Raw genomic sequence first — 72,089 nt, 5'->3', positions numbered from 1 at the left:
TCTCACATGCTGGATATGGGCCCCGGCCCCTGGGTGGCTTACACGAGGTCAGGGCTCAGGCTCTGTCACACAGGACTAGTGACCAAGGCAGCGTATAAATAGGGGTTCCCTCGAGGGCAGAGCAGATGTATCCTCATGTAGTTTCTGGGAAGATGCACCAGGCCCTTCTTCTTTCTATGCATAAGGCAGAATGTTGCGTTGTGGCTGCAAAATTCCCTACCAAGAGAGCTTGCGGACCAGTAGGGTGAGTATAGCATTTTAAACACAAGCTATGGTTCAATTCAGTACCAAGCGGAAGGCAGTTCCTATGTGCAGCACCTTATTCGAGATATCTAGCACCTGAGTAAGGGCGGATGTCAGATGTTTCCTCATGCGAGGGTTTGTGTCTATGATAATTGACAAATAGCAGGGTGCCATCAAGAGGCCATGGAGGATTTCCCAAGCTGGGGCTTGTGAGATGCTCCAAAGAGCAAGCTGATCTTCTTCTGGACAGGGGCAGTCTGGTTTGTTTGCTCCAGGGTTACCCATGTGGAAAGTTTGTGTAGCAGAGCACCCCCACATGGATGCCTGGAAAGCACCCTCCAATGACCATTGCAGCTGAGGAACATGGCAGATTCGTTCTGGTGGCTCTGGGTCGAAGTACCAAGGCCATGAGTTGACATGGAGTCTCTTGAAGATGTGTCACAATGCTGGTATGTTACCAGGGAGATCTTAGTATGTTCTGGTGGCTAAGGGGCTGAGCAGGAATCATATACCCTGAGGTTTGACAAAGGTCCTGAGCGTGGCTTTCATCTGGGGACAAGAGATGTTCTGTTGTGGGGCTCAGGGACCATATGTTGTATCATAAGTTGGTATTCCAGAAGAGGCCTCTGAGGACAGATGCCTGAAAAGCTAATCTAGGCTTCCAATGAGGTCCTAGGTGCATGACAGGTACAATCATCTGACTAAGGACCATTGCCTTTGGTGTCTGCCTGGATGGAGGTGATAAGGATATTTCAGACTGCACATTTGCATCCAGAGCATCCTCCAATATGGGGGTGGGCTCAGGGGCCCTGCAGATTTATCCTAAATGGAGGGTTTTGGCAACTGTGATGGGCACAGTTTCCTTAGGGATGGTAGGCACGGTCCTGTGGTGTGACTCCAGAGACCCCATCCTGAAGAGCATGAGAGCCATGGTTTTGGGAGAGAAGTCTGCAAACAAAACTCGGGTTAGGATTAGTTGTTAGATGATCGCAGGCCCAATGCATAGACCTGGAGAGTAGCAGGTCAGGAAATGTAAATCAGGTGACTTGAAGGCAGTAGCACAGGCTATTATATCTGGATTTTGTATCCACGATGGCTTCAGAATGCAGGTGTTGTCTCATGGGTGCATGGGAGATTTTTTCTCTAAAGGATCGCAACGGTCCCCAATAGTTTGGTTGCTATCTAAGGGAAGCGAAGAGTGCTTTTTTCCATCTTAGGGGTGCCCCAAAACAGGGATTCCTGTGGCGGACTCTGGGAATGGGCACATGGAAAATCCAACCAATAGTTAGGATTCGGGCCTAGGTGCACACCAGGCATGCAATGCCAGATCCTGGAGTTGCAACTGAGAGCGTTTCTTTGAAAGCATGCTCAGACTGAGGGTCACAATGCCTGGCTGTGTTCAGGGCGGCCCTTAGAAGTGGGTGTGGTGTCCTTGGCCATGCAGCCCGTTCCCATTCTGAGGGTTTGACACCTATCCAACAGTCAGGATTCCTGCCATATGGAACGAGGAGTTCTCTATTTTGCTTCAGGTTCCCCCGTTGGTAGGGATTTCAGCAACGGTCTGGGACAGTTGCATGAATACCAAGGATGGGTAGAGATGACAGTCCTGGGCCATGGATGGTCTCACATTCTGGATATGGACCATGCACTCTGGGTCGCTGACATGAAGTCAGGCTCAGACACTGTCAGACACAGCACTAGTGGCTAGGGTGGAGTATAAATTCGGGTTCCTTCAAAGGCCGAGTAGAATGATCTTCATGGGGAGTTTCTGGGCAGACTCACCAGTCCCTTCTTTATGCTTTCAAACAAGCCCTCTCAGTTACACCACCAGGATCCTGCATTGCAGTTCCGTTATGCCGCTAAGCCCAAATCCTAACACTTGGTGGGCTTTTCAAGGCACCCAGAACCAGAGCCCATCTCTGGAATCCCTGTTTTGGGGCACCCCTAAGATGGAAAAGTGCATTCTTCCCTTCCCCGAAAATGCCATCAAACTATGGGGAGCCGCCAGGATACTTAGAAAAAGTGTCCCATGGATTCATGAGAACACACCTGCATTCCAAGGCTATCCTGGACACAAAATCCTGATAGAAAAGTCTGTACTACCACCTTCCCATCACCCCAATTACAGTTTCTGATGAGCTGCCCTCCAGGTCTACACATTAGGCTTGAGACCACCAAGCCACTAACCCTAACCTGAATTTGTGTTTGCAGATTTCTTTCCAAAAACCATGGGTCACATGCCCAACAGGATGGGGTCTCTGGAGCCACACTACAGGACAGTGCTGCTATCACCAAGGAAACTGTGCCCATCACAGTTGCCCAAACCTTCCAGATTAGGAGAAAACTGCAAGGCCCTTTGCCACCGCCAAAATTGGTGCCCATTCTGGACGCAAATGTACAGTCTGAAACAAACTGATCACCTACATCCAGGCAGACAGCCAAGTCAATAGTCCTGAGTCAGAAGATAGAACCTGACATGCCCCTAGGACTGTATTGGAACCCTAGATTAGGATTTTAGGCATCTGTGCTCAGGGGTCTGTTCTGGAATACCAAGTTAGGGAACATCACATTGTCTCTGGGCTACACAACAGAACATCACCTGTCCCAGGAAGGAAACCGTGCTCTTTGACCTGTGCCAAACCTCCGTGTATGAGAATCTTGCATGGCACATTAGCCACCAGCACATTCTAAGATCTCCCTCATAACAAACCAGCATTGTGACCAAACTGCAAGAGATTCCTGTCAACGCAAGGCCTGGGTACTTATTCCCAGAGCCAGCAGAATGAACGTGTCATGTTCCTAAGCGGCAAATGCCAATGGAGTTGTGCTTTCCAGACATCCAAGTGGGAGGGCTCTGCTACCCATACTTTCCACATGGGGGACACAGGAGCAAACAAACCAGACTCCAACTGTCCTGTAGAAGGAAACCTTGCTGTTCGGAGCATCTCACAAGCTTTGGCGTGGGAAATCCTCCATGGCCTCTTGGTGCCACCCTCCGTTTGTCAGTCAAAATAGACACAAATTCAGTGTGAGCAAATATCTGACATCTGCCCTTACTCGGCTGCTTAATATCACGAATAAGGCACTGCACATTGGAACTGCATTCTACTTGGGACTGAATTGAACCATAGCTTGTGTTTATAAATCCATCGTCACCCTACTACTCCTCAAGCCCTCATGATAGGGAATTATGGAGCCACAATGCAGCATTCTAACTTACACATAGAAAGAAGAGGTGCCTGGTGAGTCTGCCCAGAAACCACACATGGGGATAAATATGCTTGGCCCTCAAGGGAACGCCGATTTATAGACTGCCCTGGCCACTAGTGCTGTGTCTGACAGAGCATGAGCCCCGAGACAGTGTCAGCCACCAAGAGAGCAGGGCCCCATTACCAGCTTGTGAGATCAGCCATGGCCCATGTCCGTCATCTCTACATATCCTTGGTATTCAGGCACCTTTCCCCAGACCTTTGCTGGAAACCCTGCCAATGGGGGTACCTGAAGCACAATAGAGAATTCCTCTTTCCATGGCAGGAAGCCTGACTGTTGCTATGGGTGTCCAACCTTCAAAGTGGGAGCCAGCTGTATGGCCAATGAGAACACGCCCCCTACTGAGGGCCCCCCTGGGCACAAACAGGCATGGTGACCCTCAACCTGAGCATGCTTTCAAACAAGCTCTCTCAGTTACAATACTAGGATCCTGCATTGCAGGCCTGGAATGCCCCTAGGTCCAAATCCTAACACTTGTTGGTATTTTCCAGACTCCCAGACCCAGAGCCCGTCTCTGGAATCCCTGTTTTGGGGTACACCTATGTTGGAAAACAGCACTCTTCCCTGTTTTGGGGCACCCCTAAGATGGAAAAGAGCATTCTTTTTTTCTCCGAAAAAGCCACTAATCTATGGAAAGCCACCAGCATCCTTAGAGAGGAAAAGTCTCCCATTGAACCATGAGACCATACCTACATTCCGAGCCCATCCTGGACACACAATCCATATAGAAAAGCCTGTGCTACCAGCTTCTAGTCACCCTAATTACAGTTCCTGACATGCTGCCCTCTAGGTCTATGCTTTGGGCTTGCGATCAACTCGGCACTATCCCTAATCCAAATTTGTGTTTGCAGACTTTCCTCCCAAAACAATGGTTCTCATGCCCTCCAGAATGGGGTCTCTGGAGACTTACCACAGGACTGGGCCTGCCATCCCCAAGGAAACTGTGCCCATCACAGTTCCCCAAAGCCTCCAAGTTAGGAGAAACCTGCAAGGCCCCTGAGCCCGCCCCAATATTGGAAGTGGCTCTGGATGCAAATGCACAGTCTGAAACACCCTGATCACCTACATCCAGGCAGACACTCACGTCAATGTGCCCTAGTCAGAAAATTGAACCTGACGTGCACCTAGAACATCATTGGAACCCTAGATTAGGTTTCAAGCATCTGTCCTCAGAGGTCTGTTCTTGAATAGCAAGTCAAGATACAACATATGTACCCTGAGCTACAAAACATAACATCTCCTCTCACAAGAAAGTAACTGTGCACATCAACCTGTGCCAAACCCTCACAGTAGGAGAATCCTTAATGGACCTTTAGCCACCAGCACATTATAAGACCTCCCTTGTAACAAAACAGTATTAGGACACCTCTGCAAGAGATTCCAAGTCAACTCAAGGTCTTGGTACTTGGCCCCAGAACCACCAAAACGAACCTGTCATGTTCCTCAGCTACAATGATCATTTTACGTGTGCTTTCCAGTCATCCATGTGGAAGGGCTCTGCCACCAAAACTTTCCACATGGGGGACCCTGGAGGAAACAAACCAGACTCCTCCTGTCCCTTAGAAGGAAACCTTGTTGTTTGAAGCATCTTACAATACTAAGTGTGGGTAATCCTCCACGGCCTCTTGAAGCCACTGCTCCATTTGTCAGTCATCATAGACACAAACTCCACTGTGAGCAAACATCTGATATCTGCCCTTATTCAGGTTCTGGATATCTCGTATAAGCTGCTGCACATTGGAACTGACTTCAGCTTGGTACTCAATTTAAGCATAGCTGGTATTTACAGTTGCATTCTCACCCTACTTGTCTACAAGCCCTCTTGATAGGGAATTCTGGAGCCACCATGCAGCATTCTGCCTGCCCCATAGAAAGAAGTTCTTCGTGAGTCTGCGTAGAAACCCCACATGAGGATCAATCTGCTCGGTCCTCGAGGGAACCCCGATTTATTGGCTTCTCTGGCCACTAGTGCTGTGTCTGACAGAGCTTGAGCCCAGACCTCGTGTCAGCCACCCAGAGAGTGGGGCCCGTATCCAGCATGTGATTAAGGCCATGGCCCAAATCTTTCATCTCTATGCATTTTTTGGTATTCAGGCATCTGTCCCCAGACCTTGGCTGGAATCCCTTCCAATGGTGGAAACTGAAGCACATTACATAACTCCTCCTTCCCCATGGCTGGAAACTTGGCCATTGGAATGGGTGTACATCACTCATGGTGGGAGCCAGCACATGGTCAATGGGACCATGCCCACTCATGAGGGCCACCCTGGTTACAAACAGGCATTGTGACGCTCAGCCTGTGTATGCTTTCAAACAAGCCCTCTCAGTTGCACCACCAGGATCCCGCATTGCAGGCCTGGTATACCCATAGGCCCAAATCCCTACCTTTGGTGGGATTACCTAGGCGCCCAGACCCAGAGTCTCTCTCTGGAATCCCTGTTGTGAGGCACCCCTAAGATCGAAAATAGCACTCTTCCCATCCTGAAAAGCCATCAAACTACTTGGAGCCACCAGGATCCTTAGAGAAGAAAAATCTCCCATGGACCCATGAGACCACAGCTGCATTCCGAGGCCAACCTAGAAACACAATCCAGATATAAAAGCCTCTGCTTTCACCTTCGAGTCACTCAAATTACTGTTCCTGACGAGTAGCCTTCCAGGTCTATGCATTGCCCTGCAATAACCTTGCCACTAACCCTAAGCCAAGTTTGTGTTTTCAGACTTCTCTCCCAAAACCATGACACACATGCCCTCCAGGATGGGGTCTCTGAAGCCACAAAACAGTTTTGTGCCTTCCACCCCCATGGAAATTGTGTCTGTCACAGTTACCCAAACCCTCCAGAGTAGGTTGAAACATGCAAGCCCTCTGAGGTCACCCCAATATTGGAGGCTACTCTGGACACAAGTGTGCAGTCTGAAACACCCTGATCACCTATATCCTGGCAGATACCCAAGTCAACTGTCCTGAGTCTGAAGATTGAACCTCTCATGCCCGTGGGACCTCATTGGAACCCTAGATTAGCTTGTCAGGCATCTGTCATCAGAGGCATGTTCTGGAATATGAACTTATGATACAACAGGTGGTCCCTAAGCCACACAACACTACATCTCCTGTCCCCAGAAGGAAACCGTGATCTTCAACCTGTGTTAAACCCTCAGAGTAGGAGAATCCTGCATGGCATCTTAGCCACCAACACTTTCCAAGATCTACCTGGTAACAAACCAGTATTGTGGCTCATCTGCAAGAGATTCCATGTCAACTCAAGGCCTTGGTACTTCTCCCCAGAACCACCCTAAAGAAACTGCCATGTTCCTCATCTAAATTGGTCAATGGAGGTGTGCTTTCCAGGCATCCATGGGGAAGAGCTCTGTTACCCATACATTTCATATGGGGGACCCTGGAGCAAACAAACCAGACTCCACCTGTCCAGTAGAAAAAGAAACCTTGCTGTTTGGATCATCTCATATGCATCAGCGTGTGGAATCCTCCATGGCCTCTTGATGCCACTCCTCCATTTCTCAGTCATCATAGACACAAACTCCAGTGTGAGCAAACATCTGACATCCACCCTTACTTGGGTTCTGGATATTTCGTTTGTTGGCCATCATAGATACAAACTCCATCATGAGCAGACATCTAACCCTCGCCTGTACTTTGATGCTAGAGTTCTCGAAACAACCGCTGCACATTGGAATGGCCATGTGCTTGGCACTGAGCTTAACCATAGCTTGTGTTTTCAGCCTTCTGTTCTCACACTCCTCGCCTTCAAGTCTTCCATATTGGGAGTTTGTGAGCCACAATGCAGCCTTCTCCCTACCCACCAGAAAGAAGAATTGCCCTATGGGTCTGCGTGAAACCCCACATGAGGATCCAACTGCACGGCCCTCTGACACCCCAATATCAAAGGCCGCCCTAATGCTCTGTCTGACACAGCGCGAGCCCTGACCTCCTGGCAGCCACCCAGATAGCGGGATCCATATCTGGCAGGTGTGACCTTCCTTGACCTGAGTCCCTCATCTCTAACCAAACTGGGTATTCATGTACCTGTCCCAGATATAACTCAAATTCCTTCCCATGGAGGAAGATGGGGCACAAAAGAGTACTCTTTCTTCCCCATGGCAGGAAAACTAAATGTTGAGATGGTTGTCCAATCCTCAGATTGGGATCCAGGTGCATGGAACAAGAGCCAACGCCCACTCAGGATGGGCAGCTGGGCACAAACTGGCATTGTGACCCTCACCCTGAGACCCATTTTCAACAAGTCCCCATGAGAGCTGGACCAGGGCCCCACAGAGCGGGCCTGTCATGTCCCTAGACTCAAATCCTAGGCCTTTGTGGGGTTATCCAGGCACAAGGACCCAGAATCCATCTCTGGAATCCCTGTTTTGACAGGAACCCTGACAAGGTAAACCGCACTCTCTCCTTCCCCCAGTAAGACACCAAACTCTTGCGTGCCAGGCAGAATTCCCAGAGAGGTAGAATATCCCATGGACACATGAGGACACCCCACCATTTCGAGGCCATCCTAGACACAATCCAGACAGAAAAGCCTTTACTCCTACCTCCCAGCCACATGAACTTCAAATCCCGAGGAGCTGCCCTAGGGTCTGCAGATCGGGACTGCCATCACCTCGCCCCAAACTCTTACCCAATTTTGTGTCTGAAGACTTTGGTCCCAGAGCCCTTAACCACATGGCCTCCAGGATGGGGCCACCAGAGCCACACTATATCACTGGGCCTGCTCTCTAGAGGAAACTCTGCCATCTCAGTTGCCCAAACCCTCCAGATTAAGAGAAACCTGCAAGGCGCCTGAGCCCACCCCAATTTCATAGGCCCCTCTGGAAAAAATGCACAGTCTGACACAGCCTCAGCACCTATTTCGAGGAACACACGCAGGTCAAAAGCCCTGAGTCTGAAGGTTGAACATGACATACCCCTACAACCTCATCAGAACCCTAGCCTAGGTATTCAGGCCTCTGTGCCCAGAGGCCTGTTCTTGAAGTCCAACATATGATCCGACATGTGGTCCCTGAGCCATACAAGAGAACCCCTCCTATCCCGAGAAGGGAACCTGGCTCCTGGGAAATGGGTCTAACCCTCAGGTAGGAGAACCCTGAATGGCCGCAGACCCACCGCCACATTCTAAGGTCTCCCTGGACACCAAGCAGCATTGTGACTCATTAGACTGGGAACATCTGTAAACTTAGATCACTTGGAAATTGGAACCAGAACCAGCGTATCAAGCCCACGCTGTTCCTTGGCTGCAATGGTAATGCAAGGAAGGCTTCCCAGGCTTTCATTCAGAGACCTCTGCTATCAAATCTTTCCATATGGGGGACCCTGGAGCCCTGTAAGAAGACTTCCCTTGTCCCGCAATAGGACACCTTGCTATTTGGAGCAGCTCTCAATGTCCTGTTGGGATAACCCCAACAGGGATAACCCCAAGAATTTTTGAGGCCACCCCACAATTAGTTGACCATCATGGATACAAACTCCAGCGTGAGCAGACATCTGACCCTCGCCCATACTCAGGTGCTGGAGATCTCGAAACAACCACTGCACATTGGAATGGCCATGTGATCGGCACTGAGCTTATCCGTGGCTTTTGTTTTCAGATGTCTGTGCTCACACTCCCCGCCTGCAAGTGCTCCATATTAGGAATTCTGGAGCCACAACACAGCCTTCTGCCTGCCCACCAGAAAGAAGAATTGCCCTAAGGGTCCTCGCAGAAACCCACATGAGGATGCTCCTGCACGGCCCTCAAGGGCACCCCAATATAATAGGCCGACATCTGCACAAAAGCTCTGTCTGACACAGCCCGATTCCCGACCTCCTGTCAGCCACCCAGATAGTGGGCCCCATATCCTGCAGGTGGGTCCAGCCTTGGCCCGAGACCATCATATCAAACCAACCTGGGTATTCAGGCACCTGTCCCAGACTTAGCTCAAATTCCTGCCCATAGGGGATCCTGAAGCACAGAAGAGTAATCCTCCTTTCCCATGGCCAGAAAACAGAATGTTGATATGGCTGTCCAACCATCAGAGTGGGAGCCAAGTGCATGGCCCATGAGACCACGCTCACACAGGATGGGAAGCTAGGCACAAACAGGCATTGTGACCCTCAGAATGAGACCCCTTTCCAAAGAGCCCCCTTGGGAGCTGGACCAGGATCCCAGAGAGCGGGCCTGTCATGCCCCTAGGCCCAAAACCGAGGCCTTGGTTGGGTTTTCCAGGTGCCTGGACCCAGAACCAATCTCTGGAATCCCTGTTTGGACAGGACCCCTGAGATGGAAAACAGCATTTTCCTCTTCCCCAGAAAGACATCAAACTCTTGGGTGCCAAGTAGAATCCCCAGAGTGGAAGAATATCCCATTGACCCATGAGGTCACCCTCCATATTGTGGCCATCCTAGACACACAATCCAGACAGAAAAGCCTAGTTCCTCCCTCCTAGCCATCTGAATTTCAAATCCCGAGGAGCTTCCCTCAGGGTCTGCAGATCGGGACTGCCATCACCTCGCTCCTACCTCTTACATGAATTTGTGTCTGAAATCTTTGGTCCCAAAGTCCTGACCCACATGCCCTCCAGGATGGGACCTTGAGAACCACACGACATCACTGGGCCTGCTCTCCCGAGGAACTCTGGCCGTCTAAGTTTCCCAAAACATCCAGATTAGGAGAAAATTGCAAGGCCCCTGAGTGTACCCCAATTTCATAGGCCACTCTGGAAAAAATGCACAGCCTGACACAGCCTCAGCAACTAGCTCCAGGTTGACACGCAGGTCTATGGCCCTGAGTCTGAAGATTGAACCTGCCATGTCCCTACAACCTCATCAGAAACCTAGCTTAGGTTTTGAGGCCTCTCTCCCCAGAGGCCTGTTCTGGAAATTCAACATATGGTCCAATCTGTGGTCCGTGAGCCATACAAGAGAACACTTCCTGTCCCAAGAAGGAAACCTGGCTCCTGGGTACTGGGTCTAATCCTCCTGACATAATCCTGCATGGCCCGAGAACTGCCACTATATTCTAAGGTCTCCCTGGACACCAAACAGCATTAGGACCCATTAGACTGAGAACTTCCATCAATGCACATCACTTGGAACTTGGAATCAGTGTCATTGGATCAAGCCTGCCCTGTTCCTCAGCTGCAATGGTAATGCGAGATGAGCTTCCCAGGCTTCCATTCAGAGACCTCTGCTGTCTAATATTACATATGGGGGACCCTGGAGTCCTGTAAGTGGACTTCTCCTGTCCCGCAGTACGACACCTTAATGTTTGGAGTGGCTCACAAGCCCTAGCTTGGAAAAACCTCCAAGAATTCTTGAGGCCACCCCACCATTCGTTGGCCATCATGGATACATACTCCAGCATGAGCAGACATCTGACCCTCACCCAGGTGCTGGAGATCTAAAAAAAAAACTGCTGTACATTGGAACAGACATGTGCTCGGCACTGAACTTAACCGTAGCTTGTGTTTTCAGAATTCTGTCCTCACACTCCTCGCCTGCAAGCCCTCCAACTTGGATATTCTGGAGACATAATGCAGCTTTCTGCCTGCTCACCGGAAAGAAGAATTGCCCCAAGGGACTGCGCAGAAACCCCACATGAGGATCCAGTTGCACAGCTCTCAACAGCACCCCAATATCATAGGCCACCCTCTGCACGAATGTTCTGTCTGACATGGCTCGAGCCTGACCTCCTGTCAGCCACCCAGACAGTGGGCCCCATTTCCTGCAGGTGAGTCCTGCCTTGGTCTGAGGACCTCATCTCGAAGCAACCTGGGTATTCAGGTATCTGTCCCAGAACTTAGCCCAAATTCCTGTCCATGGGGGACGCTGAAGCACAAAAAACTACAACTCCTTCCCCATGGCAGGAAAACTGAATGTTGAGATGGCTGTCCAACCCTCAGAGTGGGAGCCAAGTGCATGACCCATGAGACCACACCCACTCAGCATGGGCATCTGGGCACAAAAAGGCATTGTGACCCTCAGCCTGAGAACCATTTCCAAAAAGCCCCCTCGGGAGCTGTACCAGGAGAAGCGGGCCTGTCATGTCTCTAGGCCCAAATCCTAAGCCTTGTTGGGGTGATCCAGGCTCCCAGACCCAGAACCATCTCTGAATACCTATTTGGACATGACTCCTGACACAGAAAACCGCACTCCCCCCATCCCCCAGAAAGACACCAAACCATTGGGTTCTGAGCAGAATTCCCAGAGAGGTAGAATCTCACATGGACCAATGAGGCCACCCCTCCATTTTGTGACCATCTTAGACAAACAAGTCAGAATGAAAAGCCTGTGCTCCTGCCTCCCAGCCACCTGAATTTCAATTCCCAAGGAGCTTCTTTCAGGGTTTACAGATTGGGTCTGCCATCACCTCGCCCCAACTCTTACCCGAGTTTGTGTTTGAAAACTTTGGACCCAAATTCATGACCCATATGCCCTCCAGGATGGGGCCTCCAGGACCACACCACATCACTGGGCCTGCTCTCCCGAGGAATCTCAGCCCGTCTCAGTTTCCCAAACCCACCAGATATGGAGAAACCTACAAGGCCCCTAAGCCCACCCCAATTTCATAGGCCGCTGTGGAAAAATGCACAGTCTGGAATAGCCTCAGAACATACCTCCAGGAAGACACAGAGGTCAATGGGAAGGGATGAATGGTCTAAGACCATGGTGGGTCCGATGTGCTGGGTGTGCAGCCAGCTCTCTAGGTGTCTGTCGGAAGGTCTGGATTCAGGCTACGTTAGACAGAACATTAGTGCTTAGGGTAGCCTATGCAATTGGGGTGTTGCCGAGGGCCGACCAGGTGGAATTTCATTTGGGGTTTCTGGGCAATGCCATAGAAAATATTTTTCTTCTGGTGGGCAGGCAGAGTGCTTCGTGGTGGCCCCAGATTTCCCAATCGGGAGGGCTTGTGGGCCAGCAGTATGAGGACAGAAGTCTGAAAACACAAGCTAGGGTGAGGTTTGGAGCCAAGGGGATGGCAGGCCCACTCTGCAGAGGCTGAATCGAAATCTGCATCTGAAGACAGGGTGAGGATCAGACGTTGGCTGAGGGTGGAGTTTGTGTCCATGATGGCACCTTCATGAAGCGGGGACCTCATGAGGCCAAGGAAGTTTTCCCACGCTGAGTTTGGAGGTTCCTCCAAACAGCAAGGATTCCTTCTGCGGGACAGTCGAATCCTTTTGGATGGCTCCAGGACGTCCCATATGGAAGGACTGGAGAGCAGGGTTTGAAGGATAGATCCCAGTACAACATGCCTCGCATTCCCATTGGCCATTAGTGATAAGACATGTTTGATCTGCTGGCTCTGGGGCAAGCTACCCAGGGGGGCGAGTTGAAATGGACTCTCCTGAGGATGCGTCATAATGTGAGTTTGTGTCCATGGAGACCTTGGAATGTGCTGGTGGTTCAGGGTCCCTGCGGAATTCGCCTACACAAAGGGTTTGATACAGCTCCAATAAGAAAGTTCCCCATGTTGAGACAAGGGAGGTTTGGTTTGGCGCCTCAGAAAAGCCCCATATGCTGGTCTACGAAACCAGTCCTCTGAGGAGGGACACATGGAAACCAAAGCTAGGGTTCATATTAGGGCCTAGGGACTTGTCCGTTTCAATATTCTGTCTCTGGGGACACTGTCTGAGTGTCTAAGTGGAATAGTTACTCAGCTGGTGTCAGAGTGCCCCTCTTAGTCCAGGGCGGCCTACACTATTGGGATGGCCTCAGGGGCCTTGGAGGTTTTTCCTAACCTGTAGCTTTGTGGTCGATGGATTGGACACAGCTTCCATGGAGAGGACAGGCAAAGTATTTTGGTGTGGCTCCAGAGGCCCTAGCCTGAAGGGTGTGTGGGACGAGGCTGTGGGCACAGAAGTCTAAAAATACAAACTCAGCTTAGGTGTGTGCTGAGGGTATGGTAGGCCAGATGCACAGCCCAAGAGGGGAGCTCCTCGGCTTATGAGAGAAGGGCGAGTGGGAGGCGTTCCCTCAGGCTTTTGTCTCTGGATGTTGTGTCCAGGATAGGTGTAGATTGTAGGGGTGGCCTCAGGAACTATGGACCAGTATCCCTCTCTGGGGATATGTCCCAGCTCCCAAGAGTTTGGGGTCATTTTGTGGGAAGGGTGGAGTCCTGTTGTCTGGCTCAGGTGTCTCTCCAATAGAGGGATTCCAGGGCAGAGCCCCAGGTATGGGCGACTGAAAAACTTGAACTCTGGTGAGGATTGGGAACATAGGGGATTGGCAAGCCCCATATGAGTTCAAAGAAATGGAACAAATAATTTTAAAATTTATATGGAACCAGAAAAGACCTTGAATAGCCAAAGGGATATTGAAAAAGAAAGCCAAGTTGGTGGCATCACAATTCCGGACTTCAAGCTTTATTACAAAGCTGTCATCATCAAGACAGCATGGTACTGGCACAAAAACAGATGCATAGATCAATGGAACAGAATAGAGAGCCCAGAAATAGACCCTCAACTCTATGGTCAACTCATCTTCGACAAAGCAGGAAAGAATGTCCAATGGAAAAAAGACAGCCTCTTCAATAAATGGTGTTGGGAAAATTGGGCAGCCACGTGCAGAAAAATGAAATTGGACCATTTCCTTACACGACACACAAAAATAGACTCAAAATGGATTAAGGACCTCTATGTGAGAAAGGAATCCATCAAAATCCTTGAGGAGGACACAGGCAGCAACCTCTTCGACCTCAGCCACAGCAACATCTTCCTAGGAACATCACCAAAGGCAAGGGAAGCAAAGGCAAAAATGAACTATTGGGATTTCATCAAGATCAAAAGCTTTTGCACAGCAAAGGAAACAGTTAACAAAATCAAAAGACAACTGACAGAATGGGAGAAGATATTTGCAAATGACATATCAGATAAAGGACTAGTGTCCAAAATGTATAAAGAACTTAACAAACTCAACACCCAAAGAACAAATAATCCAATCAAGAAATGGGCAGAGGACATGAACAGACGTTTCTGCAAAGAAGACATCCAGATGGCCAACAGACACATGAAAAAGTGTTCTATATCACTCGGCATCAGGGAAATACAAATCAAAACCACAATGAGATATCACCTCACACCAGTCAGAATGGCTAAAATCAACAAGTCAGGAAATGACAGATGCTGGCGAGGATGCAGAGAAAGGGGTACCCTCCTACACTGTTGGTGGGAATGCAAGCTGGTGCAACCACTCTGGAAAACAGCATGGAGGTTCCTCAAAATGTTGAAAATAGAACTGCCCTATGACCCAGCAATTGCACTACTGGGTATTTACCCTAAAGATACAAACGTAGTGATCCAAAGGGGCACGTGCACCCGAATGTTTATAACAACAATGTCCACAATAGCCAAACTATGGAAAGAACCTAGATGTACATCAACAGATGAATGGATCAAGAAGATGTGGTATATATACACAATGGAATACTATGCTGCCATCAAAAGAAACAAAATCTTGCCATTTGCAACAACATGGATGGAACTAGAGCATATCATGCTAAGTGAAATAAGTCAAGCGGAGAAAGACAACTATCATATGATCTCCCTGATATGAGGAAGTGTTGATGCAACATGGAGGCTTAAGTGGGTAGGAGAAGAATCCATGAAACAAGACGGGATAGGGAGGGAGACAAACCATAAGTGACTCTTAATCTCACGAAAAAAACTGTGGGTTGCTGGGGGTAGGGGTTTGGGAGAAGGGGGTAGGGTTATGGAAATTGGGGAGGGTATGTGCTTTTGGATAAATTGGAAGGGGAGGTGAACCATGAGAGACTATGGACTCTGAAAAACAATCTGAGGGGTTTGAAGTGGCGGGGGGGGTGGGAGGTTGGGGTACCAGGTGGTGGGTATTATTGAGGGCACGACTTGCATGGAGCACTGGGTGTGGTGAAAAAATATTGAATACCGTTTTTCTGAAAATAAATAAATTGGAAAAAAAAAAAAAAGAACAACGCAAGAACAAGGATCTAAGGATGGATGCCTGGGCAGTCCGCCTCGCATTCCAATTGTCTCCTAACAAATAGACAGGTTTGATATGCTGGCTCTGGGGGAGCAACCAAGGGGGCTGAGTTGAAATGGACTCTTCTGTAGATGAGTCCTAATATGTCTTTGTGTCCATGGAGACCTTGGAATGGGGCGGTGGCACCGGGGCCCTGAAGGTTTCTCCTAAACAGAGGCTTTGACACATCTCCAAACGCGCAAATTTCCCATGTGGAGATGAGATTTTTCTGATGGGTGTCTCAGGAAACCCCCCTATGCTGATAGTGTAATCCAGGCCTCTGAGGAGAGATGCCTGGAAACCAAAGCAATGGATCCGATTAGGGCTAGGGGCCTGTTCGTTCCAATTTACCTCTGGGGACATCTTTCTACAGGTCAGAGTGCAGGTAGGTGCTCAGATGGGCTCAGATTGCCCCTGTTTGTCCTGGGCAGCCAACACTATTGGAATGGCCTCCAGGACTTGGGAGGTTCATCCTATTTGTACGATTGTGGCCAATGGAATGGGCAGAATTCCCTTGGTGAGGGCAGGTACAGTCATCAGGTTTGGCTCCAGGGGCCTGAGCTTAGGGTGTGGGGACCAGGGCTGTGGGGACAGTTGTCTGAAAACACAAACTCGGCTTGGGTTTTGGGTCGTAGGTATGGCAGGACTGATCTACAGTCTGTGAGCAGAACTCTTCAGAATATGAAGAAAGAGCAAGGGTGAGGTGCTTGCTCAGGCTTTTTTCTGGATTCTGTGTCAACGATGGCCGTGGACTGTCGGGAAGGCTTCATGGGCCATGGATGAGTCTTCCTCTCTGTGGATTTGGTCTGATCCCAAGAGTTTGGGGTCATTCTGTGTGATGGGAGGAGTCCGCTTTTTTTTTTTTTTTTTTTTTTACCTCAGGTGTCCCACCAAAAGAGGGATTCCACTACAGGGCTTTGGGGAGGGGCTACTCGACAACCAGAAATATTGTTAAAAATTGGTGCCTAGGGGCATGGCAAGCCCATTATGACGTATAATGGTCCAGCCACTGAGAGTACCTACTATAGGACAGGACTCACACTGAGGGTGACAATGCATGTTTATGCCCTGGCATCACTCAAGCATGGGCGGGTTTCATGGAGAACGCTGGATTCTCCTACACTGAATGTTGGAAAACATCCCAACCTCAAGGTTTCTTGCCATGGGTAAGAAGGAGTACTGATTTCTGCATCGTGTTCCCCCCTTGGCAGGGTTTAGAGTTAAGGTCTATGTCCTGAAGCCTGAAAAGCTAGGTTGGGAAGAGATGACGAGTTAAAGCCATAGCGGGTCCGATGTGCTCAGTGTGCGGTCAGCTGTCTGTGTGTTGGTCAGGAGGTCTGGGCTTAGGCAGTGTCAGACAGTGTATTAGTGCCCATGTTAGACTATAGTCTAATTTGGGTACAGTAGACTGCCGTGTAGGTCTATCCTCATTTGGGGTGTCTGGGAAGCTCCATATGGCAACATTTTATTCTGGAGGGCAGGCAGAGTGTTGCATTGTGGGTCCAGAATTGCCAAACATGAAGACTTGGGGCCAGGAGTGGAGGACGGAAGTCTGAGAACACAAGCTAGACATAGGTTTCAGGCAAGGGCAAGGCTGGCACACTCTGCAGAGCTGAATCGAGATCTCGTTCATCTGAAGTCAGGGCGAGGATCAGACGTTGGCTCAGGTTGGAGTTCCTGTCCATGATTTCCTCTTCATAAAGGAGGAGAAGGGCATCACAAATCCATCGAGGTTTTCCCACGTTGGGACATGTGAGATGCTCCAAATGCAAGGATTCCTCCTGCAGGACATTTGAGACCTGTTGGATGGCTCCAGGATATCTCATACAGAACAACACCAGAGCAGGGTTCTATGGACAGATGCCTAGGTAGCCCGACTCGTATTCCAATTGTCTCCTAGAGACAAGACATGTTCGATCTGCTGGCTCTGGAGGAGCAACCAAGAGGGCTGAGTTGAAATGGAATAACTTGCGGAGGGGTGCTAATGTGTGTTTTTGTCCATGAAGACCTTGGAATGTGGCTTTGGCATCAGTGCCCTGAAGGATTCTCCTAACCGGAGATTTTGAGACACCTCCAAAGAGTAAGTTTGCCATGTAGAGACAAGATTTATTCTAATTGGTGCCTCAGGAAACACCCATAGGCTAGTATTAGGAACCAGGCCTCTGAGGAGAGATACCTAGAAACCACAGCAATGGATCCGATTAGGGCCTAGGGGCGGGTCCATTTCAATCTTCTTCTCTGGCAATTTCTGTCTATGGTATGAGTGGAGGTCCTGCTCAGCTAGTTTCAGATCGCCCTGGTTTGTCCAGTCGGCCTACACTATTGGGATGGCCTTGGGACTTTGGAGGAATCTCCTAATTTGTACTATTATGGACAATGGAAGGGCAAAATTCCCGTGGAGTGGGTAGGCACAGACCTGATGTGTGGCTACAGGAGCCCCAGCTTGGAGGGTGTGTGGGCCAGGACTGTGGGGACAGATGTCTGAAAACACAAACTCAGCTTAGATTTGGGAACATAGGTATGGCAGGCCCGATCTACAGACCGTGAGGAGAACTCTTCAGGATATGAAGAAAGGGCGAGTGTGAGGCGCTTGCTCAGGCTTTTGTGTCTGCATTTTGTGTCACCAAAGGCCGTGGAATGTCAGGGAGGCCTCATGGGCCATGGACGAGTCTTCCTCTCTGTGGATTTGGCCCGATCTCAATTGTTTTGGATTAATCTGTGGGATGGGAAGAGTCCTTTCAGTTTTGTTACCTCATCTTTCCCACCAAAAGAGGGATTCCAGAGCAGAGCCCTGGGGAGGGGCAACTGGACAACCAGAAATCTGGGTAAAAATTGGGGCCTGTGGGCATTGCTAGACCAACATGCCTTCTAATGGTCCAGCCACTGAGAGGACTTACTTGAGGACAGAACTCACGCTGAGGGTTACAATGCATGTTTATGCCCTCGTGGAGCTCAAGCATGGGTGGGGAATCATGATGCCTGTTGGTTTCTCCTGCACTGAACGTGGGACAACATGCCAACCACATGTATTCTTGCCATGGGGAAGTAGTAGTTCTGATTTCTGCATCTCATTCACCCCTGGGCAATGACTGGAGATAAGGTCTAGGTTTTGAAGTCTGAAAACCGAGGTTGGGAAGAGATAACAACCTAAGGCCATGGCGGGTCATATGTGTTCAGTGTGGAGCCAGCTGTATGTGTGCTGGTTGGGAGTTTCAGGCTCGGGCTGTGTCAGACAGGGCATTAGTGCCCAGGGTAGATTGTATAATTGGGGTAAAGTCGAGTGCCGTGCAGATTGATTCTCATTTGGTAATTCTGGGTAGCCCCAATGGCAACATTTTTCTTCTGGAGGGCAGGCAGAGTGCTGCATTGTGGCTCCTGAATTCCCAAACTGGATGCATTGTGGGTGAGGAGTGTGAGGATGGAAGTCTGAGAACACATGTTAGGCATAGGTTTTGGGGTGAGGGCATGGCAGACACCCTCTGCAGATCTGAATTGGGATTTCGTGCATCTGAAGGCAGCGCGAGGTTCAGACCTAGGCTCTGGTTGGAGTTTCTGTCCATTATGGCCCCTTCATGAAGAGGGCAGCATCTCGAGGCCATGGAGGTTTACCCACGGTGGGAGTTGTGAGATCCTCCAAACCGCAAGGATTCCTTCTGATCGACAATTGAGAATTGTTGGATCGCTCCAGGCTCTCCCATACAAGAAGACGTCAGAGTAAGGATCTAAGGATGGATGCCTGGGAAGCCCGCCTCGCATTCCAATTGTCTCCTAGCGACAAGACACGTTTGATCTGCTGGATCTGGGGGAGCAACCGAGGGAGCTGAGTTGAAATGGACTCTCCTGCGGATGGATCCTAATGTAGGTATGTGTCCATGGAGACCTTGGAATGGGGCAGTGGCACCAGGGCCCTGAAGGATTCTCCTAACCAGAGGTTTTGAAACATCTACAAAGGACAAGTTTCCCATGTGGAGACGAGATTTGAACTGATTGGTGCCTCAGGTAACCTTCATATGCTGATATTGGAAACCAGGCCTCTGAGGAGAGATACCTGGAAACCAATGCAATGGATTCAATTAAGGCCTAGGGACATGTCTGGTTCAGTCTTTTTTTCTGGGGTCATCCATCTATGGTATGAGTGGAAGTAGGTGCTCAGATGGTGTCAGACCGCCCTTGTATGTCCCGGGTGGCCTACACTATTGGGATGGCCTCAGGGACTTTGGAGCTTTCTCCTAATTTGTATGATTGTGGACAATGGAATGGGCAGAATTCCCGTGGACTGGGCAGGCACAGACCTGATGTGTGGCTACAGGGACCCCAGCCTGGAGGGTGTGTGGGCCAGGACTGTTGGGACAGAAGTCTAAAAACACAAATTCGGCTTAGGTTTGGGGACGTAGGTATGGCAGGCCCGATCTACAGACCGTGAGGTAAACTCCTCGGGATATAAAGAAAGGGCGAGTGTGAGGCACTTATTCAGGTTTTTGTCTCTGGATTTCGTTGTCAGCAATGGCCATGGAATGTCGGGGAGGCGTCATGGGCCAGGACAAGTCTTCCTCTCTGTGGATTTGGCCGGATCCCAATTGATTTGGGTTAATCTGTGGGATGGGAGGAGTCCTTTCAGTTTTGTTACCTCAGGTGTCCCACCAAAAGAGAGATTCCAAAGCAGAGCCCTGGGGAGGGGCGATTGGACCACCTGAACTATGGTTAAAAATTGGGGCCTTTGGGCATGGCAAGCCCAATATGCCATCTCTTGTTCCAGCCACTGAGAGGCCTTACTTGAGGACTGGGTTCAACTTGAGGGTCACAATGCGTGTTTGTGACCAACGCGGCCCTCAAGCATGGGCAGGGCCTCATGGGCCATGCTGGTTTAAACTACACTGAACATTGGACAACATGCCAACCACAAGGTTTCTTGCCATATGGAAGGAGTTGTGATTTCTGCATCATGTTCAACCCTGAGCAGTGATTAGAGATAGGGTCTAGGTTCTGAAGCCTGAAAACTGAGATTGGGCAGAGGTGATGACCCAAGGCCATGGCGGGTCTGATGTGCTCAGTGTGCGGCCAGCTTGCTGGGTGTGGGTCGGGAGTTCCAGACTTAGGCTGTATCAGAAAGAGCATTAATGCCCAGGGCAGCCTGTATAATTGGGGAACAATCAAGTGGCATGCAGGATGATCTTCATCTGGGGTTTCTGGGTAGACCCAGAGGGCAATGTTTTCCTTCTGGAGGGTAGTCAGAGTGCTGCATTGTAGTTCTGGAATTGCCAAACTGGAGGGCTTGTGGGCCAGGAGTGTGAGAACGGAAATCTGAGAACACAAGCTAGGCTTAGGTTTCTGGCAAAGGCACGGCAGGCACACTCTGCAGAGCTGAATTAAGATATCATGCATCTGATGTCGGGGCGAGGATCAGACGATCGCTCAGGTTGGAGTTTCTGTCCCTGGTGGCCCCTTCATGAAGGGGGGCGGGTGGATCAGGAGGCCATGGAGGTTTTCTCACGATGGGAGTTGTGAGATGCTCCAAACCACAAAGATTCTTCTGCAGGACAATTGAGACCTGTTGGTTCGTTCCATGACTACACTTACAGAATGATTCTGAGCAGGGTTCTAAGGATGGATGGCTGGGCAGCCCGCCTCTCATTCAAGTTGTCTCCTAGCGACAAGACAGGTTAGATCTGCTGGATCTGGGGGAGCAAACTAGGGGGCTGAGTTGAAATGGACTCTCCTGCGAATGGGTCCTACTACGGGTTGTGTCCATGGAGACCTTGAAATGAGGCGGTGGCACTGGGGCCCTGAAGGGTTCTCCTAACCAGAGGCTTTCACACAGTTCCAAAGCACAAGTTTCCCATGTGGAGACGAGATTTGTTCTGATGGGTGCCTCAAGAAACAGCCATATACTGGTATTGGAATCCAGGCCTCTGAGGAATCATGCCTGGAAACAAAAGCAATGGGTCTGATTAGGGCCTAGGGGGGCCTGTTCTTTCCAATTTACCTCTGGGGACATCTGTCTACAGGTCTGAATACAGGTAGGTGCTCAGATGGTCTCAGATTTCACCTGTTTGTCTGGGACAGCCAATACTATTGGGATGGCCTCAGAGACTTTGGAGGTTTATCCTACTTGTAGGGTTGTGGCCGATGGAATGAGCAGAATTCCCTTGTAGAGTGCAGGTACAGACCTCATTGTGGCTCCAGGGACCTGACCTATAGGGTGTGGGGGCCAGGGCTTTGGGCACAGTTTTCTGAAAACACAAACAAACCTTAGGTTCATGTCATAGGTAGGGCAGGAATGATCTACAGACCGTGAGGAGAACCCTTTGGGATATGAACAAAGGGCGAGTGTGAGGCGCTTGCTCAGGCTTTTGTCTCTGGATATTGTGTCACCAATGGCCGTGGAATGTCCGGGTGACTTCATGGGCAATGGTCGGGTCTTGCTCTCTGGGGATTTGGCCCGATCCCAAGAGTTTGGGGTCATTCTGTGGGATGGGAGAAGTCCGTTTTCTTTTTTTACCTCAGGTGTCCCACCAATAGAGGGATTCCAGAGCAGAGCCCTGGGGAGGGGCGACAGGACAACCAGAAATCTGGTTAAAAATTGGGGCCTAGTGGCATGGCAATTCCATTATGACGTCTAAAGGTCGAGTCACTGAGAAAACATCCTAGAAGACAGGACTCAGGCTGAGGGTCACAATGCGTGTTTATGCCCTGGATGCACTCAAACATGGAAGAAGCCTCATGGGGAATGCTGATTTCTCTTACACTGAACATTGCACAACATGCCAACCTCAAGGTTTCTTGCCATGGGTAAGGAGGAGTGCTGCTTTCTGCATTACGTTCACCTCTTGGCAGGGTTTGGAGTGAATGTCTGAGTTCTGAAGCCTGAAAAGCTAGGTTGGGAAGAGATGATAATCTAAGGCCATGGCGGGTCTGATGTGCTCAGTGTGCGGTCAGCTGTCTGGGTGTTGGTCAGGAGGTCCGGGCTCAGGCAGTGTCAGACAGTGTATTAGTGCCCAGGTTAGACTATATAATTTGGGTACACTAAAGTGCCATATAGGTCTATCCTCATTTGTGGTGTCAGGGACTCTCCATTAGGCAACATTTTTCTTCTGGAGGATAGGCAGAGTGCTGCACTGTGGGTCCGGAAATGCCAAACTTGAAGACTTAGGGCCAAGACTTGAGGACGGAAGTAAGAGAACACAAGCTAGACAGGTTTCAGGGCGAGGGCAAGGCAGGCTCACTCTGCAGAGCTGAATCGAGATCTCGTGCATCTGAAGTCAGGGCGAGGATCAGATGTTGGCTCAGGTTGGAGTTCCTGTCCATGATTTTCCCTTCATTAAGGGGAGGGGCATCACAAATACATTGAGGTTTTCCCACTTTGGGAGTTGTGAGATGCTCAGAAACACAAGGATTCCTTCTGTGGGACATTTGAGATCTGTTGGATGGCTTCAGGACGTCCCATATGGAACGACGCCAGAGCATGGGTCTTAGGATGGATGCCTAGGCAGCCCACCTCGTATTCCAATTGTCTCCTAGTGACAAGACATGTTCGATCTGCTGGCTCTGGGGGAGTAACCAAGGGGGCTGAGTTGAAATTGAATCTTTTGCGGATGGGTCCTAATGTGTGTTTGTGTCCATGGAGACCTTGGAATGGGGCTTTGGGATCAGGGCCCTGAAGGATTTTCCTAACCAGAGATTTTGAGACACCTCCAAAGAGCAAGTTTCTTATGTGGAGGCGAGATTTGTTTTGATGTGTGCGTCAAGAAACAGCCATATGTTGGTTTTGGAATCCAGGCCTCTGAGGAGAGATGCCTGAAAACCAAAGCAATGGATCCAATTTGGGCCTAGGGGACTGTTCGTTCCAATTTACCTCTAGTGACATCTTCCTATGGGTCTGAGTGCAGGTAGGTGTTCAGATGGGCTCAGATTGCTTCTGTTGTGCTGGGCAGCCAACACTATTTGGATGGCCTCAGGGACTTTGGAGTTTGTAGGGTTATGGCCAGTGCAATGTGCAGAATTCACTTGGAGAGGGCCTGTACAATCCTCAGGTTTAACTCCATGGGCCTGAGCCTATAGGGTGTGTGGATGAGGGTTGTGGGGACAGTTGTCTGAAAACACAAACTCGGCTTAGGATTCGTGTCATAGGTATGGCAGGACAGATCTACAGACTGTGAGGAGATCTCTTCAGGATATGAACTAAGGGCAAGTGTGAGGCACTTTCTCAGGCTTTTGTCTCTGGATATTGTGTCACCCATGGCTGGGGAATGTCTGGGTGGACTCACGGGCAATGGACGAGTGTTCCTCTCTGGGGATTTGGCCTGATCCCTAGAGTTTGGGGTCATTCCGTGCAATGAGATGAGGTTTTTTTTTTTTTTTTTTTCCTCAGGTTTCCCACCAAAAGAGGAATTCCAGAGCATAGCCTTAGGAAGGGGCGACTGGACACCAGAATTCTGGTTAAATTTTGGGCATGGCAAGCCCATTATGACGTCTTATGGTCCTGCAACTGAGAGGACTTTCTGGAGGACAGGACTCACGCTGATGGTCACAGTGCATGTTTATGCCCTCGCAGCACTCAAGCTTGGGCGGGGCCTCATGGTGAATGCTGGTTTCTCCTACACTGATCGTTGGACAACATGCCAACCACAAGGTTTCTGCATGGGTAAGGAGGACTTCTGATTTCTGCATCACGTTCCCTCCTTGGCAGGGTTCTGAGTTAAGGTCTAAGTTTTGAAACCTGAAAATGTAGGTTGGGAAGAAATGACGACCTAAGGCCATGGTGGGTCTGATGTGCTCAGTGTGCGTTCAGCTGTCTGGGTGTTGGTCAGGAGATCCGTGCTCAGGCTGTGTCATACAGTGAATTAGTGCCCAGGTTAGACTATATAATTTGGGTACAGTAGAGTGCCGTGTACGTCTATCCTCGTTTGGAGGGTCTGGGAAGCTCCATAGGGCAAAATTTTGCTTCTGGAGGGCAGGCAGAGTGCTGCATTGTGGGTCCGGAATAGCTAAACTTGAGGACTTGGGTGCCAGGAGTGTGAGGACAGAAGTCTGAGAACACAAGCTAGACATAGGTTTCAGGGCGAGGGCAAGGCTGGCACACTCTGCAGAGCTGAATCGAGATCTCGCGCATCTGAAGTCAGGGCGAGAATCAGACTTTGGCTCAGGTTGGAGTTCCTGTCCATGATTTCCCCTTCATAAAGCGGGTGGGCATCACAAAGTCATGGAGGTTTTACCACGATGGGAGTTGTGAGATGCTCCAAAACAAAGGATTCCTTTTGGAGGACATTTGAGACCTGTTGAATGGCTCCAGGACGTCCCATACAGAATGTCGCCAGAGCTGCATTCTAAGGATGGATGCCTAAGCAGCCGGCCTCACATTACAATTATCTCCTAGCGACAATACAGGTTCTTTCTGCTGGCTCTGGGGGAGCAACCAAGGGGATTTAGATGAAATGGAATCTCCTGTGGATGGGTCCTAAGGTGGATTTGTGCCCATGGCGTCCTTGGAATGGGGCGGTGGTGCCGGGGCCTTGAAGGATTCTCCTAACCGGAGATTTTGAGACACCTCCAAGGAGCAAGTTTCCCATGTGGAGGCAAGATTAGTTCTAATTGGTGCCCCCAGGAAACCCCCATATGCTGGTATTAGAAACTAGGCCTCTGAGGAGAGATACCTGGAAACCACAGCAATGGATCCGATTAGAGCCTAGGGGCCTGTCCATTTCAATCTTCTTCTATGGACACATCTGTATATGGTATGAGTGGAGGTAATTGCTCAGTTTTTTTTCAGACCGACCCTGTTTGCCCAGGTGTCCTACACTATTGGGATCGCCTCAGGGATTTTGGAGGTTTCTCCTATTTGTAAGATTATGGACAATAAAAGGGGCAGAATTCCCGTGGAGTGGGAAGGCACAGACCAGATGTGTGGCTCCAGGGGCCAGAGACTGGAGGGTGTGTGGGCCAGGACTGTGGGGACAGATGTCTGAAAACACAAACTCAGTTTAGGTTTGGGGATGTAGGTTTGGCCGGCTCGATCTACAGCCCGTGAGGAGAATTCTTTGAGATATGAAGAAAGGGTGAGGGTGAGGCACTTGCTCAGGCTTTTGTCTCTGTATTTTGTATAAACGATGGCTGTGGAATATCGGGGAGGCTTCATGGGCCATAGACGAGTCTTCCCCTCTGTGGATTTGGCCTGATCCCAATTGTTTTGGGTCAAACTGTGGGATGGGAGGAGTCCTTTCAGTTTTGTTACCTCAGGTGTCCCACCAAAAGAGGGATTCCAGAGCAGAGTCCTGGGGAGGGGCGACTGGACAACCAGAAATCTGGTTAATATTTGGAGCCTAGGGACATGGCAATCCCAATATGCCTTCTAATGGTCCAGCCACTGAGAGGCCTTCCTTGAGGACAGAAGTAACGCTGAGGGTCACAATACGTGTTTATACCCTCATGGCGCTCTATCATGGACGGGGACTCATGGTGCACGTTGGTTTCTCCTACACTGAATATTGGACAACATGCCAACCACATGTATTCTTGCCATGGGGAAGTAGTAGTTCCGATTTCTGCATCTCATTCACCCCTGGGCAGTGATTGGAGATAAGGTCTAGGTTTTGAAGTCTGAAAACCGAGGTTGAGAAGAGATAATGTCCTAAGGCCATGCTGGGTCTGATGTGAACAGTGTGGAGCCAGTTGTCTGGGTGTTGGTGGGGAGGTTCAGGCTCAGGGTGTGTCAGAAAGCACATTAGTTCCCAGGGTAGATTGTATAATTGGAGTACAGTTGAATGCCGTGCAGGTTGATCCTCATTTGGTATTTCTGGGTAGCCCCAATGGCAATGTTTTTCTTCTGGAGGGAAGGCAGAGTGCTGCATTGTGGCTCCTGAATTCCCAAACTGAATGCCTTGTGGGTGAGGAGTGTGAGGACAGAAGTCTGAGAACACATGTTTGGCATAGGTTTCGGGGTGAGGGCATGACAGGCACCCTCTGCAGATCTGAATCCGGATTCCGTGCATCTGAAGTAAGGGCAAGGTTCAGACATAGGCTCTGGTTGGAGTTTCTGTCCATCACGGCCCCTTCATGAAGCAGGGGGGTGGGTATCATGTGCCCATGGAAGTTTTTGTCTGGATTTTGTGTCAACGATGGCTGTGGAATGTAGCGGGGACATCAATCAGAACAAATTAGGAGAAACCTCCAATGTCCTCAAGGCTTTCCTAAGAGTGTAGGCTGCCCGGGTCAAACAGGGGCTATCTGTCACTAGCTGAGCAACTACCTCCATTCAGACCTGGACACGATGTCCCCAGAGTAGAAGATTGAACTGGACAGGCCCCTAGGATCTCATCAGATCCATTGCTTTGATTTCCAGCCATCTCTTTTCAGAGGCCTGGTTTCCAATAACATGTATGGGGCTTTACTGCGGCTCTCATCAGAACAAATCTCGTCTCCATATGCGAAACTTGCATGTGGGAGCTGTGTCAAAACCTCTGGTTAGTAGAAACCTTCAGGACCCTGCTGCCACCACCCCATTCCAAGGTCCCCATGGACACACACCCACATTAGGGCTCATCCGCGGGAGAGTCCGTTTCAACTCAGTGCCCTCGGTTTCTCTCCCAGAGCCAGCAGATCGAACCTCTATTATTGCAAGGAGACAATTGGAATGAGAGGCGGGCAGCCCAGGCATCCATTCTTAGAACCCTGCTCTGGAGTCATCCCTGTGGGATGTCCTGGAGCCATCCAACAGGTCTCAATTGTCCTGCAGAAGGAATCGTTGCGGTTCGAAGAATCTCACAACTCTCATCGTGGAAAAACCTCCATGGCCTCATGGTGCCCCGCCCGCTTCATGAAGGGGCCATCATGGACAGAAACTCCAACCTTAGTCAATGTCTGATCCTCGCCCTGACTTCAGATGCACGAGATCTCGATTCAGCTCTGCAGAGTGTGCCTGCCGTGCCCTCACCCCAAAACCTATGCCTAGCTTGTCTTCTCAGACTTCCGTCCTCACACTCTTGGCCCACAAGCCTCAGGATGGCAATTCCGGAGCCACAATGCAGCACGCTGCCTGTGCTCCAGAGATAAACATTCCCCTATGGGGCTACCCAGAAAGCCCAAATGAGGATAAACCTGCACGCCACTCTACTGTACCCCAATTATATAGTCCACCTTGAGCACTAATGCTCTGTCTGACACAGCCCCAGTCCAAACTTCCCGACTGAAACCCAGACAGCTGGCCGCACACTGAGCACATCGGACCCGCCATGGCCTTAGCTCATCATCTCTTCCCAACCTAGCTTTTCAGGCTTCAGAACCTAGACCTTAACTCCAATCGAGGCCCAGGGGTGAATGTGATGCAGAACTCAGAACTCCTCCTTCCCCGTGGCAAGAATCCTAGTGGTTGGCATGTTTTCCAACATTCAGTGCAGCAGAAACTTGCATGGCCCATGAGTCCCCACCCATGTGTGAGAGCTGCATTGGGCACAAACACGCATTGTGACCCTCAGAGTGAGTCCTGTCCTCAAGTAAGGCCTGTCAGTGGCTGGACCAAGAGCCGCATATGGGGCTTGCCATGCCCCTAGGCTCCCTTTCTTAATCAGAGGTTGGTTTGTCCATTCGCCCCTCCCCAGGGCTATGCTCTTGAATCCCTCTTTTGGTGGGAAACCTGAGGTTAAAAAAAAGAAGATCGGACTCCTCCCATCCCAGAGAATCACCCCAACCTCCTGAGATCGGACCAAATCCCCAGAGATGGAGACTCATCCATGGCCCATGAGGCCACCTCGACATTCCCCGGCCATCATTGACACAAAATCCATAGACAAAAGCCTGAGCACTCTCACCCTTTGTTCATATCCCAATGAGTTCTCCTCACGGTCTGTAGATTCTACATACCATATCTACATCCCCAAACTTAATCCAAGTTTGTGTTTTCACACTTTTGTCCCCACAGCCCTGGCCCACACACCCTCCAGTCTGGGGCCCCTGGAGTGACACCGCAGGACTGTGCATGCCTTCTCCAAAAGTATTCTGCCCATTCCATTGGCCACAACCGGACAAATTACAAGAAACCTCCAAAGTGCCTGAGGCTATCCCAATAGTGTCGGCACCCCAGGACAAACAAAGGTGATCTGACAACAGCTAAGCAACTACCTCCACTCAGACAGATGTCCCCCATGAAGAAGATTGAACCAGACACGCCCCTAGGCCCTAATCGGATCCATTGTTTTGGTTTCCAGGCATCTCCACAGAGGACTGATTTCCAATACCAGCATACGGGGGATTTCTGAGGCACCGATCAGAACACATCTTATCTTCATATTAGAAACTTGCTTGTTGTGTTTCTAAACGAGGCTGTGTTAAAACCTCCAGTTAGGATAATCATTCAGGGCCCCAGTGCCACCGCCCCATTCCAAGGTCTCCCTGGACACAAACCCATATTATGACACATCTGCAGGAGAGTCCATTTCAATACACCCCCCTTGGTTGCTCCCCCAGAGCCAGCAAATTGAACTTCTCTTGTCCCAAGGAGAAAATTGGAATATGAAGAGGGCTACCCAGGCATCTAATTTTAGAACACTGTTCTGGAGTTGTTCCATATGGGACGTCATTAAGCCATCCAACATTTCTCCCACAGAAGGAATTTTAGCGGTTTGGAGAATCTCAAAAATCCCATCGAGGGAAAAACTCCATGGCCTCGTGTTGCCCCACCCCCCTTCCTGAAGGGGCCACCTTGGACAGAAATTCGGACCTGAGAAAACATCTGATCCTCGCCCTGACATCAGATGTACAAGATCTCGATTCAGCTCTGTAGAGTGTGCCTTCAGTGCCCTCGCTCTGAACCTATGCCTAGCTTGTGTTCTCAGACTTCAGTACTCTCCCTCCGGGCCCACAAACCCTCCCGTTTGGCAATTCCGGAGCAATTATGCAGCACTGTGCCTGCCCTCCAGAAGAAAAACATTGCCCTCTGGGGTGACCAGAGACCCCAAATGAGGATCAACCTGCATGCCACTTGACTGTACCCCAATTATATAGTCCACCCTGGGCACTAGTGCCCTGTCTGACACAGCTTGAACCTGGACCTCCCGACCGACACCCAGACAGCTCACCACACACTGAGCACATCGGACCCACCATGGTCTTAGCTCGTCATCTTTTCCCAGCCTAGCTTTTCAGGCTTCAGAACTTAGACCTTAACTCCAAACCCTGCCAAGGGGTGAACGTGATACCGAAAGCAGAACTTTTCCTTACCCATGGCATGAAACCTTGTGGTTGGCATGTCCAACGTTCAGTGTAGGAGAAACCAACGTTCACCATGAGGCCCCGCCCAAGCTTGAGTACAGCCAGGGTATAGACACACATTGTGACCCTCAGCATGAGTCCTGTCCTCTAGAAAATCCTCTCAGTGGCTGGACCATTAGACGTCATAATGGACTTGCTATGCCCCTAGGCCCGAATTATTAACCAGATTTCTGGTTGTCCATTCGCCCCTCCCCAGGTCTCTGCTATGGAATCCCTCTTTTTGTGGGACACCTGAGGTAACAAAACTGAAAGGACTCCTCCCATCCCACAGATTGACCCAAAACAATTGGGATCAGGTAAAATCCACAGAGAAGAAGAATCGTCCATGGCCCATGCGACCTCCCTGACTTTCCACGGCCATCACTGACACAAAATTCAGAGACAAAAGCCTGAGTAAGCTCCTCACACTCGCCCTTTGTTCATATCCTGATAAGTTCTCCTCACAGTCTGTAGATCAGTTCTGCTTTACCTAGGATCCGAAACCTAAGCCGAGTTTGTGTTTTCAGAAAACTGTCCCTAAACCCTGGCCCACACACCCTACAGGCTCAGGCCACTGGAGCCAAACCTGAGGACTGTATCTGCCCTCTCCAAGGGAATTCTGGCCATTCCATTGGCCAAACCCTAAATAGGATAAACCTCCACGTCCCCGAGGCCATCCCAATAGTGTTGGCTGCCCAGAACACACAGGGGCAATCTGAGCCCATCTGAGCACCTACCTGTATTCAGACACGTAGACAGATGTCCCCAGAGGTAAATTAGAATGAACAGGCCCCTAGGACCAAATCCGATCCATTGCTTTTGTTTCCAGGCATCTCTACTCAGAGGCCTCGATCTGAATACCAGAATATGGCTGTTTCTTGAGGTACACATCAGAACGAATCTTGTCTCCACATGGGAAACTTGCATGTTGCAGTTGTGTCAAAGCCTCTGGTTAGGAGAACCCTTCAGGGACCTGGTGCCACCGTCTCATTCCAAGGTCTCCATGGACACAAACCCACATTAGGACACATCCGCAGGAGAGTCCATTTCAACTCAGCCCCCTCGTTTGCTCCCCCAGATCCAGAAAATCTGACCTGTCTTGTCACTAGGAGACAAATGGAATGCAAGGCGGGCTGCTCAGGGATCCATCCTTAGATCCCTGCTCTGGTGACGTTTTGTATGGGACGTCCTGGATAGATCCAACAGGTCTCAATTGTCGATCAGAAGGAATTTTTGCAGTTCGGAGCATCTCACAACTCCCATCGTGGGTAAACCTCCATTTCTTTGAGATGCTGTCTCCTTCATGAAAGGGCCATAATGGACCGAAACTCCAACCTGAGCCTAGGTCTGAACCTCGCCCTGACTTCAGATGCAGGAAATCCCGATTCAGTTCTGCAGAGGGTGCCTGTCATGCCTTATCCCCGAAACCTATGCCTAACATGTGTTCTTAGACTTCCGTCCTCACACTCCTCATTCACCACGCATCCAGTTTGGGAATTCCGGAGCCACAATGCAGCACTCTGCCCGCTCTCCAGAAGAAAAACTTTGCCCTTGAGGCTACCCAGAAACGCCAAATGAGGATCAACCTGCACGGCACTCGAATGTACCCCATTTATGCAATCTACCCTGGGCACTAATGCGCTGTCTAAACAGCCGGAGCCTGAACATCCTGACCAACACCCAGACAGCTGGCTCCACACTGAGCACATTGGACCCGACATGGCCTTATGTTGTCATCTATTCCCAACCTCGTTTTTCGGACTTCACAACCTAGACCTTATCTCCAATCACTGTCCAGGGGTGAATCAGATGCAGAAATCAGAACTACTAATTCCCCATGGCAAGAATACATGTGCTAGACATGTTGTCCAATGTTCTGTGTAGGAGAAACCAGTGTGCACTATGAGTCCCCACCCATACTTGAGTGCCACAAAGCATAAACACGCATTGTGGCCTTCAGCGTGAGTTTTATCCTCAAGGAAGGCTTCTCAGTGGCTGGACCATTAGAAAGCATATTGGGCTTGCCATGCCCCTAGGCCCCAGTTATTAACCAGATTTCTGGTTGTCCAGTCGCCCCTCCCCAGGCCTCTGTTCTGGAATCCCTCTTTTGGTGGGACACCTGAGGTAACAAAACTGAAAGGACTCCTCCCATCCCACAGATTGACCCAAAACAATTGGGATCGGGCCAAATCCACAGAGAAGAAGACTCGTCCATGGCTTATGAGGCCTCCCTGACATTCCACAGCCATCGTTGACCCAAAATCCAGAGACAAAAGACTTAGCAAGGGCCTCACCTTTACCCTTTCTTCATATCCCGAAGAGTTCTCCTCACGGTGTGCAGATCGGGCCTGCCATACCTACGTCCACAACCTAAGCTGAGTTTGTGTTTTCAGACATCTGTCCCCATAGTGTTGACTAACACACCCTCCAGGCTGGGGCCCCTGAAGCCACACATCAGGTCTGTGCCTGCCCACTCCACGGCACTTCTGCCCCTTCCATTGTCCATAATCCTACAAATTAGGAGAAACCTCCAAATTACCCAAGGCCATCCCAATAGTGTAGGTCACCTGGACAAACAGGGGCAGTCTGACACCACCTGAGCAACTACCTCCAATCATACCATAGACACATGTCGCCAGAGAAGAAGATGGAACCGCACAGGCCCCTAGGCCCTAATCGGATCCATTGCTGTGGTTTCCAGGTATCTCTCCTCAGAGGCCTGGTTTCCAATAAAGGCATATGGGGCTTTCCTGAGGCACCAGTTAGAACAAATCTTTTCTCCACATGGGAAACTTGCACTCTGGAGCTGTCTGAAAATCTCTGGTTAGGAGAATCCTTCAGGGCTCTGGTGCCAAACCCCCATTTCAAGGTCTCTAAGGATACAAACCCACATTAGGACCCATCCGCAGGAGATTCCGTTTCAACTCAACCCCCTTGGTTGCTCCCCCAGAGACAGCAGATCGAACCTGTCTTGTCACTAGGAAACAATTGGAATGCGAGGCAGGCTTCCCAGGCATCCATCCTTAGAACCCTTCTGGCGTCATTCTGTATGGGACGTCCTAGAGCCATCCAACAGGTCTCAAATGTCCTGCAGAAGGAATCCTTGCATGTTGGCGCATCTCACAAATCCCAATGTGGGAAAACCTCAATGGCTTTGTGATGCCCACCCAACCCTTTGTGAAGGGGAAATCATGGACAGGAACTCAAACCTTAGCCAATGTCTGATCCTTGCCCTGACTTCAGATGCATGAGATCTCGATTAAGCTCTGCAGAGTTTGCCTGCCTTGCTCTCGCCCTGAAACCTAAATCTAGCTTGTGTTCTCAGACTTCCATCCTCACACTCCAGGCCCCCAAGCCCTCAAGTTTGGCAATTCCAGACCTACAATGTAGCACTCTGCCTGTCCTCCAGAAGAAAGATGTTGCCTGGGACACCTGGGTGGCGCAGTTGGTTGGACGACTGCCTCCGGCTCAGGGCGTGATCCTGGAGTCCCAGGATCGAGTCCCACATCAGGCTCCCAGCTCCATGGGGAGTCTGCTTCGCTCTCTGACCTTCTCCTCGCTCATTCTCTCTCTCACTGTCTCTCTCTCTCAAATAAATAAAAAATAAAATAAAATCTTTAAAAAAGAAAGATGTTGCCCTATGGAGCTTCCCAGACCCTCCAAATGAGGATAGACGTACACGGCACTCTACTATACCCAAATTACATAGTGTAAGCTAGGAACTAATACACTATCTGATATAGCCTAAGCCCGCACCTCCTGACCAACACCCAGACAGCTGACTGCACACTGAGCAGATCGGACCCGCCATGTCCTTAGCTCGTCATCTCTTCCCAAACTAGTTTTTCAGGCTTAAGAACTTAGACCTTAACTCCAAACTCTGCCAAGGGGTGAACGTGATGCAGAAATCAGAACTCCTCCTTACCCATGACAAGAAACCATGTGGTTGGCTTGTTGTCCAACGTTCTGTGTAGGAGAAACCAGCATTCACCATGAGGGCCCGCCCATGCTTGAGTGCAACCAGGGCATAAACACGGATTGTGACCCTCAGCATGAGTCCTGTCCTCTAGTAAGTCCTCTTAGTGACTGGACCATTAGACATCATAATGGGCTTGCCATGACCCCAGGACCCAATTTTTAACCAGATTTCTGGTTATCCTGTCGCCCCTCCATGGGCTCTGCTCTGGAATCCCTCTCGTGGTGGGACACATGAGGTAAAAAAACAAAACTGACTTTTCCCATCCCACAGAATGACCCCAAACTCTTGGGATCCCACCAAATCCCCAGAGAGGAAGACTCGTCCATGGCCCATGAGGCCTCTCCGACATTCCATGGCCATGTTGACAAAAAACCCAGAGACAAAAGCCTGAGAAAACATCTCACCCTTACCCTTTCTTCATATCCCCAAGAGTTCTCCTCACGGTGTGCAGATCGGGCCTGCCATACCTACGTCCTCAACCTAAGCTGAGTTTGTTTTTTCAGACATCTGTCCGCACAGTCCCGGCCCCCACGCACTCCAGACTGGGGCTTCTGGAGCCACACATCAGGTCTGTGCCTGCACACTCCATGGGAATTCTGCCCATTCCATTGTCCATAATCGTACAAATTAGGAGAAACTTCCAAAGTCAACGAGGCTATCCCAATAGTGTAGGCCACCCGGACAAACAGGAGTGGTCTGACACCAGCAGAGCAACTACCTCCACTCATACCATAGAAAGATGTTGCCAAAGAAGATTGAACTGGACAGGCCCCTAGGCCCTAATCAAAACCATTGTTGTGGTTCCCAGGCATCTCTCCTCAGAGGCCTGGTTTCCAATACCAGCATACGGGGGTTTCCTGAGGCACCAATTAGAATGAATCTTGTCTCCTCACGGAAACTTGCTCTTTGTTGCTGTCCTAAAAACCCCGGTTAGGAGAATCATTCAGGGCTCTGGTGCCACCACCCCATTCCAAGTTCTCCATGGAAACAAACCCACATTAGGACCCATCTGCAGGAGATTCAATTTCAACTCAGCCCCCTTAGTTGCTCCCCCAGAGACAGCAGATCGAACCTGTCTTGTCACGAGGAGAAAATTGGAATACGAGGCAGGCTGTCCAGTCATCCATTCTTAGAACCCTGCTCTGGCGTCGTTCCATATGGGACAACCTGGAGCCATCCAACAGGTCTCAAATGTCCTGAAGAAGGAATCCTTGCGTTTTGGAGCATCTCACAACTCCCAACGTGGGTAAAACTTGATGGCTTTGTAATGGCCCCCCACTCTTTATGAAGGGGAAATCATGGACAGGAGCTTCAACCTGAGCAATCGTCTGATCCTTCCCCTGACTTCAGATGCATGAGATCTCAATTCAGCTCTGCAGAGTGTGCCTGCCGTTCCCTCACCAGAAACCTAAGCCTAGCTTGTGTTCTCAGACTTCCATCCTCACACTCCTGGTCCACACGCCCTCCAGTTTGGCAATTCCAGAACTACAATGCAGCACTCTGCCTGCCCTCCAGAAGAAAAACATTGCCCTCTGGGACTACCCAGAAACCCCAAATGAGGACCAACCTGCACGCCACTTGACAGTACGCCAAATATACAGGCTGCCTTGGGCACTAATGCCCTTTCTGACACAGCCTGAGCCTGGACCTCCCAACCCACACCCAGCCAGCTGGCCTCACACTGAGCATATTGGACCCGCCATGGACTTAGGTTGTCATCTCTTCCCAACCTCGGTTTTTAGGCTTCAGAACCTAGACATTATCTCCAATCACTGCCCAGGGTTGAACATGATGCAAACATCAGAACTCCTTCCTCATGGCAAGAAACCTTTGTGGTTGGCATGTTGTCCAATGTTCAGTGTAACTGAAACCAGTGTGGCCCATGAGGCCCTGCCCATCCTTGAGGTCCGTGTTGGTCACAAACACGCATTGTGACCCTCAGCTTGAGCCCAGTCCTCAAGTAAAGCCTCTCAGTGGCTGGACCAAGAGACGGCATTTTGGGCTTACCATCCCTGTAGGCCCCAATATTTAACCAGAGGTCAGGTGGTCCAGTCGCCCCTCACCAGGGCTCTGCTCTGGAATCCTGTTTTGGTGGGACACCTGAGGTAACAACACAGAAAGGACTCCTCCCATCCCATAGATTGACACAAAACTCTTGGGAACAGGCCAAATTCACAGAGAGGTAGACTCGTCCAAGGAACATGAGGCCTCCCCGATATTCCACGGCCATCGCTGACACAAAATTGAGAGACAAAATGCTGAACCAGCCCCTCACACTCGCCATTTGTTCATATCCCGAAGAGTTCTACTCACAGCCTGTAGATCGGGCCTGCCATACCTACATCCCCAAAGCTAAGCCGAGTTTGTGTTTTCAGACTTCTATAACCACAGCCATGGCCCACACACCCTCCACGCTTGGGCCCTTGGAGCCACATGTCAAAACTGTGCTTCCCTTTCCAAAGGAATTCTGCCCATTCCATTGGCCACAACCTTGCAAATTAAGAGAAACCTCCAAAGTCAGCCAGGCAGTCCCAATAGTGTAGGCCTCCCAGGACAAACAGGGGCGATCTGACAACAGCTGAGCAACTACCTCCACACAGATCTGTAGACAGATGTACACATGGAAGAAGATTGAACCAGATAGGCCCCTAGGGTCATCCCACTACTGTAAGCCGCCCTGGACAAACAGGGACATTCTGACACAAGCTGAGCAATGACATCCATGCAGATATGCAGACAGATGTCAGCAGAGACAGAGAATTGAACCAGACATGACCCTAGGCTTAATCTGAACTCTTGCTTTGGTTTCCAGGTGTCACTCCTCAGAGGCCGGGGTTCGAAGAACAGCAAATGGGGCTTTCCTTTGGCACCAAACAAAACGTCTCTCATCTCCACATGGGGTGCATTCTTATTGAAGCTGTATCAAACCCTTCAGGTAGGCGAATTCTGTAGGGCCCCTGAAACACCAGCACATTCCAAGGTCTCCATGGAAACAAACCCACATTATGACCCATACTCAGGAGAGACCATTTCAAGTCATTCCCCTGTGTAGCTTGCCCCAGAGCCAGCAGATCAAAATGTCTTATCACAAATAGCCAATGGGAATGCGAGGTGTGCTGTACAGGCATCAATCCTTCGAACAGTGCTCTCCAGTCCTTCCCTATGGGACGTCCTTTTAGCCATCCAAAAGTACTTGACTGTCCTGCAGATGGAAACCTTGTGGTTTGGAGCAACCTACAAACTCAGTGTGGGAAAACCACCTTGGCCTCTTGAAGCCCCCACTTCATGAAGGGGCCATCACCGACACAATCTCCAGCATCACCCAAAGTCTGATCATCACCCTGAATCCAGATGCAGGAGATCCCAATTCAGCCTCTGCAGAATGGGCCTGCTGTGCCCTTGGCTCCAAACCTCACCCTAGCTTGTGTTTTCAGACTTCCGTCCTCACACTCCTGGCCCACAAAGCCTCCCTATTGGGAATTCAGGGGCCACAGAGAAGCACTCTGCCTGCCTCCCAGAAGAAATACTTTGTCTATGGCATTGTCAAGAAACCCCAAATGAGGATCAAACTGTTTGGCCCTCGGCAACACCCCAATTGCATAGGCTACCTTAAGCACTAATGCTCTGTCATACATAGCCTGAGACCAGACCTTCCAACAGACACCGAGACAGCTGGCTGCATACCCAGCACACTGGACCCGCCATTGCCTTAGGCCACCATCCCTTCCCGACCTGGGTTTTCAGTCATCAGAACTTAGACCTTATCTCCAATCCCAATACAGGGGGAACCTGATGCACTAGTCAGAACTTCTCCTTCCCCATGGCAAGAAACCTTGCTGTTGGCAGTGAGTCAAACCTTCAGTGTAGGAGAAAACTGCATGGCCCATGAGGCCACGCACATTCTTAAGGGCCGCCTTGGGCACAAACACACATTGTGACCCTCAGCCTGAGTACCTTATTCAAGTAACGCCTCTCAGTGACTGGATCAAGAGCCCGCATATGGGGCTTGCCATGCTCATAGGCACCCAGGCCTAACTAGATGGCGGGTATTCCAGTTGTCAGTACCTACTGCTCTGTTCTAGAATCCCTCTACTGGGGGGACACCTGTGGTAGAAAACAGTAATCTTCCCTTCCCACAGAATGACCCCAAACACTTGGGAGCTTGGCCAATCCCTAGAGAGGGAGACTCTTCCTCGGCCCATGAGGCAACCCCTACATTAAATAGCCATTGTGGACACAACAGCCAAATGCCTGAGCGACTGCCTCTCACTCGCCCTCCTTTCATATACAGAGGAGCTCCCCTCACGAACTGGAGATCAGGCCTGCCATAAACTTGGCCCCAAATCTGAGCCAAGTTTGTGTTTTCGGGCATCTGTCCCCACAACACTGGCAAACACAGCTTCCAGGCTGGGTCCTCTGGAGCCATAACACAGGACTGTGCCTGCTCTCTCCTAGGAAACTGTGCTCATTCCATTGGCCACAACCCTACAGAATAGGAGAAACCTCATGGCCCTCGAGGACATCCCACTACTGTCAGCCACCCTGGACACACAGTGGCATTCTGAATCAAGCTGAGCAACTACCTCCATGAAGGCATACAGACTGATGTCCACAGAGACAGAAGGTTGAACTGGACAGGCCCCTAGGCCCTAATCTGAGCTCTTGCTTTGGTTTCCAGGTGTCAGTTCTCAGAGGCTTTGGTTCAAAGAACAGGATATGGGGCTTTCCTGAGGCACCGAGCAGAACACCTCTCGTCTCCACATGGGAAGCTTCCTTGTTGGAGCTGTGTCAAACCCTTCAGGTTGGGGAATCCTGCAGAGTCCCTGAGCCACCGCCACATTCCAAGGTCTCCAAGGCCACCAACCCACATTATGACCCATTCTCAGGAGAGTCCATTTCAACTCACCCCTCTGGGTAGCTCACCCAAGAGCCCGCAGATTGAGCCTGCCTTGTCCTGACTAAACAGTGGGAATGTGAGGTGGTATTCCCAGGCATCCATGCTTAGACCCCTGCTCTCGAGTCTTTCCATATGGGGTATCCTGGAACCATCCAAGAGGATTCGACTATCTTGCAGAAGGAAACCTTCAGGTTTGGAGTAGTTCACAAATCCCATCGTAGGGAAACATCCCTGACCTCATGAAGTCACCACCCCCTTCAGGAAGAGGCCATCATGGACAAAAACTCTAGCCTGAGTCAACGTCTCATACTTGACATAACCTCAATGCAGGAGATCTCAATTCAGCCTCTGCAGAATGGGCCTGCTGTGTCCTCGGTCCCAAACCTCATGCTAGCTTGTGTTTTCAGAATTCCTTCCACACACTCCTGGCAAACAAGCCCTCCAGACTAGGAATTCCGGAACCACAACCCAGCCCAGAGCCTGCCCACCAGATGAAAAATGTTGCCTTATGGGGCTCTCCAGAAACCCCAAATGAGGATCAACCTGCTCGGACCTCGACCCCGCACCAATTGGAGAGGCTTCTCTGGGCACTAATGCTCTGTCTGACACAGCCTGAAGCCAGACGTCCAGACAGACAAGGAGACAGCTGGCCACACACCCAGCACATCGGACACGTCATGGCCTTATACCGTAATCTCTTCCCAACCTGGGTTTTCAGACATCTGAACCTAGATATTATATCAATTCCCCATACAGTTGCGTATCCGAAGCACAAATCAGAACTCTTCCTTCCCCATGGTTGTAAAGCTTGCTGTTGGCATGGAGTCACAGCTTCAGGATAGGAGAAACATTCATTGCCCCTGATGCCACGTGCAAACTTGAGGGCCGCCTTGGGCACCAACACACATTGTGACGCTCAGCATGAGCCCTGTCAGGGCCTGGACCAAGAGCCCACATATGGGGCTTTCCAAGCCCGTATGCACCCAATCCTCACTAGTGTTTGAGTTTTCCAGTCACCTGTGCCTGGGGCTCTTTTCTGAAATCCCTTTCTTGGAGAGACACCTGAGCCAGACAACAGGTCTCCACCCTTCCCACAAAATGACCCCAAACTCTTGGGAGCTGGGACCAAACCCCAGAGGGGGATACTCGTCTATAGTCCCTGAGGCCACCCCTACAATCCACGGCTATCCTGGACACAACATCCAGAGACAAAATCCTGAAGGAACGCCTCCCACTCACCCTTCGTTCATAAGCTGAGGAGCTCCCTCTCAGTCTGTAGATCCAGACTACCATGCCCACAGTGCCACTCCTAAGCCGAGTTTGTGTTTTCACTTCTGTGCCCACAGCCTGGACCTACACAACCTCCAGGATAGCGCCTCTGGAGCCACACCGAAAGATTGTGCCTGTCCTCCTCAAGGAAATTGTGCCCAATCCATTGACCACAAAGCTACAGGTTAGGGAAAACCTCCAAGGCCCCTGAGGATATCCCAATAGTATAGGCCGCCCTGGATTAAGAGGGGCACTCTGACACTAGCTGAGCAACTATCTCCACTTAGACACTCAGACAGTGTCCCCAGAGACAGAATATTGAAATGGACAGGCCCCTAGGCCCTAATCTGAACCATAGCTTTGGTTTCCAGGTGTCCATCCTCAGAGGACTGGTTTCGAAGACCAGAATATAGGGCTTTTCTGAGGCACCAAACCGAACCTCTCTCGTCTCCACATGGGGAGCTTTCTTATTGGAGCTGTATCAAACCCTTCGTGTAGGCGAATTCCGCAGGGCCCCTGAACCACCAGCACATTTCAAGGTCTCCATGGACACACACCCACATTATGATGCATCCTCAGGAGAGTCCATTTCAACTCAGCCTCCTGGTAGCTTGCCCCAGAGCCAGCAGATCAAACATGTCTTGTCGCTAATGGCTAATGGGAATGTGAGGCATGCTGTAGAGGGATCCATCCTTCAAACCCTGCTCTCCAGTCCTTCCATATGGGATGTCCAGGAGCCATCCAACAGGACTCGACTGTCCCACAGAAGGAAACCTTGTGGTTTGGGGCAACCTCCAAACTCAGCATGAGAAAACTTCCTTGGCCTCATGAGGACCCCGCTTCATGAAGGTGCCATCATGGACACAAACTGCAGCCTTAGCCAACATCTGATACTCACCCTGACTTCAGATGCAGGATATTTTAACTCAGCCTCTGCAGAGTGGGCCTGCCGTGCCTTTGGCTCCAAACCTCACCGTAGCTTGTGTTTTCAGACTTCCGTCCTCACACTCCTGGCCCACAAGCCCTCCAGATTGGGAATTCTGGGGCCACAACGAAGCACTCTGCCTGCCCCCCAAAGAAAAACATTGTCTATGGTATTGTTCAGAAACCCCAAATGAAAATCAACCTGCTTGGCCCTCGGCAACACCCCTATTGAATAGGCTACCCTAAGCACTAATGGTCTGTCTTACATAGCCTGAGCCCAGACCTTCCGACAGACACCGAGACAGTTGGCTCCACACCCAGCTCATCAGACCCGTCATGGTTCAGGCCATTCATCCCTTCCCGTTGACCTGTGTTTCTTCCTGGAGGTAAGTTCTGAGGCTGTGTCAGACTTTTCATTTTTTTTTTTTTTGGAGTGGCCTATGAAATTGGGGTGGGCGTAGGGGCCTTGCAGGTTTCTCCTAATCTGGTGGGTTTGGGAAACTGAGATGGGCTGAGATTCCTCGGGAGAGAAGGCCCAGTGATGTGTTGTGGTCTTGGAGGCCCCATCCTGGAGGGCATATGGGTCAGGATTTTGGGGCCAAAGTCTTCAGACACAAACTCAGGTAAGAGTTAGGTTCGAGGTGATGGCAGACCCGATCTGCAAACCCCGAGGGCAGCTCCTCTGGATTTGAAATTCGGACGGCTGGGAATCAGGAGCACAGGCTTTTCTGTCTGATTTGTTTGTCTAAGATGGCCACGAAATGGAGGGGTGGCCTCATGGGTCCATGTGAGATTCTACCTCTCTGGGAATTCTGCTCAGCACCCAAGAGTTTGGTGTCTTTCTGGGGGATGGGGGGAGCGCGGTTTTCCCTGTCAGGGGTCCCGTTCAAACTGGCATTCCAGAGATGGGTCCTGGGTTAGGGAGCCTGGATCACCCCAACAAGGCTTAGGATTTGGGCCTAGAGGCATGACAGGCCCGCTCTGTTTTCCTGGTACAGCTCCCGAGTGGGCTTGTTGGAAATGGTTCTCAGGCTGAGGGTCATAGTGCCTGTTTGTGCCCAGATGCCCATGCTGAGTGGTTGTGGCCTCAAGGGCCATGCACTTAGCTCCCACTCTGAGGGTTAGACAGCCATCTCAACATTCAGTTTTCCTGCCATGGGGAAGGAGGTGTACTTTTTTATGCTTCAGGGTCCCCCATGGGCAGGAATTTGAGCTAAGTTCAGGGACAGGTACCTGAATACCCAGGTTGCTTCGAGATGAGGTCCTTGGGCCAAGGCAGGAACCACCTGCAGAAAATGGGACCCACTGTCTGGGTGGCTGACAGGAGGTTGGGCTTGAGCTGTGTCAGACAGAACATTCGTGCAGAGGGCAGCCTATGATATTGGGGTGCCGTTAGAGCTGTGCAACTGGATCCTCATGTGGGATTTCTGCACAGACCATTAAGGCACTTCTATCAGTGAGCAGTCAGATGGCTGCATTATGGCTCCAGAATATCCAAGTTGGAGGGCTTGCAGGCGAGGAGTGTGAGGACAAAAGCCTGAAAACACAAGTTACAGTTAAGCTCAGTGCCGAACACATGTTCATTCCAATGTGTAGCAGATGTTTCAAGATCTCCAGCACCTGGGCGAGGGTCAGATGTCTGCTCACGCTGGAGTTTTTATCAGTGATGGCCAACGAATGGTGGGGTGGCCTCAAGAATTCTTGGAGGTTTTTCCAAGCTGGAGCTTGTGAGCTGCTCCAAACATCAAGGTGTCCTAATGTGGAACAGCAGAAGTCTGCTTACAGGGGTCCAGGGTCCCCCATATGGAAGATTCGATAGCAGTGCTCTCTGAATGGAGACCTGGGAAGCCCATCTCGTGTTACCTTTGCAGCTGAGGAACAGGGCAGGCTTGAACCAATGACACTGATTCCAAGTTCCAAGTGATCAGCATTGATGGAAGTTCTCAGTCCAACAGGTCCCAATGCTGCTTGGTATCCAGGGAGACCTTAGAATGTGGTGTCGCCTCTCGGGTCATGCAGGATTCTCTACCCTGAGGATTAGACCCAGTTCCCAGGAGCCAGGTTTCCTTTTCAGGACAGGAGGTGTTCTCTTGTACGGCTCATGGACCACAGGTTGGACCATATGCTTAAACTTCCAGAACAGGCCTCTGTGGAGAGAGGTCTCAAAACCTAAGCTATGGTTCTGAGGTTTTAGGGGCACGGTAAGTTCAATCTTCAGACTCAGTGCCGTTGACCTGCATGTCATCCTGGAGGTAGGTGCTGAGGCTGAGTCAGGCTGTTCATTTTCTCCAGAGCGGCCTATGAAATTGGGGTGCACTCAGGGGCCTTACAGTTTTCTCCTAATCGTGACGTTTTGGGAAACTGAGATGGGCAGAGTTTCCTCGGGAGAGCAGGACCAGTGATGTCGTGTGTTTCTCGAGGCCCCATCCTGGAGGGCACGTGGGTCAGGACTTTGGGGCCAAAGACTTCAGACACAATCTCGGATAAGAGTTAAGAGCGCGGTGATGGCAGTCCCGTTCTGCAGGCCCTGAGGGAAGCTCCTCGAGATTTGAAACTCCTGTGGCTGGGAGGGAGGAGCACAGGGTTTTCTGTCTGGATTGTGTGTCTAGGATGGCCACAAGATGGAGGGGTGACCTCATGGTTCCATGGGGTATTCTTCCACTCTGGGGATTCTGCTTGGCACCCAAGAGTTTGATTTCTTTCTGGGGAAGAGGAAAACGTTGTTTTCTATCTCAGGGGTCCTGTCCAAACAGGGATTCCAGAGATTGGTTCTGGGTCCAGGCATTGGGAAAACCCAACCAAGGCTTCAATTTTGGGCCTAGGGGCATGACACGCTCTCTCTGTGGGATCCTGGTCCAACTCCCAAGGGGGATCTTTGGAAAAGGGTCTCATTCTGAGGGTCACCATGCCTGTTTGTGCCCAGCTGCCCATCCTGTGTAGGCGTGGTCTCATGGGCTATGCATTTGGCTCCCACTCTGAGGGTTGGACAACCATCTCAACATTCAGTTTTCTGACCATGGGGAAGGAGGATCACTCTTTTGTGCTTCAGGGTCCCTTATGGACAGGAATTTGAGCTAAGTCTGGGACAGGTGCCTGAATACCCAGGTTGCTTCGAGATAATGGTCTCAGGCCAAGGCTGGACCCACCTTCAGGATATGGGGCCCTCTATATGGGTGGCTGAGAGGAGGTCGGGGATCGGGCTGTGTTGGACAGACCATTTATGCAGAGGTCAGCCTATTATATTGGGATGCCGTTGAGGGCCGTGCAGGACAATCCTCATGTGGGTTTCGGTGAAGACCCATAGGGCACTTCTTTCTGGTGGGCAGTCAGAAGGGTGCACTGTGGCTCCAGAATTCCCAATATGGAGGGCTTGTAGGCGAGGAGTGTGAGGACAGAAGTCTGAAAACAAAAGCCATGGATAAGCTCAGTGCAGAGCACATGGCCATTACAATGTGCAGTGGTTGTTTCGAGATCTCCAGCACCTGATTATGGGCGAGGGTCAGACTTCTGCTCACGCTGGAGTTTGTATCCATGATGGTCAAAGAATTGTGGGGTGGCCTCAAGAATTCTGGGAGGTTTTCCCAAGCAGGACCTTGTGAGCTGCTTCAAACAGAAAGATGTCCTACTGCGGGAAAGGGGAAGTCCGCTTACAGGGCTCCAGTGTCCCCCGTATAGAAAGATTCGATAACAGTGCTCTCTGAATGGAGGCCTGAGAAGCCTTCCTTGCATTACCATTGCAGCCGAGGAACAGGGCAGGCTTGATCCGCTGGTCTGGTTCCAATTTCCAAGCGATCTAAGTTGACGGATGTTCTCAGTCTAATGAGTCACATGCTGCTTGGCGTCCAGGGAAACCTTAGAATGTGGTGGTGGGTCTGCAGCCATACAGGATTCTCCTACCTGAGGGTTAGACCCAGTTCCCAGGAGCCAAGAGGGGTTCTCTTTTATGGCTCAGGGACCACATGTCGGATCATATGTTGGATTTCAAGAACAGACCTCTAGGCACAGAGGCCTGAATAGCTAGGCTAGGGTTCTGATGAGGTTGTAGGGGCATGTCATGTTCAACCTTTGGACTTAGGGACTTTGACCTGCGAGTCTTCCTGGAGGTAGGTGCTGAGGCTGTGTCAGACTGTGCATTTTTTCCAGAGAGGCCTATGAAATTGGGGTGGGCTCAGGGGGCTTGCAGATTTCTGCTAATCTGGAGGGTTTGGGCAACTGAGATGGCAGAGTTTCCTCCATAGAGAAGGCCCAGTGATGTAGTGTGGTTCTTGTGGCCCCATCCTGCAGGGCATGTGGTTAAGGGCTCTGGGACCAACCAAATTCTTCAGAAACAAAATTGTGTAAGAGTTAGGTGTGAGGTGATGGCAGGCCCTATCTGAAGACCCTGAGGGCAGCTCCTCGGGATTTGAAATTTGTGCAGCTGGGAGGCAGGAGCAAAGGCTTTTCTGTCTGGATTGTGTCCAGGATGGCCTCGGAATGGTGGGGTGCCCTCATGTGTCCATGGGATATTCTACCTATCTGGGAATTCAGACCGGCACCCAAGAGTTTGGTGTCTTACTGGGAAGGAGAGAGCGCGGTTTACCATGTCAGGGTTCCTGTCAACACAGGGATTGCAGAGATGGGTTCTAGGTCCCTGTGCCTGGATAACCTTACAAAGGCTTAGGGTTTGGGCCTAGGGGCATGACAGGCCCGCTCTGTGGGGCACTGGTCCAGCTCCCACGGGGACTTGTTGGAAATGGGTCTCAGGGTGAGGGTCACAATGCCTGTTTGTGCCCAACTTCCCATCCTGAGTAGGCGTTGTCTCTTTTTCCATGCACCTGGATCCCAATCTGAGGGTTGGACCATCATCTCCACATTTAGTTTTCCTGCCATGGGGAAGGAGGAGTACTCTTTTGTGCTTCAGGTTCCCACATGCACAGGAATTTGATCTATGTTCTGGGACAGGTACGTGAATACCCAGATTGGTTTGAGATGAAGGACTCAGGTCAAGGAAGGTCACACCTGCCGGATATGGGGTCCACTATCTGGGTGGCTACCAGGAGGTTGGGGCTTGAGCTGTGTCAGGCAGAGCATTCGTGCACAGGATGGCCTATGATATAGGGGTGCCATAGAGGGCTGTGCTGGTGGAACCTTATGTAGGGTTTCACGCAGACCCATACGGCACCCCCAAATTTCCAATATAGGGGACTTGAAAGCGAGGAGTGTGAGAACAGAAGGCTGAAAATACAAGCTATGGTTAATCTCAGTGTCGCGCACATGGTTGTTCCCATGTGTATCGGTTGTTCCGAGATCTCCAGCATCTGAGTACGGGCGAGGGTCAGATGTCTGCTCATGATAGAGTTTGTATCTATGATTGCCAACAAATGAAATATCCAGCACCTGAGTAAGGGTGGATGTCAGATGTTTGCTCACACTCGAGTTTGTGTCTATGATGACTGAGAGATGGAGGAGTGGCATCAAGAGGCCATGGAGGATTCCCCATGCTGATGCATGTGAGATGCTCCAAACAGCAAGGTTGTTTTTTCTACTGGACAGGTGGAGTCTGATTTGTTTCCTCCAGGGTCCCCCATGTGAAAAGTATGGGTAGCCGAGCTCTTCCGCATAAATGCCTGGAAAGCACACCTCCATTGATGAATGCAGCTAAGGAACATGGCAGGTTCTTTAGGGTGGCTCTGGGGTGAAATACCAAGGTCTTGAGTTGATATGGAATCTCTTGCAGATGGGTTACAATGCCGAGTTTTTACCAGGTAGATCTTAGAATGTGTTGGTGGCTAAGGTGCCTGCAGGGTTCTCCTACCCTGAGGAGTTTAACACAGTTAAACCCTTGGACCTGAGGGTTTAACACAGGTCCAAAAGCACGGTTACCTTCTGAGGGCAGGAGATGTAGTGTTGTGTGGCTCAGGGACCACATGCTGTATCATAAGTTTGTATTCAAGAACAGGCATCTGAAGATACATGCCTGACAACCTAACCTAAGATTCCAATGAGGTCCCAGGGGCATGAGAGGTTCAATCTTCAGACTTAGGACAGTTGACTTGGGTGTCTGCCTGGATGTAGGTGATCAGGGTGTTTCAGACTCTGCACTTCTGTCCACAGTAGACTCCAATATCGGGGTGGCCACAGGGGCCTTGCATGTTTCAACCTACTCTGGAGGGTTTGGGTAACTGTGACAGACACAATTTCCATGGGGATGGCAGGCACAGTCCTGTGGTGTGGCTCCAGAGACCCCACCCTGGAGGGCATGTGAGCCATGGTTTTGGGAGAGAAGTCTGCAAACACAAACTCGGGTTAGGTTTATTGATGAGGTTATCGCAGGGCAATGTGTAGACCTGGAGGTCTACTCGTCAAGAACAGTAATTCCAGTGACTCGAAGGCGAAAGCACAGGCTTTTATATCTAGATTGTGTGTCCAGGGTGGCCTCGGAATGCAGCTGTGTTCTCATGGGTCCATGGGAGATTTTTCCTCTCTAAGGATACTGGCGGCTCCCAATAGTTTGATGGCTTTTCGGGATGGGAAGAGTGCTATTTTCGATCTTAGGGGTGCCCCAAAACAGGGATTCCAGAGATGGGCTCTGGGTCTGGGCGCCTGGAAAATCCCACCAAGGGTTAAGATTTGGGCCTACGAGCATACCAGGCCTGCAATGCAGGATCCTGGTGGTGGAACTGTGAGGGCTTGTTTGAAAGCATGCTCAGGCTGAGCATCACAATGCCTGTTTGTGCCCAGGGAGGCCCTCAGGAGTGGGCGTGGTCCCATTGCCCATGTGCTGGCTCCCACCCTGAGGGATGGACACCCATTCCAATGGCCAGGATTCCAGCCATGGGGAATGAGGAAATCTCTATTGTGCTTCATGTTCCCCCATAGGCAGGATTTCCAGTAAAGGTCTGGGGACAGATGCCTGAATATCAAGGATGCGTAGAGATGACATATTTGAGCCATGGCCGTTCTCACATGCTGGATACGGGCCCCAATCTCTGGGTGGCTGACAGGAGGTCTGGGCTCAGGCTCTGTCAGACACAGCACTAGTGGCCAGAGAAGCCCATATATTGGGGTTCTCTAGAGGGCCAAGCAGATTGATCCTCATGTGGGGTGTCTGCACAGACTCACGAAGCACTTCTTCTTTCTATGGGGCAGGTAAAATGCTGCATGGTGGCTCCAGAATTCCCTATCAAGAGGGCTTGGGGACAATTTGGGTGAGAATGCAATTATAAACACCATCTATGCTTAAATTGAGTGCCAAGCAGAAGTCAGTTCCAATGTGCAGCAGCTTATACGAGATATCCAGCACCTGAGTAAGGGCAGATATCAGATGTTTGCTCACACTGGAGTTTGTGTCTATGATGACTGACTAATGGACGGGTGGCTTTAAGAGGCCATGGAGGATTACCCACGCTTAGGATTGTGAGATGCTCCAAACAACTAGGTTTCCTTCTAATGTACAGAAGGAGTCTGTTTCTTTCCTCCAGTGTCCCTCATGTAGAAGTTTGGGTAACAGAGCCCTTCCACATGGATGACTGGAAAGCAAACGTCCAATGATCATTGCAGCTGAGGAACATGACAGGTTCATTTTGGTGGTTCTGGGGCCAAATACCAAGGCCATGAGTTGACTTGGAATCTCTTTCAGAGGTCTCCCAATACTGGTTTGTTATAAGGGAGGTCTTAGAATGTACTGATGACTAAGGGGTCATGAAGGAACCTCCTACCCTGAGGGTTTGGTAGAGGTCTATGTGCACAGTTTCCATCTTGGGAAAGATGTTCTGTTTTGGGGCTCAAGGTACGTATGTTGTATCCTAACTTGGTATTCAAGAACAGGCCTCTGAGGACAGATGCTTGAAACCTAATCAATGGTTCCAGTGATATCCTTGGTGTCAGGTTCAATTTTCTGACTAAGGACCATTGACATGGGTGTCTGTCTGGATGTTGGTGATCAGGGTGTTTCAGACTGTGAATTTGTATCCAGAGCCACTTCCAATATTGGGGTGGGCTCAGGGGCCTTGCAGATTTCTCCTAACTTGGAGGCCTTGGGGAACTGTGATGGGCACAGTTTCCTTGGGGATGGCAGGCCCAGTCCTATGGTAAGGCTCCAGAGACCCCATCCTTGAGGATATGAGAGCCATGGTTTTGGGAGGGAAGTCTGCAAACACAAATTTGGGTTAGGGATAGTGGCGTGTTGATTGCAGGTCCAATGCATAGACCTAGAGGGCAGCATGCCAGTAACTGTAATTAGGGTGACTGGAAGCTGGTAGCTCAGGCTTTTCTATCTGGATTATGTGTCCAGTATGGGCTCTGAATGTAGGTGTGGTCTCATGGTTCAATGCGAGGCTTTTCCTCTCTAAGGATCCTGGTGGCTCTCCATAGATTGGTGTTTTTTTCTGAGAAGAAAAGAGTGCTCTTTTCCATCATAGGTGTGCCTTAAAACAGGGAAGAGTGCTGTTTTCCAACTTAGGGGTACCCCAAAACAGGGATTCCAGAGACGGTCTCTGGGTCTGGGCACCTGGAAAATCCCACCAAGTGTTAAGAATTGGGCCTAGGGGCGTTCCAGGCCTGCAATGCAGCATCCTAATTGTGTAACTGAGAGGGCTTGTTTGAAATCATGCTCAGGCTGAGGGTCATCATGCCTGTTTGTGCCCAGGGGGGCCCTCAGGAGAGGGCGTGGTCTCATTGGCCATACAGCTGGCTCCCACTTTGAGGGTTGGACACCCATCGCAACAGCCAGGCTTCCTGCCATGGAAAGAGGACTTCTCTATTGTGCTTCAGGTACCCCCATTGGCAGGGTTTCCAGCAACGTTCTGTGGAAAGGTGCCTGAATACCAAGGATGTGTACAGATGACAGACTAATAACTCCCAGGTAACAAAACAGCATTGTTACCCATGTTCATGAGATTCCATGTCAAAATAAGTCCTTGGTACTTCGACCCAGAGCCACCAGAATGAACCTGCCATGTTCCTAAGCTGCAATGGTCAGTGGAGGTGTGGTTTCCAGGCATCAATACGGGAGTGCTCAGCTACACAAACTTTCCACATGGGGAACCCTGGAGACAACAAACCAGAATGCCCCTGTCCGGTAGAAGGAAACCTGTTTGGAGCATCTCACAAGGCCCAGTGTGGGAAATCCTCCATGGCCTCTTGACGCCACCACTCCATTTGTCAGTCATCATAGACACAAACTCCAACATGAGCAAACATCTGACATCCGCCCTTACTCAGGTGCTGGATTTCAATTCAATCGCTGCACACTGGAACTGCCTTTCACTTGACTGAATTTAACCATCGCTGGGTTTACAATTCCATCCTCAGCCTACTGGTCCACAAGCCCTATTGAGAGGGAATTCTGGAGTTACAACACAACATTCTGCCTTCCCCATAGAAAGAAGAGTCTGCCCAGAAACTCCACATGAGGATCAATCTTCTCGGCGCTCAAGGGAACCCCGATTTATAGGCTGCCCTGGGCACGGCACTAGTGCTATGTCTGACAGAGCAGGAGCCAAGACCCAGTGTCAGCCACCCAGAGATCGGGGCCCATATCCAGCATGTGAGACTGGCTATGGCACAAGTCCGTCATCTCTTCCTATCCTTGGTATTCAGGCATCTGTCCCCACACCTTTGCTGAAATCCCTGCCAATGGGGGAACCTGAAGCACAATAGAGAGCTCCTCCTTCACCATGGCAGATATCCTGGCAGTTGGGATGGGCGTTCAAACCTCAAAGTCGAAGCCAGCTCCATGGCCAAGGAGACAATGCCCACTCATGAGGGCTGCCTGGGTACAAGCAGCCACTGTGACCCTCAGCTTGAGCATGCCTTCAAATAAACGCTCTCAGTTGCACCTCCAGGATCCCGCATTGCAAGCTTGGTATGCCCCAGGACCAAATCCTAACACTTGGTGGGATTTTCCAAGTGCCCATACCCAAAGCCCTTCACTGGAATCCCTGTTTTGGGGCAACCCTAAGAGGGAAAACAGCACGCTTCGCATCCCTGAGAAAGCCACCCCACTATTGGGAGCCCCCAGGAACCTTCAGAAGAAAAATCTCCCGTGGTCCCATGAGACACACATGCATTCCAAGGCCATCGTGGACACACAATCCAGACACAAGAGCCTGTGCTACTGCCTTCGAGTCACCTGATTTACAGTTCATGATGTACTGCCCTCCAGGTCTATGGATTGGGACTGTGAACACCTTGCCACTAATCCTATCCCGATTTTGTGTTTGCAGATCTCTCTCCTAAAACCATGGATCACACGCCCTCCAGGATGGGGCCTCTAGAGTCACACCATAGGACTGTGCCTGCCATCCCCAAGGAAACTCTGTCCATGATAGTTGCCCAAAACCTCCTGATTAGGAGAAAACTACAAAGCTTATGAGCCCACTCCAAAATTGGAGACCACTCTGGATGCAAATTCGCAGTCTGAAACACCCTTATCACCTCCATCCAGGCAGACACCCAAGTCAATGGTCCTGAGTCAGATAATTGAACCTGACATGGCTCTAGGATCTCACTGGAAGCCTAAATTAGCTTTTCAGGCAACTGTCCTCAGAGGCCTCTCCTGGAATATCAACTTATGATACAACATATGGTCCCTGAGCCCCACAACAGAAAATCTCCTGTCCCCAGATGGAAGCCGTGCTCTTGGACCTGTGTCCAACCCTCAGGGTATATGAATCCTGCACAGTCGCTTAGCCACCAGAACATTCTAAGATCTCTTTGGTAACAAACCTGCACTGTGACCCATCTTCATGCGGCTCCATGTCAAATCAAGGCCTTGATACTTCGCCCCAGAGGAACCAGAACGAACCGGCCATGTTTCTCAGCTGCAATGGTCAATGAGGTGTGCTTTCCAGGCCTCCATATGGGAGTGCTCTGCTACAAAAATTTTCCACATGAGAAACTGGGGCAAACACACCTGACTCCCCCTCTCTGGTAAAAAGAAACTTTGATGTTTGGAGCATCTCACAAGCCCCAGCGTGGGAAATCCTCCATGGCCTCTTGACACCACCTCTCCATTTGTCAGTCATCATAGACACAAATTTCAGCCTGTGCAAACATCTGACATCCATCCATACTCAGGTGCTGATATAGGAATCAGCCGCTGCACACTTGAACTGCCTTTCCCTTGGCACTGAATTTAATCCTAGCTTCGGATTACAATTTCATCCTCACTCTACTGGTCTGCCAAATCTCTTGATAGGGAATTCAGGAGCCGCAATGCAATATTCTGCCTTCCGCCTAGAAAGAAGGGACTGGTGAGTCTGCCCAGAAACTGCTCATGAGGATCAATCCACTCAGCTGAGGAGGAAACCCCTATTTATAGTTTACTCTGGCCACTAGTGCTGTGTCTGACAGAGCCTGAGCCCCGACCTCGTGTCAGCCACCAGAGGGTGGGGCCCATATCGAGCATGTTAGACCAGCCATGGCCCAGGGAAGTCATCATTACCCATCCTTGGTATTCAGGCATCTGTCCCCTAGACCATAGCTGGAATCCCTACAAATGGGGGAACCTGAAGCACAATAGAGAACTCCTCCTTCCCCATGAGAGTAATCCTGGCTTTGAAATGGGTGTCCAACCCTCAGAGTATGATCTGGCTGCATGGGCAATGAGACCACACTCACTCCTGAGGGCTTCCTGGGCAAAATCAGGCATTGTGACCCTCAACTTGAGCATGCTTTCAAACAAATGCTCTCAGTTGCACCTCCAGGACCCGCATTGCAGGCCTTGTAGGCCCCTAGGCCCAAATCCTAACCCTTGGTGGAATTTTCCATGTGCCCAAACCCAAAGCCTGTCTCTGGAATCCCTGTCCTGGGGCAACCCTAAGATGGGAAACAGCACTCTTCCTTTCCCTGAGAAAGCCACCAAACTATTGGGACCCGCCAGGATCCTTGAGAGGAAAAATCTACCACGGACCCATGACCACACCTGTATTCCGAGGCCATTCTGAAAATTCAATCAGATATAATAGCCTGTGCTACCGCCTTCGAGTCACCTGATTTACAGTTCCTGACTTGCTGCTCTCCAGGTCTATGCATTGGGCCTGTGATCACCACGCCGCTAATTCTAACCTTAGTTTGTGTTTGCAGACTTATCTCCCAAGTTCATGGCTCACATGCCCTCCAGGATGGGGTCTCTGGAGCCACAATAAAGGACTGTGCCTGCCTTCCCCAAGGAAACTGTGCCCGTCACAGTTGCCAAAACCTTCCAGATAAGGAGAAAACTGCAAGGGCCATGAGACCACCACAATATTGGATGCCACTCTGGATGCAAATGCACAGTCTGAAATACCCTGATCACCTCCATCTAGGAAGACACAAGTGTTAATGGTCCTGAGTAAGATGATGGAAACAGATCTGTCATCAGAGGCCTGTTCTGGAATACCAACTTATGATACAACATATGGTCCCTGAGCCACACAACGGAACATCTCCTGTCCCCAGACGGAATCCGGGCTCTTGGACCTGTGTCAAATCCTAAAGCTAGATGAATCCTGCACTGCCCCTTAGCCACCAGCACATTTTTAGATCTCCCTGGTAACAAACCAGCATTGTGACCTATCTTCATGAGATTCCATGTCCAATCCAGTCCTTGGTACTTCGCCTCAGAGCCATCAGAATGAACCTGCCATGTTCCTCCACTGCAATGGTCAAGGGAGGTGTGCTTTCCAGGCATCCATGCAGGAGAGCTATGCTACCCATCCTTTCCACATGTGGGACCCTGGAGCAAACAAACCACACTACCCCTGTCCGGTAGAAGGAAACCTTGCTGTTTGGAGCATCTCACAAGCCCCAGCCTGGGAAATCCTCCATGGCCTCTTGATGCCGCCCCTCCCCTTGTGGGTCATCATAGACACAAACTACAGCATGAAAAATTATCTAACATCCACCCTTACTCAGGTGCTGAATACTCGATTCAACTGCTGCACACTGGAAGTGCCTTTCACTTGATACAGAATGTAACCATAGTTTGGGTTTACAATTCCATCCTCAGCCTCCTGGTCCACAAGCCCACTTGATAGGCAATTCTGGAGCCACAACGCAGAATTCTGCCTTCCCCATAGAGACAAGAAGGGCCTGGTGAGACTGCCTAGAAACCCTACATGAGGATCAATCTGCTCGGCCCTCGAGGGAACCCTAATTAATAGGATTCCCTGGACACTAGTGCTGTGTCTGACAGATCCTGACCCAAGACCGAGTGTCAGCCACCCAGAGATCAGGGCCCATATCCACGATTTGAGACTGGCCATGGCCCATGTCCGTCATGTCTACCCATCCTTGGTATTCAGGCATCTGTCCCCAGACCTTTGCTGGAATCCCTGCTAATGGGGGAACCTGAAGCACAATAGAGAACTCCTCTTTCCCCATGGCAGGAATCCTAGCTGTTGATATGGGTGTCCAACCCTCAAAGTGGGAGCCAGCTGCATGGCCAAGGAGACCACGCCCACTCATGAGGGCCACCTGGACACAAGCAGGCATTGGGACTCTCAGCCTCAGCATGATTTCAAACAAGCCCTCTCAGTCACAGCAATAGTGCCCAGGGAAGCCTATAAATTGGGGTCCCCTCGAGCACTGAGCAGATTGATCCTCATGTGGAGTTTCTGGGCAGACTCACCAGGTCCTTTTTCTTTCTACGGGGAAGGCATAATATTGCATTGTGGCTCTAGGATTCCCTCTCAAGAGGGCTTGCGGACCAGGAGGGTGAGGATGGAAATGTAAACACAAGCTACAGTTCAATTTAGGGTCAATTGGAAGGCAGTTCCATTGTGCAGCGCCTTATTCTAGATATCCAGCATCTGAGTAAGGGCGGATATCACATGTTTGTTCATGCTAGGGTTTGTGTCTATGTTGACCGACAAGGGGAGGGGTGGCATCAACAGGTCATGGAGGATTTCAAAAGCTGGGGATTGTGAGATGTTCCAAACAGCAAGGTTTCCTTCTTCCAGACAGGGGCAGTCTGATTTGTTGTTCTAGGGTCCCCCATGTGGAAAGTTTGGGTAGCATAGCACTACTTCATGGATGCCTGGAAAGCAAACCTCCATTGACGATTGCAGCTGAGGAACATGGCAGGTTCATTCTGCTGGCTCTGGGACGAAGTACCAAGGCCAGAAGTTGACATGGAGTCTCATGAAGATTGGTCATAATGCTGGTTTGTTACCAGGGAGATCTTAGAATGTTCTGGTGGCTAAGGGACTGTGCAGGTTTCATATACCCTGAGGTTTGGACATAGGTCCAAGAGCACGGCTTCCATCTGGGGACAGGAGATTTTCTGTTGTGGGGCTCAATGACAATATGTTGTATCATAAGTTGGTATTCTAGAAGAGGCCTCTGAGTAAAGATGCCTGAAAAGCTAATCTAGGCTTCCAGTGAGGTCCTAGGGCCATGTCAGTTTCAGTCATCTGACTCAGGACCATTGACTTGGATGTCCGCCTGGATGGAGGTGAATAGGGTGTTTCAGACTGCGCATTTGAGTCCAGATCAGCCTCCATAATTGGGGTGGGTTCAGGAGCCTTTCAGGTTTCTCCTAATCAGGAGAGTTTGGGCAACTGTGATGGGCCCAGTTTCCTTGGGGATGGCAGGCACAGTCCTGTTGTGAGACTCTAGGAGCCCCATCCTGTAGGGCATGTGTGCCATGGTTTTGTGAGAGAAGTCTGCAAACACAAACTCGGGATAGGGTTAGTGGTGAGGTGTTAGCAGGCCCAATACATAGACCTGGAGGGCAGCATGTCAGGAATTGTAAATCAGGTGACTAGAAGGCAGTAGTACAGGCTCTTGTATCTGGATTGTGTATCCACGATGGCCTTTGAATGCAGGTGTGGACTCATGGGTCCATGGGAGATTTTTCTTCTCAAGGATCCTGGGAGCTCCCAATACTTTGGTGGCTTTCTCAGGGAAGAGAAGAGTGCTGTTTTCCATCATAGGGGTGGCACAAAACAGGGATTCCTGTGATGGGCTCTGGGTATGGGCACATGGAAAATCCTACCAAGTGTTAGGATTTGGTCCTAGGGGCGTACGAGGCCTGCAATGCGGGATCCTGGAGGTGCAACTGAGAGTGTTTCTTTGAAAGCATTCTCAAGCTGATGGTCACAATGCCTGCTTGTGCCCAGGGCAGCCCTCATGAGTGGGCGTAGTCTCATTGGCAATGCAGCTGGCTCCCACTTTGAGTTTTGGACACCCATATCAACAGCCAGGATTCCTGCCATGGGGAAGGAGGAGTTCTCTATTGTGCTTCAGGTTCCCCCATTAGCAGGGATTCCAGCAAAGGTCTGGGGACAGATACCTGAATACCAAGGATGGATAGAGGTGACGGAATTTGTCCATGGCTGCTCTCACATGCTGGATATGGGCTCAGATCAGTGGGTGTCTGCAACTAGGTCTTGGCTGAGGCTCTGTCAGACACAGCACTAGTGCTCAGGGCAGCCTATAAATCAAGGTTTCCTTGAGCACCAAAGAGATTGATCCTCATATGGAGATTCTGGGCAGATTCACCAGTCCCTATTTATTTCTATGGGGAAGGAAAATGTTGCTTTGTGGCTCCAGAATTCCCTCTCATGAGGGCTTGCGGACCAGGGGGCTGAGGATGGAATTCTAACCCAAGCTATGGTTAAATTCAATGTCAAGTGAAAGGCACTTCCAGTGTGCAGCGGTTGAATTGAATATTCAGCGCCTGAGTAAGGGCAGATGTCAGATGTTTGCTCATGCTGGAGTTTGTGTCTTTGATGACCGGCAAATGGAGGGGTTGTGTCAAGAGGACATGGAGGACTTCCATGCTGCTGCTTCTGAGATGCTCCAAACAGAAGGTTCCCTTCTACCAGACAGGGACAGTCTGATTTGTTTGCTCCAGGGTCCCCCATGTGGAAAGACTGGGTAGCAGAGCACTCCCACATGGATGCCTGGAAAGCACACTGACCATTGCAGTGTAGGAACATGGCAGGATCATTCTGGTGGCTCTGGGGCGAATTACCAAGGCCTTGAATTAACATGGAATCTCATGAAGATGGGTCACAATGCTGGTTTGTTACCAGGGAGGTCAGAGAATGTGCTGGTGGCTAATGGGCCGTGCAGGATTTATCTACCCTGAAAGTTTGACACAGGTCCAAGAGCACCGTTTCCTTCTGGGGACAGGAGGTGTTCTGTTGTGGGGATCAGTAACCACATGTTGTATCATATCTTGGTATTACAGAACAGGACTCTTAGGACAGATGTCTGAAAACCCAATTTAGGCTTCCAGTGAAGTCCTAGGGGCATGACTGGTTCAATCATCTGACTCAGGGCCATTGATTTGGCTGTCTGCCTGGATGGAGGTGATCAGGGTGTTTCAGACTGCACGATCCAGAGCGGCCTCCAATATTGGGGTGGGCTCAGGGGCCTGGCAGGTTTTTCCTAATCTGGAGGGTTTGGGCAACTGTGACGGGCACAGTTTTCTTGGGGATGACAGGCACTTTTCTGTGGTGTGGCTCCAGAGACCACATCCTGGTGGGCATGTGAGCCATGGTTTTGGGAGAAAAGTCTGCAAACAGAAACTGGGGTTATGGTTAGTGGCATGGTGATCGCAGGCCCAATGCATAGACATGGAGGTCAGCTTGTCAGGAACTGTAAATAGGGTGACTCGAAGGCGGTAGCACAGGCTTTGCTGGATTGTGTGTCCAGGATAGCCTCAGAATGCAGGTGTGGTCTCATGTGTCCATGGAAGATTTTTCCTCTCTAAGGATCCTGGAGACTCCCCATAATTTGGTGCCTTTGTCAGGGAAAAGAAGAGTGCTGTTTTCCATCTTAGGGGTGCCCCAAAACAGGGATTCAAGTGACGGGCTCTGGGTCTGGGTCCCTGTAAAATCCCACCAAGGGTTAGGATTTGGGCCTAGGGGCATACCAGGCCTGTAATGAGGGATCCTGGAGAAGCAATTGATAGCGTTTGTTTGAAAGCAGGCTCAGGCTGATGGTCACCATGCCTTCTTGTTCCCAGGTTGGCCCTCAGGAGTGGGCGTAGTCTCATTGGCAATGTAGCTAGCTCCCACACTGAGGGTTGAACACCCATCCCAACATCCAGGATTTCTGCCATAGGGAAGGAGGAGTTCTCTATTGTGCTTCAGGTTCCCCCATTGGTAGGTATTCCAGGAAAGGTCTGGGGACAGATGCCTGAATACCAAGGGTGGGTAGAGTTGATGACACTGGTCCATGGCTGGTCTTACATGCTGGATATGGACCCTGCCCTCTGGGTGGCTGACACGAGGCCGGAGCTCAGGCTGTCAGACACTACACTAGTGGCGAGGATAAACTATTAATCAGGGTTCCCTCGAGGGCCGAGCAGATTGATCATCATGTGGAGATCTGGGCACTCTCACCAGATCCTTCTTCTTCTCTATGGGGATGGGGATCCTTCTCTATGGGGATGGCAGAATGCTGTGTTGTGTCTCCAGAATTCCCTATCAAGAGGACTTGCGGACCATGAGGCTATGGATGGGATTGTAAACCCAAGCTATGGTTAAATTCAGTGTCAATCTAAAGGCAGTTCCAGTATGGAGGGGTTGTATCGAAAATCCAGCCCCTGAGTAAGGGCGGTTGTCAAATGTTTGCTCATGCTGGAGTATGTTTCTATGATGACTGATAAATGGAGAGGTGGCGTCAAGTGGCCATGGAGAATTTCCCACTCTGGAGCTTGTGAGAACAGCATGGTTTCCTTCTACAGGACAGGGAGAGTCTGGTTTGTTTGCTCTAAGGTTCCCTATGTGGAAAGTTTGGGTAGCAGAGCACTCCCGCATGGATACCTGGAAAGCACAACTCCATTGACCATTGCAGCTGAGGAACATGGCAGGCTCATTCTGGTAGCTCTGGAGCGAAGTACCAAGGCCTTAAGTTGACATGGAGTCTCATGAAGATGGTCACAATGCTCGTTTGTTATCAGAGAAAACTGAGAATGTGCTGTTGGCTAAGGGGCCATGCAGGATTCGTCTATGCTGAGGGTTGAAACAGGTCCAAGAGCACGGTTTACTTCTGGGGAAAGGAGATGTTCTGTTGTGTGGCTCAGGGCCCACATGTTGTATCATAAACTGCTATTCTAGAACAGGCCCCTGAGGACTGATGCCTGAAAACCTAATCTGGTGTTCCAATGAGTTCCTAGGGGCATGTCAGGTTCAATGTTCTGACTCAGGACCATTGACTTGGCTGTCTGTCTGGATGTAGGTGATCAGGGTGTTTCAGACTGCTATTTGCATCCAGAGTGACCAAGAATATTGGGGTGGACTCTAGGGCTTTTCAGGTTTCTCCTAATCTGGAAGGTTCGGACAAATGTGATGGGCACAGTTTCCTTGGGGATGGCCGACACAGTCCTGTGGTGTGGATCCAGAGACCCAATCCTGGAAGGCATGTGAACCATGGTTTTGGGAGAGAAGTCTGCAAACCCAAATTCGGGTTAGGTTTGTGGCGAGGTGATTGCAGGCCCAATGTGTGGACCTGGAGGGCAGCTCGTCAGGAACTGTAATTAGGGTGCCTGGAAGTTGGTAGGATATTCTTTCTGGATTGTGTGTCCAGGATGGCCTCAGAATGCTGGTCTGGTCTCATAGGACCATGGGATACTTTTCATCTCTAAGAATCCTGGGGCTCCCCATAGTTTGGTGGCTTTTTGGGGGTGGGAAGAGTGCTCTTTCCATCATTGAGGTACCACAATACAGGGATGCCAGAGACAGGCTGTGTCTGGGTGGCTGGAAAAACCCACCAAGCGTTAGGATTTGGGCCTAGGGGCGTACCAGGCCTGCAATGCAGAATCATGGTGGTGCAACTGAGAGGGCTCGTTTGAAAGCATGCTCAGGATTAGGGTCAAAATGCCTTCTTGGGGCCAGTTTGGCCCTCAGGTGTAGTCGTTTTTTCATTGGCCATGCAGGTGGTTCCCACTTTGAGGTTTGTACACCCATCCCAACAGCCAGATTTCCTGCCATGGGGAAGGAGGAGTTCTCTATTGTGCTCCAGGTTCCCCCATTCAGTAAAGGTCTGTGGAAAGTTACCTGATTACCAAGGATGAATAGAGATGAGGGACTTGGGCCATGGCCGATACCACATGCTACATTTGGGGCCTGCTCTCTGGGTGAGTGACACTAGGTCAAGTCTCAGGCTCTGTCAGACACAGTACTAGTGGCCAGGGCATCCTATAAAACGGGGTTCCCTCGAGGGCCGAGCAGATTGATCCTCATGTGGGATTTCTGGGCAGACTCACCAGGCACGACTTGTTTCTAAGGGGAAGGCAGTATGCTGCGTTGTGGCTCCAGAATTCCCTATCAAGGTGGCTTGGGAACCAGTAGGATGAGGATGGAATTGTAAATACAAGCTATGGTTCAATTCAATGCGAAGCAGAAAACATTTCGGATGTGCAGCGGTTTATTCGAGATATCGAGCACCAGTGTAAGGTGAAATCAGATATTTGCTCACACTGGCGTTTGTGCCTATGATGAGTGACAAATGGAGGGATGGCATCAAGAGGCCATGGAGGTTTTCCCATGCCGAGGATTGTGAGATGTTCCAAACAGCAAGGTTTCCTTCTACTGGACAGGTGGAGTCTGGTTTGTTTGCTCCAGTGCCCCCCAAGTGGAAAGTTTGGGTAGCAGGGCTTTCCCGCATGGATGCTTCGAAAACACACCTCCATTGATCATAGCAGGGCAGGAACATGGCAGGTTCGTTTTTGTGGCTCTGGGGCTAAGTCCCAAGGCCTTGAGTTGACATGGAATCTCTTGCAGATGGGCCACAATGCTGGTTTGTTACCAGGGAGATCTTAGAATGTGATTATGTCTAAGGTGCCATGCAGGATGCAGGATTCTCCTACCCTGAGGGTTTGGCACAGGTCTAAGACACGGTTTCCTTCTGGGGACAGGACATGTTCTGTTGTGTGGCTCAGGGACCACAGGTTGTATGGCTGGCACAGACCTGTGCTGTGGCTCCAGAGACCCCATCCTGGAGGGCGTATGAGCCATGGTTTTGGGGGAAAATTGTGCAAACCCAAATTCGAGTTAGGGTCAGTGGGGAGGTGATCACCGGCCCAATGCATAGACCTGGAGAGCAGCTGGTCAGGAACTGTAATTATGGTGACTGGAAGTCGGTAGCACAGTCTTTTCTATCTGGATTATGTGACCAGGATGGCCTCTGAATGAAGGTGTGGTCTCACCAGTCCATGGGAGACATTTCCTCTCTAAGGATGCTCAGCGTAGGAAATCCTCCATGGCCACTTGACGCCACCCCTCCATATGTCAGTCATCATAGACAGAAAATCCAGCGTGAACAAATATCTGATATCTGCCCTTACTCAGGTGCTGGATATCTCAAATAAGCCACAGCACAATGGAACTGCTTACTGCTTCCACTGAATTTAACGACAGCTTGTGTTTACAATTCTTTCCTCACCCAACTGATCCCCAGGTCCTCTTGAAAGGGAATTATAGAGCCACAACACAGCATTCTGCCTTCCCCATAGAAAGAAGTAGTGCCTGGTAAGGCTGCCCAGAAACCCCACATTAGGATCAATCTGCTCAGACCTTAAGGGAACACCAATTTAATGGCTGCCCTGGCCACTAGTGCTGTGTCTGACAGAGCCTGAGCCCCGACTTAGTGTCAGCCACCCAGAGAGTGGGACCCATATGTAGCATGTGGGACGGGCCATAGCCCTACCCTGTCATCTCTACCCATCCTTGGTATTCAGGCATCTGTCCCCAGTATTTTGCTGAAAACCCTACCAATGGGGGGACCTGAAATAAAATAGAGAACTCCTTCTTCCCCAAGGCAGGAAAACCTGGCTGTTGGGATGGGTGTCCAACCTTCAAAGTGGTAGCCACCTGCATGACCAATGAGACCACGCCCACTCCTGAGGGCCGCCCTGGGCACAAATAGGCATTGTGACACTAAGCCTGAGCAAGCTTTCAAAAGCACTTTAAGTTGCACCACCAGTATCCCGCATTGCAGGCCTGGTACGCTTTTAGGCCCAAATCATAACCCTCGGTGGGATTTTCCAGGTGACAAGACCTAAAGCACGTTTCTGGAATCCCTGTATCAGGGCACACCTAAGATGGAAAACAGCACTCTTTCCTTCCCCGGAAAAGCCACCAAACGATTTTGAGCCACCAAGATTCTTAGAGAGAAAATGTCTCCCATGGACCCATGAGACCACATCTGCATTCTGAGGCCATCCTGGACACACAATCCAGATAGAAAAGCCTTGCTAAGGGCTTCCTGTCACGCTAATTAAAGTTCTTGACAAGCTGCAATCCAGGTCTATGCATTGGGCCTGAGAACACCATGTCACTAACCCAAATCCTAATTTGTGTTTACAGACTTCTCTCCCAAAACCATGGCTCACATGCCCTTCAGAATAGGGTCCCTGGATCTACATCACAGGACTATGCCTGTCATCCCCAAGGAAATTGTGCCTGTCACAGTGGACGAAACCTTCCAAATTATGAGAAACCTGCAAGGCCCCTGAGCCCACAGAATATTTTTGGTCGTTCTGGGTGCAAATGTGTTGTCTGAAACACCCTGATCACTGATATCCAGGCAGACAGCCACGTCAATGGTCCTGAGTCAGAATATTGAACCTGACATGCACATAGGACCTCACAGGAACCCTAGATTAGGTTTCCAAGCATCTGTCCTCGGAGTCCTGTTTTGGAATACCAACTTATGATACAACAGGTGGTCCCTGAGCCACACAACAGAACATCTCCTGTCCCCAGAAGGAAAGTGTGCACTTCGAACTATGCCAAACCCTCAGGGTAGAAGAATCCTGCATGGCACCTTAGACACCAGCACATTCTAAGATCTCCCTCGTAACAAACCAGCATTGTGGCCCATCTGCAAGAGATTCCATGTCAACTCAAGGCCTTAGGACTTCGCCCCAGAGGCACCAGAAAGATCTTGCCATGTTCCACAGCTACAATGGTCAATGGAGGTATGCTTTATAGGCATCCATGTGGGAGAGCTCTGCTATCCAAACTTTCCACATGGGGGGCATTGGAGCAAACGAACCAGACTCCACCTGTCCAGTAGAAGGAAACCTTGCTATTTGGAGCATCTCACAATCCTCAGCTTAGGAAATCCTCCATGGCCTCTTGACGCTACCCCTCCATTTGTCACTCATTATAGACACAAACTCCAATGTGAGCAAACATTTGATTCTGCCTTACTCAGGTGCTGGATATCTCGAATAAGCCACTGCACATTGGAACAGCCTACCACTTGGCATTGAATTGAACTGTTGCTTCTGTTTACAATTCAATCCTTACCCTACTGGTCCCCAAGCCCTTTTGATAGGGAATTCTGGAACCACAACACAGTATTCTGCCTTCTCCATAGAAAGGAGAAGTGCCTGGTGAGTCTGCCCAGAAATCCCACATGAGGATCAATCTGCTCGGCTCTCGAGGGAATCCCGATTTATAGGCTGCCCTGGCCACTAGCGTTGTGTCTGACAGACCCTGAGTCCAGACCAAAGTCAACCACACTGAGAGCAGTGCCCATATCCTAGTACGTCATCTCTACCCATCCTTGGTCTTCAGGCACCTATCCCCTGATCTTTGCTGGAAACCCTGTCAATGGCGGAACCTGAAGCACAATAGAGAACTCCTCCTTCCCCATGGCAGGAAATCTGGCTGTGGGATGGGTGTCCAACCCTCAAAGTGGTAGCCAGCTCCATGGCCAATGAGACCAAGCCCAATCCTGAGAGCTTCCCTGGGCACAAACAGGCATTGTGACACTCAGCCTGAGCATGTGTTCAAACAAGCACTCTCAGTTGCACACCAAGATCCCTCATTGCAGGCCTGGTACGCACCTAGGCCCAAATCCTAACACCTGGTGGGATTTTCCAGGGGCCAACCCATAGCCCATCTCTGAAATCCCAGTATCTGTGCACCCAGAGATGGAAAACTGCACTCTTCCCTCACCGAATAAGCCACCAAACTATGGAGAGCCACCAGGATACTTAAAGAGGAAATGTCTACCATGGCCCCATGAGACCACACCTGCATTCCAAGGCCATCCTAGATAAAAAATCCAGGTAGAAATGCCAGTGCTGGGACGCCTGGGTGGCTCAGTTGGTTGGACGACTGCCTTCGGCTCAGGGCGTGATACTGGATTCCCGGGATCGAGTCCCATATCGGGCTCCCAGCTCCATGGGGAGTCTACTTCGCTCTCTGACCTTCTCCTCGCTCATTCTCTCTCTCACTGTCTCTCTCTCTCAAATAAATAAATAAAAATCTTTAATTAAAAAAAAGAAAAAAGAAATGCCAGTGCTACCGCCTTCCCATCACCTTAATAATAGTTCCTGATGAGCTTCCCTCCAGGTCTATGCATTGGGTCTGTGACCTCCGTGACACTGACCCTAACCCGAATTTGTGTTTGCAGATTTCTCTCCAAAACCATAGCTCACATGCCCTCCAGGAAGGGGTCTCAGGATCCACACCACAGGACTGTGCTGCTATCCCCAAGGAAAATGGACCCTTCACAGTTTCCCTAACCTTCCAGATTAGAAGAAACCTGCAAAGCCCCTGCGCCCACCCCAATATTGTAGGCCGCTGTGGATACAAATGCCCAGTCTGAAACACCCTGATCACCTACATCCAGGCAGACAGCCAAGTCAATGTTCCTGAATCAGAAGATTGAACCCGACACGCCCCTAGAACCTCAATGGAACTTTAGATTAGATTTTCAGGCATCTGTCATCCAGGGCATGTTCTGGAATACCAACTTATGATTCAACACATGTCCCTGAGCCACATAACAGAATATCTCCTGGCCCCAGAAGGAAACCGTGCTCTTCGACCTTTGCCAAAACCTCAGGGTAGGAGAATCCTGCTTGGCACCTTAGCAACCAACACATTCTAAGATCTCCCTGGTAACAAAGCAGCATTGTGGCCCATCTACAAGACTTTCCTTGTCAACTCAAGCTCTTGGTACTTCTCCCCACGACCATCAGAACGATCCTGCCATTTTCCTCATCTGCAATCATCAATGGAGGTGTGCTTTTTAGACATCCATGCTGGAGAGCTCTGCTACACAAACTTTCCACATGGGGGGCGCTGAGGCAAATAAACCAGACTCCACCTGTCCAGTAGAAGGAAACGTTCTTGCTTGGAGCATCTCACAAGCCTCAGCTTGGGAAATCCTCCATGGCCTCTTGACGCCACACCTCCATTTGTTAGTCATCATAGACAAACTCCACTGTGAGCAAACATCTGATTCCTCCTTACTTAGGTGCTGGATATCTCGGATAAGTCTCTGCACATTGGGAACTGCCTTCTGCTTGGCACTGAACTGAACCGTAGCTTGTGTTTACAATTCCATCCTCACCCAACTCATTCCCAAGCCCTCTTGATAGGGAATTCTGGAACCACAGAGCAGCATTCTGCCTTCCCCATGAACAAAGAAGTGCCTGGTGAGTCTGCCCAGAAACACAACATGAGGATCAATCTGCTCAGCTCTCGAGGGAACCCCGATTATAGGCTGCCCTGACCACTAGAGACAGACCCTGAGACCTGACCTAGTTTCAGACACCCAGAGAGTAGGCCCCATATATAGCATGTGGGACCAGCCATGGTCCAAGTCTGTCATCTCTACCCATCCTTGATATTCAGGCACCAGTCTCCAGACCTTTGCTGGAATCCCTGTCAATGAGGGGGCATGAAGCACAATAGAGAACTCTGCCTTCCACATGGCAGGAAACCTGGCTGTTGGGATGAACGTCCAACCATCGAAGTGGGAGCCAGCTGCATTGTCAATGAGACCACGCCCACTCCTTCGGGCCACCCTGGGCACAAATAGGTACTGTGACTCTCAACCTAAGCATGCTTTCAAAAGCCCTCTCAGTTGCACCACCAGGATCCCGCATTGCAGGCCTGGTATGCCCCTAAGCCCAAATCCAAACACTGGTGGGATTTTCCAGGTGCACAGACCCAGAGCCCCTCTCTGGTTCCTGTATTGGGTCACCCCTAAGATGGAAACAGCACTCTTCCCTCACCGAGAAAGCCACAAAACTATGGATTGCCACCAGAATCCTAAGAGGGGAAATGTCTCCCATGGACACATGTGACCACACCTGCATTCCGAGGCCATCTTGGACACACAATCAAGATAGAAAAGCCAGTGCTATAGACTTCTAGTCACCCTAATTGGAGTTTCTGACGAGCTGCTCTCCAAGTGTATGCATTGGGACTTGATCACCAGGCCATTAATCCTAATCTGAATTTGTGTTTACAGACTTCTCTCCCCAAAAAATGGCTCACGTGCCCCCCATGATAGGTTCTCTGGAGCCAAACCACAGGACTGTGTCTGCCATCCCCAAGGAAACTGTGCCCATCACTGTTGCCCAAACCTTCCAGATTAGGAGAAACCTGCAAGGACCCTGACCCACCCCAATATTGTCGGCAGCGCTGGATGCAAATGCCCAGTCTGAAACACCCTGATCACCTACATCCATGCAGTCAGCCAAATCAATGGTCCTGAGTCAGAAGATTGAACATGACATTCCCCTAGGACCTCATTGGAATCCTAGATTAGGTTTTCAAACATCTGTCCTCAGAGGCCTGTTCTGGAATACCAACTTATGAAACAACATGTGGTCCCTGAGCCACACAACAGAAAATCTCTTGTCCCCAGAAGGAAACTGTGATCTTCAACCTTTGTCAAACCCTCAGGGTAGGAAAATCCTGCACTGCACCTTAGACACCAGCACATTCTAAGAAATCTCTGGTTACACACCAGCATTGGGGCCCATCTGCAAGAAATTCCATGTCAACCCAACGCCTTGGTACTTTGCCCCAGAGCCATAAGAACGATTCTGTCATGGTCTTGAACTGCAATGGTCAATGGAGGTGACTTTTCCAGGTATCCATGCGGGTGAGCTCTGTGACCCGCACTTTCCAGATGGGGACCCTGGAGCAAACAAACCACACTCCACCTGTCCAAAAGAAGGAAATCTTTCTGTTTGGAGCATCTCACAAGCTTTTGCATGTCAAATCCTATGTGGCCTCTTGACGCTACCACTCCATGAGTGGGTCATCATAGAAACAAACTCCAGTGTGAACAGACATCTGACATCGGCCCTTACTCAGGTGCTGAATATCTCAAATCAGCTGCTGCACGTTGGAAATGCCTTCTGCTTTGCAGTGAATTGAACCGTAAATTGTGTTTACAATTCCATGCTCACCCTACTGGTCCCCAAGCCCTCTTGATGAGGAATTCTGGAACCACAACACAGCATTCTGCTTTCCCCATAGAAAGAAGAAGTACATGGTGAGTCTGCCCAGAGACCCCACATGAGAATCAATCTTTGGCCATCAAGGGAATCCCGATTATAGGATGCCCACTAGTGCTGTGTCTGACACAGCCTGAGCCCTGACCTAGTGTCAGCCACCCAGAGAGCAGGCACCATATCCGGCATGTGAGACAGGCAATGGCCCAAGTCCATCATTTCTACCCATCCTTGGTATTCAGGCACCTGTCCATAGACTTTTGCTGTAATCCTTGCCAATGGGGGAACCAGAAGCATAATAGAGAACTCCTACTTCCCAATGGCAGGAAACCTGGCTGTTGGGATGTGTGTCCCACCTTCAAAGTCAGACCTACCTGCATGTCCATTGTGACCATGTGCATGGCTGAGGACCCATCCTGGGCCCAAACAGGCATTGTGACCCTCAACCTGAGCATACTTTCCAACATCCCCTCTCAGCTGCACCACAACGATCCAGCATTGAAAGCCTGCTACACACCTATGCCCAAATTCTAATCCTTGGTATGATTTCCGATGTGCCCAGGCCCAGAGTCTGCTTTGGAACCCCTATTTTGGGGCACCTTTTAGATGGAATGCAGCCCTCTTCCCTTCCCCTGATAAAGCCACCAAACTATGTGGAGCTTCCAGGATCCTTAGAGAGGAAAAATCTCCCATGGCCCCAGGAGATCATACCTGCATTCTGAGGCCATCCTGGACAAACAATCCAGATAGAAAAGCCTGTACCACTGCCTTCCAGGCACCTAATTAGAGTTCCTGAGAAGCAGTGCATTGGGCCTGCGATCACCTAGCCACTAACACTAACAAAAACTTGTGTTTGCAGACTTCTCTCACAATACCATGGCTCACATATCCTTCAGGATAGGGGCTCTGGAGCCACACCACAGGACTGTGCCTGCCACCCCCAGGATTCTGTGCCCATCACAGCTGCCCAGACCTTCCAGATTAGGAGAAACCTGAGGACCATGAGACCACCCCTATATTGGCGACCGTTCTATATGTAAATGCGCAGTCTGAAACAACCTGACTACCTACATCCAGGCAGACACCCATGTCAATAGTTCAGAGTCAGAAGACTGAAACATACATGCTCCTAGGACCACATTTGAAACCTAGATTAGGTTTTCGGGCATCTGTCCTAGGAGGCCTGTTCTGGAATACCAAATTATGATACAACATATGGTCCCTGAGCCACACAACAGAACATCTCCTGTCCCCAGAAGGAAACCGTGCACTTTGAATTTGCCAAACCTTCAGGTTTGGAGAATCCTGTATGGAACCTTAGCCACCAGCACAGTCTAAGTTCTCCCTGGTAACAAACCAGTATTGTGACCCATATGCAATAGATTTCATGTCAACTCAAGGCCTTGGACCTTTGCCCCAGAGCCACCAGAAGGAACCCGCCATGTTCCTCACTTGCAATGGTCAATGGAGGTGTGCTTTCCAGGCATCCATGCGGGAGAGCTCTGCTACCCAAACTTTCCACATGGTGGACACTGGAGCAAACAAACCAGGCTTCATCTGTTCTGTAGAAGGAAACCTTGTTGTTTGGAGAATCTCACAAGACTCAGCATGGAAAATCCTCCATGGACTCTTTTTTTTTTTTTTTTTAATGGAACAAAATCAGGGTTTATATTGATTTTTTAAATTTGACTTCAATTAGCCAGCATCCCTGAGGGTACACTGAGGAGTCTGAAGGGACCAAGCTTTTGGCTCTGGGACTAAAATGGGAGGCCTCCATTTATTTTTTTATTTTTTATTTCCAATTTATTTATTTTCAGAAAAAACAGTATTCATTATTTTTTCACCACACCCAGTGCTCCATGCAAGCCGTGCCCTCTATAATACCCACCACCTGGTACCCCAACCTCCCACCCCCCCCGCCACTTCAAACCCCTCAGACTGTTTTTCAGAGTCCATAGTCTCTCATGGTTCACCTCCCCTTCCAATTTACCCAAATTCCCTACTCCTCTCTAACGCCCCTTGTCCTCCATGCTATTTGTTATGCTCCACAAATAAGTGAAACCATATGATAATTGACTCTCTCTGCTTGACTTATTTCACTCTTGATGCCACCCCTCCATTTGACGGTCATCATACACACAAACTACAGTGTGAGCAAACATCTGACATCTGCCCTAACTCAGGTGCTGAATATCTTGAATAAGTCGCTGCACATTGGAAACTGCCATCTGTGTGGCACTGAATTGAGCCTTATCTTGTGTTTGCAATTCCATCCTCACCCTACTGGTCCTCAAGTCCCGGTGAAAGGGAATTCTGGAGCCACAACCCACCATTCTGCCTTCACCACAGTAAAATGTAGTGCCTGGTGAGTCTGCCCAGGTACCGCACTTAAGTATCAATCTGCTCGGCGCTCGAGGGTACCCCTATTTATAGGCTGCCCTGGGCACTAGAGCTGTGTCTGAGAGAGCCTGAGCCCCAACCTAGTGTCAGCCACGAAGAGAGCGGACCCCATATCCAGCATGTGAGACCAGCCATGACCCAAGTCCGTCAGCTCTACCCATCCTTGATATTCAGGCATCTGTCCACAGACATTGCTGGAATCCTTGACAATAGGGGAACCTAAAGCAGAATAGAGAACTCCTCCTTCACCATGGCAGGAATCCTGGCAGTTGGGATGGTTGTCCAATCCTCAAAGTGGGAGCAAACTGCATAGCCAATGAGACCACGCCCACACCTGAGGGTTGCCCTGGGCAAAAACAGGCATTGTGACCCTGAGCATGCTTTCAAAGGGGCCCTCTCAGTTGCACCACCAGGAACCCACACTGCAGGCCTCATATGCCCCTAGGCCCAAATCCTAACCCTTGGTGGGATTTTCCAGGAGCCCAGACCCAGAACCCCTCTCTAGAATCCCTGTTTTGGGACACCCCTAAGTTGGAAAATCTCACTCTTCCCTTCCCCGAAAAAGTCACCAAACTATGGGGAACCACCAGGATCCTTAGAGAAGATAAATTTCCCATGGACCCATGAGAACACAGCTGCATTTCTAGGCCATCCGGGACACACAAAAAAGCCTGTGCTACTGCCTTACAGTCACCCTAATTACAGTTCATGATGAGCTGCCCTCCAGGTCTTCGCTTTAGTCCTGCAATCACCTCGAAACTAACCCTTACCCGAGTTTGTGTTTGCAGACTTCTCTCCTAAAACCATGGCTTACATGCCCTCCAGGATGGGGACTCTGGAGCAACACCACTGGACTGTGCCTTCCATCCCCAAGGAAAATGTGCCCGTCACAGTTGCCCAATGTTCCAGATTAGGCAAAACCTGCAAGCTACTTGATCCCACCCCCCATATTGGCGTCCACTCAGCATGCAAATGCACAGTGTGAAACACGCTGATCACCTACATCCAGTCAGACAGCCAAGTAAATGGTCCTGAGTCAGAAGATTGAAACTGACATGCCCCTAGCACCCCTAGATTAGGTTTTCAGGCATCTACCCTCAGAAGCCGGTTCTGGAATACCAAGTTATGATACAAGAGGTGGTCCCTGAGCCACACAACAGAACATCTCTTGTCCCAAGAAGGAAACTGTGCTCTTCAACCTGTGGCTAACCCTCAAGTTAGTAGAATCCTGCCGGGCACCTTAGCCACCAGTACATTCTAAGATCTCCCTGGTAACAATCCAGCATTGTGACCCATCTGCAAGAGAGTTCACGTCAACTCAAGGCCTTGGTCCTTCACCCCAGAGCCACTAGAACAAACATGCCTTGTTCCACAGCTGCAATGTCAATGGAGGTGTGTTTTCCAGGCATTCACGCTGGTGAGCTCTGCTACCCAACTTTTTACATGGGTGACCCCGAGCAAAAAACAAACAAACAAACAGACAAATAAAAAACACAAAACAAAACAAAACAAACAAACAAACAAACAAAAACAGGCTCGACCTGTCCAGTAGAAGGAAACCTTGCTGTTTGGAGCATCTCACAGTCCTATGCATGGGAAATCCTCCATGGACTCTTGACAACACCCATCCACTAGTCAGTCATCAAAGACACAAACTCCAGTGTGAGCAAACATCTGACATCCGCCCTTACTCAGGTGCTGGATATCTCGAAACAGCCACTGCACATTGGAAATGCCTTCCACTTGGCAGTAAATTTAATCGTAGCTCATGTTTACAATTCCATCCACACCCTACTGGTACCCAAGCCCACTTGATGAGGAATTCCGGAGCCACAATGCAGCATTCTGCCTTTCCCATTGAATGAAGAAGTGCCTGGTGAGTCTGCCCAGAAAACCCACATGAGAATCAATCTTCAGCCCTCAAGGGAACCCTGATTGATAGGCTGCCCTGGACACTAGTGCTGTGTCTGAAACAGCCTGAGCCCCAACTTATTGCCAGACACCCAGAGAGCGGGCTCCATATCCAGCATGTGAGACTGGCCATGTCCCAAGTCCATCATGTCTACCCACCCTTGGTATTCATCACTTGTCCATAGACATTTGCTGGAATCCCTGCCAATGAGGGAACCATAAGCATAATAGAGAACTCCTCCTTCCCCATTGGCAGGAAACTTGGCTGTTGGGATGGGTGCCCAACCCTCAAAGTCGGAGCTAGATGCATATCCAATGAGACCAGGCCCATGACTGAGGACCCACCCTGGGCACAAACAGGCATTATGACCCTCAGCCTGAGCATGCTTTCCAACATCCCCTCCCAGTTGCACCACCAGAATCCTGCATTGAAAGCATGATATGCCTCTAGGACCAAATTCTAACCCTTGGTGTGATTTCCGAGGTGCTCAGCCCTAAAGCCCATCTCTGGAATCCCTGTTTGGGGCACCCCTTAGAAGGAATACGGCACTCTTCCCTTCCCCGAAAAAGCCACCAAACTATGGGGAGCTGCCAGGATCCTTAGAGAGGAAAAATCTCCCGTGGACCCAGGCAACCACACATGCATTCTGATGCCATCCTGGACAAACAATCCAGGTAGAAAAGCCTGTACTACTGCCTTCGAGTCACCCTAATTTCAGCTTCTGATCAGCTGACCTCCATGTGTAGGCATTGGGCCTGTGAT

The sequence above is a fragment of the Neovison vison genome, chromosome 2, assembly GCF_020171115.1.
Source record: "Neovison vison isolate M4711 chromosome 2, ASM_NN_V1, whole genome shotgun sequence".
Classification (NCBI taxonomy): domain Eukaryota; kingdom Metazoa; phylum Chordata; class Mammalia; order Carnivora; family Mustelidae; genus Neogale; species Neogale vison.
This window is presented reverse-complemented; position numbering follows the sequence as displayed.